This window comes from Gossypium hirsutum, chromosome A03 (genome assembly GCF_007990345.1).
Source record: "Gossypium hirsutum isolate 1008001.06 chromosome A03, Gossypium_hirsutum_v2.1, whole genome shotgun sequence".
In the NCBI taxonomy this organism is placed as follows: Eukaryota; Viridiplantae; Streptophyta; class Magnoliopsida; order Malvales; family Malvaceae; genus Gossypium; species Gossypium hirsutum.
The window spans coordinates 93,637,228-93,709,316 of record NC_053426.1 but is presented as its reverse complement, the minus strand read 5'-3'; the positions used below and the strand labels follow the sequence as shown (position 1 = coordinate 93,709,316).

Genomic DNA, 72,089 nt, shown 5'->3' with positions numbered 1-72,089 from the left:
GCTCGCAAGGTAAAGCTAAGGACTTAGCTCATAAGGCAAGGCTGCAAATCTAACTCGTAGGAACCTGGGAAAGGCCTCGGTCTCAACTTGCATACACCGAATGAGCTCGCAAAAAGGACTGCATACTCTGTAGGCCATCCAAACACGTGTCTAGCAGGTACGAAGCCTGCCCAGAATGTCCGTCCTAGGAACAGAAAGGACTATGTGCTCCGTAAACACGAATCCAGCAAACTAGGAGTTCGCAGAGAATGTTAGTACTAGAGGCAACAGAGTCAAGACAAAATGTGAGGCCCTATCATGAGTTGTAATAGCATCTGTAGCAACATGTATAAATACCCGAATACTCCTATCAATAACATACGAGAAAATATTACTCAATAGCATTGTTGCCAATGTAGGAGGACATAGGTTTGAGTGCGATAAAGCACATTATCTTCCTATTTATGGGTTGGGAAGGGGCTTTGGATAGTTCTAGACATTATGTAAAAATATATATATAACTAAAATCTATAATGAGATTGTTCAAAAATAAAAATATTAGCATAATGAAATATGGTAGGTAAACAATTTATGGAAACAAATATTTGGTGAACGATGTTGTAAATATTGATAAAAATCAACAGAGTTCAACGGTAATTAGATTATAAAAAAAATTGAGTAAAATATATGTGATTAAGTAAATAAATAAAAATTAAGATAAAAAGTACCTTAAAATACCAGTAATCTAATCTACTCTTATGCATTGTGTGTATATGAATGCTATTTACGGAGGCTGCAAAGCTGGAGGAGATATAGAGATTTTATTTTTTAGAGACTCAACAAATTTCTAATTATGGGGAGGGCATTAAATCTAGATGAATTTCAGAAATTACTCTTTTGACCATCTAATGTTCTCCCTAATGAAGCATTTTTCCTTTTATACAATTGTTGGGTTTCATTTTAAACCATTGTATTACCCTTAATTTCAGGGATTTCAAATGGCATTAAAGCTAATAGGTTTTATTTAAACATACATGTCAATTAAAATGGTGACACTTGTCTAACATGTTCTTAAGAATTCAAATTTATTAAAATTTCTTCAGAAATTAAAATCTAATTAATAGTCACTAATGCAACCGTGAAATTCATTTTGGGAAATAAAATCAAATTTTTTTTTTTTGAAAATTTCATCTTATCAACTACAATTTCCAAGTTATGTTCATTAATTTTTATATTCATCTTGTGCTTTTATTTTATAATAATTATTGATTCCATCTTTGTTTGATTTTATATAATATTTTATAATGTTTAGTAATATCATAATTTAAAATTCACATAACACAATTATAAAATTAGTATTATATATCATGCAAAATATAATCATATAAATTAACTTATACAATAATTTGAGTATTTATTAAATTAAAAATCAAAATAGCATCACAATCAGAAACTAAACTAAAGTTATCTATAAATATATATAAAATAGAAAATAACTTAAATATAAATGATGCAAATAAAATAAAATATTAAAAAATTACTTAAATTATTAAAGTTTTAAACATAAGCGTGTAAAAACATAATCGAGCCTTTAATGACTTTGATTCTTCTATTATTATTTTTTTCATTTTCACTTAATTTTTTCTTTAAAAGAAATCTTTATTTTCTCTAAAACTCTTCCATTTTCTAAAAAATCAATCATCACCTCGGTCATCATCTTCGACCAACAATATCTTCAATCAACATCAAGTTCATTTTTTTTTTCAATTTCATAATAGTCCTTTCAAAAATAAAAAAAAAATTAATAAAACTTATTAAAAAATTAAGAATGGTGGCATTTCATGCAAAGGAAAAATTCTAAAAAGAAATGTAAAATTTTTGATCTTGCTGCACTTGTGTACTTTCATCTATCTTCATTTCATTTGTAGATACTGTAAAATAAAGTAATAAAACAGAAGAAAAGAGGGTTTTGAATTTGAAAGATATTATAAACGTTAAGACTTGTAATAGATCAAAAAATCTTTATTTTATTATTTCAACAACTAAGAGCTTTATATAAGATGATATCTAATAATAAAAAATAGAAAGTCAAAAAAAAATTATAATTGATTATGGTATTGCATTAATTATAATTTTTTATAAAATATAATTTAAATTTGGTATGTATTACCTAATTATGTTATTTACATTATATGTCTCCAATTATAAGAATCTTCACTCACATAATTTACTACCACCATTAAGAATGAAGAAACTGTACTAAATTATGATTTTTATTAGTTTTGATATGCATGATGTTGTGTTTATGTAATTTGTTTTTTTTTTAAATTAGACATGTAATTATTTCCATACTTAGAAGGAAGGAACGAGAATTAATTTGGTTTTTTTTTATAGGGGACAATTTATTTAAAAATAGAAAATAATTAGCTAAATTGATTTAAAGGGTTTGATTTTTTTTTTTGAAAAATACAAGAAATAAAATCAAAGAGGACTAACCTTCAAAGTAGGATCTTCAAACAATCTTAAGCTTGACTTCTATCATAAACCATTTTGACAAGACTATTAGCCACAGTGTTTTCCTCCTGGGGAATATGCTGAATCTTCTACTATTTAACCTTTGTTAGGATTTGATGAATTCTTCTGAGTAAAGTTGAGCTCGAAATTCTAAAGGTACCTTTCTGAATGACATTACTGGCCTCGAGACTATATGTTTGAATTAAGATCCTTTCAAATATTCTATCTAGGATAAGCTTTAACCTATTCAAGATGCCCCAAAGTTCAACCACTGTACAATTCCCCAAGTATCTATTAAAACCCATGATCCATCTACCATTTTGATCTTGTATTAACCCTTCTACTGCAACAAATCTCTCATCCTATCTCACTAAACCATCCAAATTTAAGCACGCCCAACTTTCTTCCATGAGTAAACTATCAAACGACTTATAAGCTTTAAGTGTCGAGGTCATAAAAGAAGAGGTATATTATCTTACCCAAGTAAGAGAACTTTACTAACATCATCAGTGCTCCAAGAAAAATATGATGATTTCATTCTAACTGTAAAAATTAAAAGCTGAAAATATAACCATTTATGGTATGTTTAAAACATAACATATAACAATAATTAATTTAAACAAAATATAGAAAGAGTTATTGTCATATAAAATATTTTTGTCTAAAACTCTTATCATATTAAAATTATTATTCTCACATTATTATAATTACTAAATATTATATACTTTTCATTCTAGATTCTATAGCAAATAAAATTAAAATTAAATTCTAATTTAGATTTTTTTTTGTAATCAATGTTTAAATAATAAAAAAAAGTAAGGCTTATTGCCATATAAAACACTTGATATATGGGCGAATATTCAATGTAATATTAGGGTTTTAAAAAAATCATTTTATTTTGAAATATATGTTCTATGTAAAAAAAATAAAGTTAATACTTTAAAAAATTCATATATCAATTAATTATTTCACTTTTTATTAGTTAATATCATATTTTAATTTTTCAACATAATATTATTTTTCTAAAAGTATTACTCATACAATTTTAAAAATTAAAATATGATATACCAATAAATTTATATTTTAAAATATAAAGTACTAAATTAAATTTAGTAATATTTTTAATAATTTGGAATACTTTATACAATTTTTAAAAATCAATTCATATTTTTCAAAAAAATATATAATTTTTTAAAGTATTAAATTTAATTTAGTAATCTTACATATATTTAAAGTATTACTAATACAAATTTATTGGTATATACAAAGTATTACTTATATTCAAATTGCAAATTTAGTAATTTTTTTAATAATCTGGAATACTTGTAATCAATTTTTATATTAAATATAGTCTAATATTTTTTACTATACACAACGAGTGCAATACTTTAATTTTTAATCTAATCAGTGTGAAATGTAATTGATAAAAAAAATTCAAAAAAAATAATCTAAAATGTAGAGAATCTTACAACTTTAAAGTCGAAAATTTTCTATTAAAAAATATAGTTTATTATTTTTTAGTTATGGAAACGATCACTAATGAAATTTTTTTATTCCAAATTTGATAGTATATACTAATAAGGAATTTATATTTAATTAATTTTTTTAAAAATATAATAAATATTTACACGTGGTAAAATAATTTGGTGACAAATGGTATATTATATGCACGCCATGATGGAATTGTTCCTTTTTCTTGTAACTTCAAATTACTATAGTATATATGTATATGCATAATTATATTATGGTATATATATTAGATTATTAAAATGAAGTTAATAATTATGGTATAATTATTAACTTTATTTGATTCAAATAAAAAAAATTATTCATTATCTCTATAGTAGACTATTTTCAATGATTGTTGCACGTAAAACAAAATCAATAAATAATTATTAACTCTTGGTTATCTAGGATTTAATTTATATTAAGTTGTATTATATGAACGGATTTAATGCAAGAATACAACTTATATTAGTTGGTAATTTAAATTTTCTATAGCCCAAAAATCAAATTGAGCAAATGGTTAAAATAATAGGGAATTGTTATGTCATCTATAAAGTCTAATTGGGGAGCTAGCTTATCTTGATTATCGTAGCAAGATTAACTCATAGAAAAAAAGACACATAAGTTATTGTTTGGATTGATAATACATTAGACAATACCCAAGTTGAATTAACACTAGATCCATTTATGGATTTATTCATTGGTGACGTTTATGGTATGACTTACCTAAATCCTAAGTAAGTAAATGACCATGTGTTAATAACTCATGCACTTTAATATACTGAAAAAATGTGCTCTCATGGTAGTGGGTTGAAAGTTGGTACGTTGGGTACATGACTTGTGCATAACATGACATTACTTATAATAGTGAAATTCATAACTCAAATAAAAAGTGAATGATATCCTCTCATTGACATTGTATGAATTATGAAAATAGAATCTAGTTAGGGTCATTTGTCTGAGACAAATGATTTTATCATTATTAATTTGAGTAATGATCATTTTCATTGCAGAAGATACAACAATGATCATTAGATAAAATGGATCAAATTAGGTGAATGGATTTGACCTAAAGGGATCATGAATATTCCATAAAGGCAACACACATACAACAAGGTCATTAGACTAAAGCTTTAAATTAGTAACCTTGTAATGATATATAGTGGGAAGTGCATTCATGTTACTTTAGTGAATTGACTTTGTGACTAAATAATTTATGATTAATAGATGAATAGTCAAAACTTAGCTACAAATTATTCAAGCACGAATTATATATGTCCAATCAGTCCTTCCACTAGTGCAACACAACTCTTTAACAGATTGTGCTTAACATGAACACTTGTATGAAATTGTAAACGATTGAACAAGGAGAAATGATTCACTAAATTTACTCATTGGAGTAGGTGTTTTCTTAGTTTGATGATTAAATTGACCTGGGTTAATTTAGTCACTTTATATATCGATTCATTTGGACTAAGTGTTGAATTGAAGTGGCCCTAAATTAAGGGATCATGGTTTTTGTAATAGCTCGATTTTCAGTGGTGTTGAAAATAATGGTTTGAGACCACCAAATCCGGCGAGTAAGCTCGTAAATTTTATTATTTAATTTTTACGAGTCAAATAGGGTTTTAAAAGATTTTTGAATTGATAATTTATGCCTTATAATGAATTATTAGGTTCGAGTGATAAAACTCTAGTTCAAGTGGTTTTAGAAAATGAGGTATCGAGACCTCGTTTCTATAAACCGAGCCATAGATATTTTTATAAATATTTACGGAGTGTCGTTAAGGTAGTATTAAAGTTTCATTGAAAAATTTTAACGTTTCGACAGTTAATTAATTAAAAAGGACTAAATTTAAAAAGGTGCAAAACTTACTAATTATAATAATAAAGTGACTAAATGGCTTGATTAATAAAAAAAGGAGGGACTTAAGTGATAAATATGCCTAAATTAATGGATGAGGCGGCATATGAATAAAAAATAATAAAATAAAAATAAATAATGGCAAAATTGTAATTAAATAAAAATTAAAATGAAACAAATTTAATTTAAAGCTTTCTAGACATCTTCTTCTCCAAGTTTCGGTTCAAAACAGACATGGGAGAAAGCTTAAGCTGGGTTTTCAATTTTTGCTTCGTCTGAGTTCAATTCTTACTCGTTTCTTATAATTTTTATGTTTTTAAGATTGTTATAGTTAGGTCCAACTAAATCTTCCCTTTGTTTTTTATTTTGTTAAAGATTTTGAATGTTGCCATTGATGAATCTATATGATTTTTTATGTTAAATGATGAATTTGAGATACTTGTTGTTAATTAAAAGTATTTTGTTAAGTGATTTTGATGATTTTTTCGATTAAGGAATAATTTGTTAAATTAGTAAAATACAAGGATTTGTTGTGAAATTATTGCAAAAATGGGTTGTATTTAATGCCATGAATATTTGGCTAGCTTGGACTGGTATTAAAAATGGTTAATTTGCATATTTTGAGTTCAGGGACTAAATTGAATAAAAGTAAAATTTTAGAGGTAATTTTGTAAAAATGTAAAAAATGACCAAATTACATGAAATGAATTTTTTTATTGTCTAAATTAATAAATTAAATAAAATTATTAATTTAGATCAAGATCGGGTGGAAAATCGAAGAAAATAGAAAAATTATCAAAATGCCCCTAAATCTTGGTATTTCTGCAATTTTGCTGGATAAGTTCGTGTAACTAAATTGTATGTTTATATGTTTAAATTGAATGTTATGTTTTTGAAATGTATAATTGTCATGTATAAGTACTGATCACATATCCGAAGATATCTAACAAGTACCAAGTCCCGTTTGAACCTAAGAAATTCGATGGATACAAATGACATTGTCATTAAGGGTTCCAAATTGGTTGTGGTTATGCATGTGTTGCGAACTCACTACAGCTCTTATGAGTGTCCCGATATATATGGCTCTCACGAGCTTCCCGATAATTGGCTCTTATGAGCTTCCTGATTAATGGCTTTTTAAGCTTCTCGATATTAGCTCGCATGAGCTTCCTGATTACGGCTCTTATGAACTTCCCGTTACATGGCTCACATGAGGTTCCCGTTTACATGCTCGTATGAGCATTCCTGAATATAAATTGACGAATTACAAATTTGTACACTTTGTGTGTACTACCCGTGTATCTAACGATATTCTAATGGTTCAATGGGCAATGTTCTGTTATGAAACGATATGAGTTCGATACGAACTAATACTGGTATATATATATGAAATACATGGAAATGATAGTACATGATATATTGATATATTGAAATTGACGGTATATGTATATGAATAAACGAAAAGAGAATGATATGTATCATGACATATACATATGTGAATATCTTTAATATGTTAATACATGGAAATTATGTTAGCTGAGATGAGTAATAAAATCAAGGGTGACATGTTGAGAAAATAAGTTTATCAATGTTGAATTTAGATAAAATATGTTCAAGTACACTAACAAGTGTTGTTGTTTGATGCTTAGGCAAGTGCTAACCTATTGGTTAAATGGTAATATGTTTATTTATATGATGCATTGAAAGGGTAAGCACTCAAAAGAAAATATGCTAGTGCTCATGAAAGAGTGGTAAGGTTTAAGTTATGCAATTTCTTATGAAATGACTTATCATGTGATTAATTTGAAAAAGGCTATGTTTAAATGTACTAACTTATGGCTATGGTTGAATGATATTTTTATGACTAGTGTGTTATGCATATGGAATGAGTATGGAAAGTAAAGAAATGCAAATGAAAATAAAGAAATTGGGAAGAGTTAAAGTTGTTTAAAATCCTACTATGCTAGGAATAATATGTATAAGTGATATTGTGGATTTATTCACCTTGTGAGTTGTTGAATATAACTTCACAAGTATTGCGGTATCAATATTGGATTATTCTTGATGTGTAAAAATTTCATATTTGAAATGAATTAATATAATTAAAGTTTATACAAGCTTACTAAGCATTTATTGCTTTCGTAGTTGTTTTCCTTTACTTTTCACATTATCGGAAGTTCGATTGGGTTGGAAGTTTGTCAAAGTTATATCACACTATCCATCGGTTCTATCAGTACTTTTGAATGTTTTGATTTTGGTTATAATGACATGTATAGGTTATTCTTGGCTAAATGTTGGCCTATATGTATTTTGTTGAGTTTAGCCACTAATTTATCTTATGTTTTGGTATTTTGATATATGCATAATGTCTTAAAATGTTGATGTGTGGAATGATTTGTGGTTAAATGATAAAATGTAAAATAATAGTTGAAAATGCATATGAGGTATGTTTTATAACTTGGTGTGATTTGGTACTATGCTATAGTAAGTGTAGATGTATTTGATGCTATTAAATAAGTGGTACAATTGGTACCAAATGGTAAGTTTTAGTAAATGATATACATGTTGAGTGTAACAACACGTTTTTCAGTGGTGTCAAAGATAATAGTTTCGGGGCTTCCAAATCCGACAAGTAAGTTTGTAAATATTATTTTTAATATTTACAAGTTATTTGTGATTTTAAAAAGGTTTTTGATATAGTGATTTTTGTTGTATAAATGATTTATTAAGTTAAAGTGGTTTTAGAAAATGAGGTATCGAGACCTCGTTTTTATAAACTGAGCTGTAAATATTTTTATAAATATTTACGGAGTGTAACTAAGGTAGTATTAAAGTTTTGTTGGAAAATTTTATAGTTTCAATAGTTAATTAAGCAAAAAGGACTAAATCGCATAAAGTGCAAAAATTGTGTTCTATAAGCTAAAGGTATTAAATAGCTATAGAACTTTAAAGTGGAAGTCCTTATATGGTAAATAGACCATTAAAGGTGATAGTGGATGTGCATGGCTTGGCATTAATGTAATTTTTAAAGTTAGGTAAGGGTAAAATAGTAATTTGATTATTAAATTAAATAAAATAAAAAGCAAAATGTTATATCATCATTTTCGTGTCTTCTTCACGCATGAAAAGAAAAAAAGAAGCCATGGATGCTGGAAAATTTCAGCCATGTTTATTCCTTGCATGTAAGCCCCTAAGCTATCAATTTCTTGTAATTTTTATATTTTTTAGATCGTTGCAACTAGATCTAGTTAGCCTGTACCTTCGATTTTGAAACTGTTAAAGATTTTGAATGTTTTCATTGATGAATCTTGTGATTTTTTATGTTAGATGATGAATTTGGAATGTTGATTTATTTTTAAAAGTATTTTGTTAAGTGATTTTGATGAATTTTTCGATTAAGGACTAATTTGTTAAATTAATAAAAGTACAAGGATTTAATGTGAAATTTTTTCATAAATGGGATGTTTTGGATACCATGAAAATTTGGCTAAGCTCAATTCTGGGTAAAAATGGCTAATTTGCATGGTTTGGGATCAGGGACTAAATTGAATAAAAGTAAAACTTTAGGGGTAATTTTTTAAAATTTTAAAAAATTACCAAATTTTATGAAATGAATTATTTTATTGTCTAAATTAATATATTGAAATAAATTATTAATTTAGATCAAGATCGGGTGGAAAATCGAGGAAAATGAAAAAATTACCAAAATGCCCCTGACCTTTGGTATTTCTGCAATTTAGCCAGGTAAGTTCGTATGAACTATACTATGTATTTTTTTGATTAAATTGAATGTTATTATATGATTTTTTTTGAAAATGAAACGATATGTACATATGTTATTATATAATTTAACTTATAATGAAACGAGGAAAAATTCAACGACGCACAAAGATTACCGAGTCCCGTTTGAACCTTAGGAATTCGTAGGATACGAATGACATGTCATTAGGGTTACGGATTTGATTGGGGTCCTGTATTTTTTGCGGACACACCATAGCTCTTATGAGCTTACCGATTCACAGCTCGCGAGAGCATACTGATTCATAGCTCGCGAGAGCATACTGATTCATAGCTCTTATAAGCATACATGTACATGAATTGATGGATTACAGTTTAGCACACTATATGTGAGCTATCTCGAGTATCCAAAGATATTCTAAATGGTTTAACGTGCAATGTTCTGTTACGGGATGATATGAGTTCGATACAAACTATTACAGGTATTTACATGAAATACATGGAAATGATTTTACATGATGTATTGATACATGATATGTATGTTACATGTATATGGAAATTTAATGAATTGTTGAGTTCATCCGTGATTATTGATTCATATGTGAATTTACATGACTAACATGGTTGGTGTATATGTGTTTAGGCTTTGGCCAAGTTGTGGTTGGATTATACCACGTTGAACTTATAAGTTATGCATTGAAATGGTAAATGCATAAATGGAAATATGCTTGTGATCATGAAATGGTGGTAAGATTTAAATTATGTAATTCCTATTGAAATGGTTTACCATGTGGTTAGTTCCAAAAAGAATTATATTTAAATGCACTAGCTTGTGGCTATGATTGAATGATGCGCTTATGTTTTGTGTGTTATGCATATAAAATGATTGTGGAAAGGTAATGAAATAGTAAGTTCATACCTGAAGTGTAGAATGATGAAAAAGGGAATGATGAATTGAATTTATGTTATTTGAGCTAATGAGAGTAAATGCAATGGAAAGTAATAAAATACAAATGAAAACAAGAAAAAAATTTGAAAGGGTTTAAAGTTATTTAAAATCCTACTATGCTAGGGATGATATGTATAAGTGATGTTGTGGATTTATTCACTTTGTGAGTTGTTGAATATAGCTTCATGAATCTTGCGGTATCGGTATTGGATTATTTTTTATATGTATAAATTTCATATTTGAAATGAATTTATATGATTAAAGTTTATACGAGCTTACTAAGCATTCATTGCTTAAGTAGTTGTTTTCCTTTACTTTTCAGATTATCGAAAGCTCGATCGGGTTAGAAGCTCGTCAGAGAATTATCACACTATCCAGCGATTATATTGGTAAATTTTGATATCTTGGTTAAGGTTATAATCACATGTATAGGAATTTTAGCTAATGTTAGCCTATGTGTTTTTGTTGTGGAAATGACTATTTGGTTAGTTTGCATTTTGGCCTTGTGTTGGTAAAATGATATATATTATAAGGTGTATATAAGTAGCTTTGTAATGGTTGATATATGACTTGTTATGGTTGAATGATGGTAGATAGAAAAGTAGTTGAATGTGATATTAGATATGACATATAACTTGTTGTGAATTGGTGTCTTGCCATAATAAGCATATATGTATTTTGATACTAATAATTATGTGGTACAGTTGGTATTAAATGGTATGTTTTAGTAAATGATTTACATGTTGTGTAATGTTGTAAACTTAGTTAGAAGTTAATCAATTATTTTGGCCAAATTGAGTACATAGTTATACATGTTTTACTATTTTCATTTGAGGTGCCTTTGGACATATTGGTTGGATGTTATTATACCATATGTGTTTGGCTTGATTATGCATGATTTTGGTGCTTTAGAGGGCTTAAGTAAATGTGCAAAAGGGATTATAGGTACATGTTGAAAAGGGTGAGAAAAATGGTTTGTAAAATAGCCTATTTTTGTCCACACAGACGTGTGTCTTAGCCGTGTGTGACACACGACCAGGTAACACGATTGTGTGTCTAAGGGTTGCAAGTCAGGTTTTACACGATCTAGTACACAACCTAGCATACGGGTGTGTGAAGTAATTTCGAAGGGTACATAGCTTGGCACACGGGCTTGTGGTTTGGCCGTATGACCCAAGTTAGTGAGTTACACGGGCACGGACACAAGCTACAACATGGCCGTGTGTCCCTATTTTGAATGCCTACACGGCCTAAGACACGGGCGTGTCTCTTGGCTGTGTGAGTCACACGGCCTGGCCACACGGCCATGTGACACCTGCAGTTTGTAAATTTTCAACTTTTCCCTAAAATTTCTATATGTTTTTGTTTTAGTCTCGATTTGTCTCTAATATGTTTTTAGAGCCTCGAGGGCTCATATAAGGGACAATATGTATGATATTGATTGGTTTTACTGTGATTGGTGATATGAATTAAATGTTTTAAAATTTTTGATAGTTCTAAAATGTAAACTCTGGTAATGCTCCGTAACTCTATTTTGACAACGGATACGTGTTAGGGGTGTTACATTGAGTATTAATGCAATTAAACATAAAAGTTGGTTGATTACTTGGTTACATGGATTATATGGTTAAACATATTTGTATTTGTCAATTAAAATGCCTAAGGGCATATTGGTTGTATGTGAATATACTACATGTTTTAGATTTGATTTTAGCTTGATTTGAATGCCTTGTTATGGCTTATTATTGTGTAAAAATGTTAATTTAGGTTGATGACAAATTGGGTAAGAAATATAGCTAGGAAAATGGTCTATTTTTGTCCACACGGACAGAGACACGAGCATGTGTCTTAGTCATGCATGACACACGGTCGTCCCCTGTATCTTTAATTTGCACAAAACAAAATGCTTACATAGCTTAACACACGGGCGGGCGTGTGGCTTGGCTGTGTGGCCAAAGTCAGAGAGTTCACAAGTTTGGACACGGGCTGGGGCACGGTTGTGTGTCCTTATTTTAAATGCTTACATGGCTTGAGACACGGGCGTGTCTCTTGACCGTGTGAGCCACACGGCTTGACCACACGGGCGTGAGTCCTCTACATCTTTGAAAAATTTTGATGTTCTTTGAAAAATTCTTTGAGTACCCAATTTAGTCCCGACTTATTTCCAATGTGTATTTCGAGCCTCGAGGACTCGTATAAGGGACAATCTGATTGGTTGGGATTGATTTCTGATATGAATACTAGATAATAATACTAGATAATATGAAATGTCTGTTATTTAATCTATAAATTCTGGTAATGCTCAGTAACCCTGTTCCGGCGATGGATACGTGTTAGGGGTCTAATTATCTAATTGTTTGGAATGAAATAAAATTAATTAAATCATGTTACACATGCATTTTATCATACCTTAACAAGTGTAAGAACTCAGATTTTCTAACTCAGATTTTCCTCTGTAAAAATCCAAGTTTTTTTCCCTTACTAAAAAGAACTCAAACTAATTATTAAAAAAAGGAAAAAGGAAAATTAAAAAGATAAAATGAGTACCAAAATGAAAACTTATTAAAGTTAGGTGAATAAAATGAGTGTTCGTAATGAGAAATTAATGACAGGTGACTAAAATGATAAAAGTATGTAATGACATTGACTAAAATAATAAAAGTATGTAATGATAATGCCCATGCTAAAAACTTTTTTTAGTGCCCAAAATGAAAATTTTGAGTGACCAAATGTAGTTTACCTTTAAATTTTGATGCAAGTAAAGTTAAATGTTTAAAAAACAATGTGTCATGGGTTCAAATCTTATTTTGGTTGATGTTTTTATTTTATATAAAAATATTAAAAGATAAAACACTCTCATAATAATATAATTTACTTTGTATATAAAAGGATATTTTAATAATTTTTTAATTAAGTTGATATTTAATTGACTTGTAACACTAACTCAATAAAAAACTTAATATAAATATAAATATAAATATAAATAACAAGAGCGAATAGCCTTTTTTCTTTTAAGAAATTAATAATTTAATTTATACTTTTTTTTTGGCATAAATCTCTAATGATTTATTTATTTTTATCTCAATCCTCTAAAAATAACTTATAAACTTATTGTTTCTAATAAACCAGTTGTAGAAGAAATATTATTTAATATACATGTGATAAAGTTTTTTTTTTTAACTCCACAATTGAGCTTAAAAGATTGGCAAGTGTCTCATATATATATATTATTTTTAAATATAAATTAAGAATACTCATTAGTCTTTTAAGTTCGCTTTTAACTTATTTATAAAATAATTATCCATTTTAGAATGAATTAATTTTAAAATTGATTAAATCAAATTGAATTTATAAAAGATTAAGTTAAACTAGTTTAAACTAATTCATTATTGCCTCTGATTAGGATTATGAAAATAATTAAAATAAAATTAAAATTAAAATTAAAATATAAATACAATATAATTATATAAATATATTAATAGTTATTAATATTAATTATTAGAGTTAATATTTGTTGGCGCGTGGAGATAAAATTAGACTTATAAGAAATTAATGAAGACTTTAAGATGTGTATCAATGTCATTTTTTTAAGGATCTATTCGCCCCCACATATTTTGGTATGCAAAAAAGTTACTAAGAAATGAACCTTGAGGATACAATGAAGTCTAATAACTGTCTACGTTTTATACTAACGGAAACAGTTACTGAGTATTGAGTGGAGCATAGTAAGAGTATCAATTTTTATAAAGAAATTATGCAATAATACTTTATTGAATAATGTAGGAATATAAAAGATGATGAAAGAATAGAAAGAAATTTTTATTTCTCAACTTTTGATGTGTTTTTGGTGCACCAAACAAATGAATTTTGATTCCGAGTTCCCATGTTCTTCGTAAAGACATAACTATTCAAATGGATAGACACATCTTTTAACAATAAACATAACTATTCAATATATATCTATTTGAATAATTATGACCATTTGTTATTAATTAAGTGATATAACTTTTGATAACAAGAGTTAACTCATCATTATAAATAATGACAATGTAATTTTTATATCCTTATAACTTTTCATTTATAACTATTGGAACATTATAAATATTTTAAAAATATTTCAACAGCATTTAATATATTGCTAGTGAAAAATTTTAATATTCAAAATATTACCAAATTTCTATTTTTTTTTTAAAAAAATATTTTTTATTATGTGAACTTTTTAATAATATGCATGGAGTTAAAATTTTTCCACTCATAATGTTTCAAACATTATTTTTCTAAAATTTTTTAACTAACATAAAATTCAGGATTGAATTTGATGTAACAAATTATTTGAATAAGTTAGGAAAAGACAAATAAAATAATATCATAAGAGAAAAGTAATACATCAATAAAGTTAAATAAGTAGTTTAGTATTTTAGAAAAAGATACATTTTCATCCATCGATTTCACCCAAAGGTGTAGGTGTTGAGGTCTATTTTAATGCTTAAATTTATTTCATGTTAAATTATGATTGTTATATTCGACATGGACATGAACACCCCCTTGGGAAAGACATGATGACTCAAAAACCTCTATAATATCTCCAATTTTATAAATCTTAACAATTAATCTCAAATTTTCGATAAGAAAATTTATTATTTTATGACAATAATTATATTTCGAGTTACAAATCTTGAAATTAATTGGTTTAAAAACTATTTAGAAGAGAACTCAAAGTTCTATGATTTATGTATAAGACCTTGTACTGAAATTATAGAGCTTTGAGTTCTCTTCGAAAATTTTTAAATCACTTAATTTCAAAGTTTGTAGCTCAAGATATAATCATTTTTGTAAAGTAGTTCAGTTCCCTAAAAAGGGTTTGACCTTAATTGTTGAGTTTCGCAAGTAGTGAAAATTTTTAAACTCCAAAAATAGGTTTAAGAGATTAATAAGTATATTTAATTGATACTTAAAAAAATAAATAATATATAACCAAGACACTTGCCAATCTATCAAGCTCACTTTTGGAGTTAAAAAAAATTTCATCACTTGAGTATCAAATAATATTTTTTTCTAATTTGATTATATAAAAGATCAAATTTACAATTTTTTTTGTTAAAGGATTGAGATAAAAATATAAATCACTAAGGGTTTACGTGTTCGGGGTTTATGCTAATATTTTTAAAAAAATTAAATTATTAATTTCTTAAAAAAGGCTATTTGTTCATGCTTATTTATATTTATGCTTATATTAAGCACAGATTGATCTCCGTCATTTGAGCACTAACTCAAATAAAAAAATATTAAAATATTTTTTTATATGCAAAGTAAATTATATTATTATAAAAGTGATTTTATCATTTTATATAAAATTAATAAAAATGAATCATAATAAGATTTGAATATGTGATACATTTAATTTTACCAACATTTTTCACTCAATTTTTATAAGTTTTCATTTTGAGAATCGTAAAGATGTAAAATGGGCATTGAGGTTAAATACATTTATTATTTTTGTTTTATTTTTTATTTTATGGAGAAAATTAAAATTTATTATTGACTAAGTGATTAATTTAGTTTATATTTTAAATATTATGAAAAGATGAAATAGAAGTGGATTTTAGTTTTTTCAATTAAAACCGAATCCGAGCGATGTTGAAAGAGAAATGGTTCAAAATTACCGGGAATCTCTGCCTTAAAAACCCACTTCCTTCATTCTTCTATTCTTCTTTTTTAAAACCCACTCCCATTTCTTCTTCTCTGTCCCTTCTGCCTTTTAAGTGCCTTTCCATTTCTCTTTCTCTTACGCTTTCAATCTACCTGTTTTCTACCCTTTCAATCCTTACAACAAAACCATATCAAAGAAACCAACCACCTCCCAAAAAAAAAAAAGAAAAATATGGTGCTCGCCGAAAGTGGCTTCTCTTCTCCTCGAAACGATGCTTTTCCTGCTGGCCTCCGGGTTCTCGTCGTCGATGATGATCCCACCTGGCTCAAAATCCTTGAAAAGATGCTCAAGAAGTGTTCTTATGAAGGTTTACTTATCCTTCTTCTATCCTTTTTTACTTGCAAACCAACTTTACTTTGTTACTGTTACTCATACATGGGGCACTAGTTTCTTTTGTTTTCATTTTAGTGCACTGTTCATTGTCTGTTGCTTTCTCTTGGGTTTGTCGTGTAAATAAACTGTTCGTTTTTCGACTTTGGGTTTTTTTGTTTGATTAAGGTTGATAACATTTCAGCTTCTGTTTTTGCTGTTTATGGAAAAAGCTGATCATATATGGTTATTATCAAGTATTGAATATGTTATGATATTCAAGTTTTTTTCAAGTTGCAAAAGGTTGAGTGGGTAAGTTTGATCATCACTGTCATAGAACTGTGGGGGAGAAAAAAGAAGTGAAATTCTGCTATCTTTGTGATATTGGATAATGAAATTGGACAGATTCAATTGAAAAGCATGCTTTCTACTACTTTCTATTGTCGTTATATCTTTTCATCTCAGTGCTTTTTTGGTCTAATCATCTTGCAAAAATGGAGGTTATTGATGGGCTTATATGATTAGACTCAGCCAGACTTCTTTTTGACAAAGTTTTCATGGCGTTAGGGATGAAAAAGATGTTTTCTTTTCTAAAGGCTTGTTGTGGGTGCAAAATGTTGGTTCTGGCATCATTTTGAAAATATTTTCTAATTCATTGGATATTGGGTGCACAAAACACAAACTTGTTTAAAACCCTTGTTTTAAAAGGTTACCAAAGATGTGACATAGTGGAGGTTTTGTTATTGATGCATAAGCTTTGCATCTAAGTCCATAATTTTTTTCTGGAAATATCAAACATATTTTTCATACTATCCTGACATTCTTTTGTGGTGCTTTCCCTGTTCCAGTGACTACATCTTGCCTTGCACGAGAAGCTCTGAACTTGCTTCGCGAAAGGAAGGATGGTTACGACATTGTAATCAGTGATGTTAACATGCCTGACATGGATGGCTTTAAACTTCTCGAACACGTTGGGCTGGAAATGGACTTACCTGTGATTAGTCAGTTCTCTACCGTAACATACGAACCTTCGTTTTAAACATTGTTATTGCTCTGTTTTTCTTTTCAATTTCAGTATAATCAACATCTGACAAGCTCCATTTGTGTAAAACATCACAGTGATGTCTGTTGATGGGGAGACCAGCAGAGTGATGAAAGGTGTCCAGCATGGTGCTTGTGATTACCTTCTTAAGCCTATAAGAATGAAAGAGCTTCGCAATATATGGCAGCATGTGTTCAGGAAGAAGATACATGAGGTGAGAGACATTGAAAGTCTTGAAGGTTTTGAAAGTATTCAGATGACTAGAAGTGGCTATGATCTGTTTGATGATGGGCACTTCCTCAGTGGAGATGATACAACTTCGGGAAGGAAAAGAAAAGATGCTGATAACAAGCATGACGATCGAGAGCTCAGTGATCCTTCTTCTACCAAGAAAGCAAGGGTTGTTTGGACTGTTGACCTTCACCAAAAATTTGTCAAAGCCGTAAATCAGATCGGATTTGACAGTAAGTATATTTTCAAGCTTTTGGTTCTAAAGGGATCTCTTGATCAACATCATGAAGTAGCCATATATGTAATATGTATCTCTTTCAATGATATGGCTATAGTTTCTAATTATATTTGTCAACACCTCATATTTGTTTGACAGAAGTTGGACCTAAGAAAATACTCGACTTGATGAATGTACCATGGTTGACAAGAGAAAACGTCGCCAGTCACTTGCAGGTAAATACCTCCCACTTGATTTCCCTCATGATACTGCCATATTTCTTTGAAAAGAACAGCAAAAGAACTGTTAATTAACGTTTTGTCAAATATTTTTGGTATAAAAAACCTGTGGTCTATTTTAAGTTTTGGTTTAATCAAGAAATGGATGAAGACGATGGGTTTTAATGTTCTTAAGCTTTCGGAATCTATAATCAATGATACAAGAATTGTCCATAACTTGCTTATATGTTTCCAGGAAAAGAAATGTTCTAAGCAGTTGAAAGAATGAGATTTTAATTGTCAACAATCTAAGACTGTTTAGATTCTGATCAAGAAAAGTACTCTTGTGCAGAAATACCGACTCTATTTGAGTAGGTTGCAGAAGGAGAGTGATATCAAGAATTCATTTATAGGGATGAAGCATTCAGATCTGCCTTCAAAAGATTCGACTGCCAGTTTCGGTCCCCATAAAGCGATGAACATGATACCAGATGATGTGCCGAATAGTACCTATAGTTTTTCAGCAAGTAACTCGCAAGCTCAGAATGTGGATCTCAAAGGTCAAGGTGATCTAAAAGGAATTACTTCAGCTCCTATGGCAGAGCCCAAAGGAGCTTTGTCTGTAGATATTCGTGATTCCCATGAAGCCAAAAGCACACAGATGAGCTTTGATCATTCCCTTGGATCAGTTGATTCAGCTGTAAGCTTTGCGTCATTCAATTCGACTACCCCATTGCAGTATCCGTGGACTGAAATTCCCGAGATCCAGTTCAAACAAGAGTGTGAATCCTTGCACTTAGAAAATGGCTTCAGCCAACTACCACTGCCTGGACCTTCCATGATTGAAAATGAGGCTAACCGAAGCAGAATTGAAGTTAAGCCTTTGCTTGACGACTGTAGAAGCAATTTCGTCGAGCATTTAGGTCCAGTTGGTGCAGAAGACTTGTTTCCAATTCAAAGCAAAAGCCAATCGCTGAATAATCAAGTTTTTGACTTGATTTCTGCCACTAAATCAAGCATGAAAACTCAGGATGTGGGTCTGAACTACCTTGCCGACTCGGAATTTGCACTGAGGAACCTGAATGCAAGCGGTGTAGGAGTACCTTTGGCAACATTGTCTGAGGACTTACAAATATGTTGGCTTCAAGGTGATTGTTATCCCATGAATTATGGTCTCCAGGATTTAGAGTGTTCCACGTATGACAATCCAGCACTGATGGCTGAAACTCCATTTCACTTGTACGATGTACTAAGGTTTGACCACGAGCATCTCTTTGATCCTGCAGAATATTATGCAATCGATCAAGGGTTGTTTGCATAACATGAAGTTGTCTTCGGTGAATGATCCTTTTTTATATCAGGTAATATCTATAAGTGGAGTACTTCAAATTTATGGACAGGATGCCATTTTCATAAGCAGTTTGGACTTGGTTGTTTAAACATGTATAAATACAAGTGATAAAACATAATAATTTTGCTGCTATTTTCTAACCTGGGATATGTATCTTAATGCTGTATTAGTATGCATGTATGCTAGTCACATCACATGTGAACTTTGGTTCAAGAAAGGATATAATTTCTTCTCTCTTTTATTTTTGCCTTCTATCCTTTGGTTCATCTTTCGGGGGTATTTGCATTTTTCAATATCCTAATCAAAATATTATTTAATGTCGCAAAAAACAGATAGGATATTTGCAGCCATACAAATCTGCACTATCTGCCATCCTAGGAAGGGGGCCATTGACATTATTTTGTGGAGATGAGTCTCAAGGCTCTTTTAACTAATTTTGGGATGGAATTAAACAGCTTAGGGTTAGATTTAGCATGTAAACCTATCACCATCTAGACTACATAAAAGGCCAGGACTTTATAAGCAGATTGATAGCCAAGGTTCTTCACAAAATTGTACTTAGGATTGATGTGGAATTTTGCAGTACAGAGAAATTACAAACTCCTCTCTGATACTTTCCCTGATGTAAATTCTATCTTTCATTGTATTTCTTTTTCTGTAATTTTTATTACTAAAGGAACTAAAAAGTCATCGGTCGCACCCACCAACGTGGACCGACCCCCCACTTTCATGCTTGTATGAAATACTCCTTTTGCCAACTGAAAGCTGGATATTCGGGGAGGCGTTTTCATGCCTGTTCTTTGGCAATGAGGTCCTTGAACAAGTTGTCCTGTTATTTTTCATTGATCCATTCTTAGAGCTTTCGGCCTTAATTGAAGGCCTCCTTGGATGTCTAGAGTTTGCATCTTGCACCGTGCTGGGAGATGGCTTCCTTCCAGATTTTGGTGATTGAGGCCAATTTGACGTGATCTGCAAGGCATAATTTACTGATTAATGGACAACACAAGCTATAAGCACCTTGGAAAACATAGAACATCATCCTTTCCCGATGGGAACCGATGGGAAGATCGGGACAGAGTTAAGTCTGCCTCTACACCTACTGAATTGACAATCTAACTCGTGATTAAGCTGTTCAAGATACAAGGCAAGCAGCATAATTTGATGCATGCTTAATTCCATTATATCATTATCAACAATGCATCAAAAGAATGTTGGTTAAGAGTCAGGAGAAAAGGAACCTTCTTAACGTAATTGCTTGAGAACTGTGATCCATGGCATGAATCTTCATTCGATCTAGCTTTCACATCAGTGCTTTGCCGGAGTTTATTCAGTTCATTCTTTGCTTTCTCCTGCATATCAGGCCATAAATCGGTTTCACATGCAAAGAAGCAAATGAGTATTCATAACATGCATGTTCACACGCACAGACCAAGTATACATGCATCAACTCAGGCAACTCATTCAAATTGATTACTGAATTAGTTCACATCTCTGCAATTTAGGAGCTTTGACTAGGGAACTGCAGGGTTTCATCAATTACACTTGTGCTAACATCCTAATAAGGTTGTCTGATTTGTACCTTTGATTTTTTTAGCATTTGTGATTTTTCTGCTTCCTTTGACATCATTTTGTCTTCTAGCTTCTTAAAGAACTGGCATGGAGCAAGCAAGGAAACACTAAGCTTGGTACAATTTGAAACTATGGCAATTAAAGCATGAGGAAAAGTAATAGTAAGACTTGCCTCCTTCCGTTTTGCCGCCCTTTCTTCGCTCCTGAAACTAAATGGAGCAGAATTAATAGTACATCTTGTACTGGTTCCACTTGCATTTGAAGATTTCGAGCAGCTGCCACAATTCAATACAGAACACAGTTACAATGTTCATATAGGACAGCAACTGCGGCAATTAGGTCAATATTATCTGAGACCTGATCTGTAATGTAAACCCGAGAAAAAGGAACATAAAGAAGCCATTGCACTTTGAAACTAAATGAACTTTTGGTAGTTTCACGAACAAAGAAAGTATACTAACTTTATTAGTTTTTCAGACATCCCTAGTTTGCAAAACATATAAAAGGATAAATAGAAAAAGCTCTTACCTGGAGAGGGATGGCCATCTCCCATCTCCTGTTGCTGAAACTGACTTATTGAGAACTGATGTAGTTCTGTAGATATAAATCTAATTATGTCAGCAAAATGAAAGCCAATTTAGACAAATTGTCAACAAAGACATTTCGGGAGCAAAGATTACCTTCTATCTCGTGCCTGAACAACCTTGGAAGCATGCTTTAAAACCCCATAAACGGATGGCTGCAGTTTGTGAATGAAACTTATCTTAATCATTAAAAAGTCCAGACCAAGTACCCTCTAAAATTATTTTAAATAAAAAATGTATACTCAACAATATTGCCATTTTCACTTTCTGAACATCATAACTATGTTACTTTGGCATCCACTCCAGAAAATATCCAACAGTATTTCAGTACATGCAGTTGCCTTTAATGTGCAAATGGAACAGCAAATGAATGATGTGACAAAGAAATTACCCTGGTTGGAGCTTCTAGTGGAGTCGAACTTTCTCTGGAAATCTTAGGCGATGTCTTATTGGTTTCACCAGCATGCGGAGTAAAATTCATTGACATGTGAAGCGATTTTTGAGCTATTCTCCTCTGCTCGTTTGGGTCTAATGCAGGCTTCTTATTAATATGAGCATGGTTATTTCCTATTCTTGAAGTTGTTTGTTTGGGTACTATGCCACGATTGGATAACTTCGAAGTGGAATTCGACTGTCTTTTTTCACTCGATGGAGCTAAATTCTCTTGATCAGCAGATTTCTTCAATGCCCTGGTTGGTGTTTGTGTTGGACTATCTCTTAACATTCTTAGTGATGTTTTATTAGTTTTACCGGCACTGGAAGCAACATTAATTGACATGTGGAGTGAGTTCGGAATTGTTTTCTTCTTGTCATTTGAGTTTCCAGCGGATTTGGCAACATTAGCATCACTCTTGGCTTGTGCTGAAGCCATTCGTTTAGAAGGATGTAATGGAAGTTTGGATGTTCTACTAGGAACTGATGACTTTGACGAAGAATTTGTTCGCCTTTTCTTGCTTGATGAAGTTGAGTTCTTTGGATCAGCACAATCCTACAGTGTTCCATAATGAGGATAAACATAAACACTAGATCAAAAGGAAGAATAAAAGCAAAACTGGTTAAACAGATTACCTTAGGGAGAATCTTCGGGGTTGCCATAATCTTGCTATGGATGTCACCATTTTCGAAAGCCTCCGAATTCTCAATCTGGTCACATTTCTCCATATTCACATCTTCTTCCATCACTGCCGGACCTTGCTCCGCATTGGTAATATCGGTATTTTCTCTTACAACACTAAGATTGCCTGCATATACACCAACGGTATTAATTATCTCAGCATTGGAAACATTTTTCTCCAGCTGATCCGCACTCAAAGATGCATCTGAATTGGCTAAATCCGTATGTGACAAAGGGTCAACCGAAGCTGCATTTATAGTTCCCATTTGAGATGCATCATTGGTGACAACATTGGCTTGCTCAAGCAAAGCCGCAGCTCTCATTGCGGCTCTTCTCTTGTAATGAGCTTCAAAGAAAGCTTTCTTTTGAGCAACAGATCCAGGTTTTGAAAACTTTTCCACTTCTTCCAAGTAACGGTTGTGAGAAAATGTTGACCATTTCTCCCATGCCAGCGGTTCCGACATGAATCTGCCGAAAGATATTGATTCTGTGAGAGCACGAATCGGGTTACCCTGTGATTCAAAATTCACCATCAGTTTCCTGACTCGAAAACAAAGTAAGGAAAAAAAAAGAAGAAGAAGCTTGAAGCTTGTTAGAAACTTGCATCCCTGATTGACACCTCCATTCTTTAACACAAAGATTGAAGGGAAAATTAAAAAAAGAACCCAGCATAATCAGAAAACTTTCTAGGGTAAATCATTCGACTGTCAAGCTATCATAGTATGCTATGTTTGGTTCCCGAGAAAACGAAAGGAAACAGCCATTAAGAGCCCTAATTTTTTAATCCAGATCTCCAGTGAGAACCCGTTTTCCCATAACCCCAGCGACCAAAACAAGAGTAAGTAAAACAAAACAACTGAATCAAGAGAATCCATTTAAGCAAAAAAGAAAAGAAAAAATCATTTCTTTTGTCTGTGAAGTTTCAAGCCTTGCTCACAAAACTGACCTCTTTAACTTCGCGAGAAATATCTGCAGGATTAGAAAATGATCTTACAAGACAAGCAGATTCCTCCATTTCTTAAAAAAAAAAAATCTATTCTTCTCTAGTTTCCTTCTCTCCTCTTCTTGCTGTTGTCGATGAGCTTTTGATTCACAGTCACTCACTCTGCTGGTAAAAAAAAAAAAGGATAGGCTCCCGCTCTTCGAATCTAGCCGTTGTTGTTTTTGAAACAGTAGAGTTACGGTAATGGGTCCATTTCAATGTCCAAACTCGAGGCTACAATGGGTTTAGCTGAGATGTGTAAGAAAAGAGAGCTCCTTTTCTTTGTTGTTTGCCTTTAAAGGTTGGGTCTTTTTGCAATATTTGTAAGAGTATGTGGATATGATCTGATAAATGAATCGGGTCCCGTATTTGTTGAAATTTAAAAGCTCCCCAACGTCTACTGCCTTTTTTTTTTTTTCTTTACAAATGATTATTGCTCGTTGATGATATTGATTTAAATAATAGCATTTGGTTCCACTTCAATCTTATTTTATTTTATTATTATTTTTAAATGCATTTAATTCGGTTTAGTATGGTTTGTAGTTTACAAACTAAAAATAATAATTATTTGAATTGAATAAAATTTTTATTTATAAATATAAAATAAGTATACTTATGTTTAATTTAGTGAAAAAAAAACTTCAAAAATACTATAAAAATTATATTTTAAATAAAATAAATATGATCCTAACATTTATTTGAGTGTAATCCATCCTGTCATCCTAATATGGTTAGGGTTGGAGCCGATATTTAAGTATTAGATTTACAAAATCTGGAAAGCATTTATTAAATTACTCTAATTTGAATTTGGAAGTCATCAAGAATTAGCTTTGCAACGGCTGTTGTCCGCAATTATGCATGAAAATGTGGGGTCACCATATAATTTTCTCCTTTTTTTAGTCAAAATAAAAACTTGGTTTGACTCTGATCACCATTCGTCAACTACTTAAAATGTGTTTGATTAGTCAGAAAAAATAACTTTTAAAAAAATTCAAACAAGTCTCTGAGTGTAGTATTAAGTCACAAACATATTACACCTTTAAAAAAAAAATGTGAGTTTGAATTTTAAAAATAATATTATTAGAAGAAATAGGTACAAACTTCGAACACAAATCATAAAATAAATATAAAAATTATTAAAAATTAGAGGCAAATCAAGTTCTCCCAAAATAAAATAAAAAATCAATTTAATTTTTTAATAAATAGATTATAAATTAATATATAATAAAATTACATGTTAACTATTAAAAATAAAAAAAATATTTAATCCCTATAAAAATAATAAAATCATAAATTAATATATAATCTATGAAAAAATTATAATTAAAATTACACCCCAACTAAAGAATATTTTGGATTCGCTGCTGCTGGAAATAAAATGTGGTTGGTTAGTGAAGGAAAAAGGGAATGCTAGCTCTAGCAACAACTAAATGTGTTTTTAAGGAGCCTGGGTTCATGAAATGAAAAGTGAACACGTAATATTAATTATTCTCATATCAATTCAATATATTAATCATATAATTATGAGTTTTTTCAAGCTAGAAATTTAGGGGAGGAATTCATTTTATAGTTATACTAGTACACTATGATTAATATTTTTAATAATTTAACCATTAAATTTATTAAAATATTTGTATTTATCATGCATATAAAATTTTGAATCAATCTGATATCTCTATCATATCGATCTAATATATTATCTATATTAATAAGTTTTTTTACACAAAACAAATAATTAGAAAATTTTAATTTACGCTTAACTTAATATGCATTATCTATACGAATAAAGCATTAAATTTGACTATTGAATTATTATAATAATAATCATATAAAATTTATGAAAAAGTGTAAAATCACTTTAATTTTACATTATGTATGTAGATCTCTCCCTTTGAATTTATTAATATAGTAAATCTTAAAGGTATTTGTCGAAATTATTTTGTAGTAAAAATGTGAAAGGAAATCACGGTGTTAATACATGTAACAACATAATAATAGATGCGATAATATGAGCAATAATAAAGCGAAAATAAATGACGATAAAGTAAATGAATAAATGAAAACCAAGCTAATTGTAAAATAAAATAAAATAAAAATAAAAATAAAACAAAATAAAAATATTAAATAAAACAAAATAAGAAATGATGATGATAATAATAATAATAATAATAATAATAAAATAAAGAATAATAACATAATAATAATAGTAATAATAAGCATGATAATAATACCAATAATAAGAATAATGATAATAGTAATAATAATAATAATAATAATAAATAATAGTAAAAGAAAATAATAATAGTAATAATAATAATGATAATAGTAATAAAAAAATAAAAATAGTAAGAGTAATAGTGATAAAAATAAAAATAATAGTAATAATAATGGTAATAATGATAATGAATAATAATAGTGAAAAAAAATAATAGTAAGAATAATAAAATTAACTAATTTAATAATAAAGTAGCTAAATAACTAAAAAAGGGATTAAATTGAATTTAAAACAGAAAGTTTGGGGCAAATCTGAAAATAAATAAAAGAGAACAGGACCGATTTGAAAGCGCGAATAACAAAGAGGGACCAAAAAGGAAATAATCCCTACCCTTCAAAACGTGCGTTTCATGGGGGACTAAATTGGAAACCGAAATAAATTACAGGGTAAAATTAAAAATAAAAGAAACTTAATTATAAAACGATAAAAAATGCGGAAGGGCCAAATGTGTAAATAACTCATTTATTGAAAACACGCGGATCCTGCGACGGGTTAGGTAGGATTGGGTCGGACCAAGGCAAAACGACGACGTTTTGGTGCTTGAGAGGCATGCCCAAAACGGCGTCATTTTAGGAGCCTATTTAAGGCCAATTTTTTTTATAAAAAAATCACTTCCTCCGTGTATCAGAAAAAAAAAAAGAAAAGAAGAAAAAAAATAGTTTTCTCTCTAGGCTGAGCCTAGAATCCGGCGATAGGAGGCTGCCATGGTTCGTTGCCGGTGACTACAGTGTACGGTGGTCGAACCCCCTAGGTACGTTTTTTTATTCCCTTGTTTACTATATTTTAATATATAGTTATATATATATACATCTAACTTTTTTAAAACGAAAAGAAAATAAAGATTTGAAAACAAACAGTTTCAAAAACAAGAAAATAAGGAAGATAAAAAAATGACCTTTACACGTTTCTAATTTGGTTTTTCTCAAAATCTGTTTTGTGGGTTTTTGTTGTTTGATATTTGAATCTCTTTTTTTGATTGTATTCAATGTCTAGCCAAAAAAATATAAAGATTAAAAGGCTTTATATAGCTATTTACAAAGTATTTTTTGTTTACCTACTTGTCATTTTTTCTTTAATTCTTGCAGGTTCAAGTGGCGAGGGCGGTGGTGACACGACAGTGGCGGTGGCGGAAGAGGTCAGAAGACCTAGGTGCAGTGTACCTAGGGTTTGCTATTTTTTGTTCCTGCTGATTAATGTGGGCTGAGGTAGGTTGGGTTGTAATTGGGCTGCTTGATTTGGGTTTAATTGGGTTGATAGGTTTTGGGTTAGATTTAGTTTAGGCTTTAGGTTGGGTTGTGTTTGTATTGGGTATTGGGGTAGTTGAGTCTGAATTGTAATTTGGGTTTGATTTGGTTTGGGTTTTAGTGGGCCCAGGCAGAATTGGCCCACAATAGCTGCCCTTCTTTGCTCATTATCATGTAACGGAAATACTGCAAAGACTTTAAAAGGGGCCAATTTTGCCCGGTCTTGCCGAGTCTTGACCTTTTTTTGGTGCTTCTCTTTTTTAAGTAGCTTCATTTCAGTCCATTACATCTTGTTGCTTTGATCCACTCCACCGCCACTTTAGAGAGATAAGACTTGTAGCTTCAATCTACTCTGCTGCAAATTCAGGGATGTGAGGTTTGTGGTTTCTGGTTTAATCCAACCTACTGCAACTTCAGAGGTATAGGACTTGTCGCTTTAATCCGCTCCACTGCAACTTAATGGAGACAGGATTAGTAGTTCCAATCTGCTCTGCTGTAACTTCAGGGAAATAAGATTGGTATCTTCAGTCTGCTCCACTGCAACTTCAGGGAGATAAGACTTGTAATTTCAACCCGCTCTACTGCTACTTTAGATAGATAAGGTTTGCTATCTTCGATCTACTCCACTATAACTTCAAGGAGATAAGATCTATTGTCTTCAGTCTGCTCCACTGCAACTTCAGGGAGATAAGACTAGTGACTTCAACCTGCTCCACTACAACTTCAGGGAGATAAGGTTTGTTTTTATCTGCTTTACTGCAACTTCAGAGAGATAAGATCTGTAATTTATAGTTTCAATCTTTTCCACTGTAACTTCAAGGAAATAAGATTCGATATCTTCAGTTTGCTCCACTGCAACTTCAGGGAGATAAGACTTATAACTTCAACGTGCTCTACTGCAACTTCAGGGAGATAAGGTTTGCTCTGATCTGCTCTACTACAACTTCAGAGAGATAAGGTCTGCAATTTATAGCTTCAATCTGTTCCACTGCAACTTTAAAGAAATGAGATTCACTATCTTCAATCTACTCCACTATAACTTCAGGGAGATAAGACTTTAACTTCAACCTGCTCCACTGCTATTTCAGGGAGATAAGGTTTAGTGGCTTCAATCTGCTCTACTGCAACTACAGGGAGATAAGATTCGCCATTATAACTTCAATCCGTCCCACTGCAACTTCAGGGGTATGGGATTTGTGGATTCACCGATCTTTTTACACCATCCTCTGGGGAACATGACCTGTAGAATCGATTTTATGGGCCTATTTTTATGCCAAATGATTAGGATGTCATGATCAGAATGAATCAAATGCTCCTAACTAGATGTGTATGAATGATATTTGTATGAATGCAGAATGTTACGAGAATGATCCCTTTTTAATGTTTGGGTTGTCATTGTTCATTGTTCATCAATGTTGTATCACTGACACAATGTTCTGTCTTCTTGTTCAGCTAATATCTTTGACAGAAAATCTGAAGAAATAGTCACACTTTAGACTCTTCTTTCTCAAATATTTCCAACTCTTAGGCTTGGTGAGTTCTCAATAATAGTCTTGTTTCAGGTTATTGTATTATTTAGAAGCTTTTAAAATAATATGCAGAACTCCTTTCGTGAAACTATTATTAGTCCATTAATCGTTATTTCAATGCAAAATGCTTGAAAAGATCATAATTATGGACAAAAAGAAAATTTATTGGGATCATAGCTCGAAATGAATAAATTAATCAAAGATAGCAAATGTAATAAGAAGGAAATTAACTCAAAATGAACAAGTTAATCAAAGATAGCAAATGCGATAAAAAGGAAATTGATTGGGAGCATAGCTCAAAACGAATACAGTAATCAAAGATAGCAAATTCAATATGGGTTAGATGAAAACTAGGTGCCCCAGATATAGCAGCCTGAGCTTTTCTGTACAAACTTTTTGAGGACCATTTTGAGCTCGACATGTGTTTAGGAGATCTAGAGTACTTTGTTGATGCCCCAAGATGTAGCATGTCTCCTTCTTGTTAATTCAGACATAGCAAGACTACCGCATGCCCCATTTTTTATTCGAATTGCCCTTTACAGGTTTTCAATTCAAAACCCTTTTGGTCTTAAAGTGCCCTTTGCAGGTTTTCGCATTAGCTTCTCATTTTTCTTGTCTTTTCTTTTTTTTTATTTTATTATTCTTTTTTTTTGGAAAACTTTTTGACTGAATCTGAATTTATGGGATTAGGCAGGTTCTTGCCATCTATCTCGGTTAAAATCAATGTTTTTCTACAGAAGGCCTTCTTTACCACATAAGGTCATTCCCAGTTTGGCATCCACTTTCCTCTAAAGTTATTTTGTATAGAAAGGATCTTCTTCAACACCAAGTCCCCCTCATGGAATTCTCTAAGATAAACCTTTCTGTCGTAAGTTCGCATAATTCGTTTTTTGATACATTTGACCATGATGGGTATCTTCAAACTCTTTTCTTCAATCAGGTTCACTTGATCATATTGAAACTGGACCCATTCTACTTCATCTAATTCTTGACTCAATCGAAGCTTGGAGAGAAAGAATCTTAACTTCGATAGGCAAAATCACTTTCATTCCATAAACCAATGAGAAAGGTATTGCCCCGGCGAAGGTCTTGGCCGACGTTCGATAAGCATAGAGGATAAGTGGTGACTGTTATGCCAATATTTACAAGTCTCGATCATTTTCCCCACAATCTTTTTTGTTTTATTATTTTTTTACTGCCTCTGCTGCACCATTCATTTTGGGTGATATGGCGTTTAATCTTAGACAAACTGCAAACTTTTGATATAATGCTATTATGCATTATTAGATATGATCCTTTTTTTTAGGAATTTGATGACTGTCAACTTTGTGAAATTGGCATATAAAGCAACTTTCACCCACTTAGTGAAGAAATTGACGACCACAAAGATGACGATGTCTGCTAAGAGCTTGTGACGATATCGACCCAATAACATCCATACCCCACATAGAGAAAGTCTATGAAGAAGGAGGCACGTGAATCTTGTTTCCATAAATTTGGCATTACGGTATAACTAATGCGATTCCTTTCCATGGTAGACTAGCAGCACCCGAACCTCATGATTTGCCTGGCCATTGTAAAACCATTAGCATGTGTTCTTCAGACACCTTTATGGATCTCTTCTAAGATTTTCTTAGCCTTAACAGCATCCACACGTCTTAGTAGCTCAAGTGTATCCTAATACAATCATGCAAAAACATCTTTGAATTCTTGGAATAACTCAATGATGTCTCGCTTTGTCTCTGTGGTGATATAGGCTCCGATCTTCACCTTTTTCTCTTTCTCTAAGCTCGCATTGTCCATTGACCCTTTGTAAGGTAGGATCTATTTTTCGTCTTGTTCTACCATCCTTAACAAACCAGGAGATAGGCTACAATCTCTACCATCTTCAAAGTTTTGAGATATAGGCTACAATCTCTACCATCTTCAAAGTTTTGATATCCCTCTAGACACATATCTTGCTCAAAAGGAGACTCTGGGTCAGTAACAGTGTCGCTTATGTCGTTGATATCTGAAGACCTGTTGTAGGTACGAAGGAATATTCCAAATAATAAATGAACCTAAGAATAGTTATTTATGGTATGATCATGAATAAAAGAATATCTGAAAGAGAGTACAAAAGACAAAAGAATCTAAGAATAATTATTTGTATAGTATGATTATGAATGAAATGGAAAGAATGAAAGAATATTTGCTCAAAATGATAGCAAAGATACATTTTATTGAAATAAAAATTTTGAACATAAGCTTATTTCATAAAAGGATTCTCGTCACTCCTAGGCTTGAAGCAATAAGTGTGTTTTGAACATTATTCTGGGTTAGCTCTAAAAATACAGAGATCTCTCCCAGTCCCATTATTCAAAACACTTCTAAGTATGCCTAATAAATTCTCTTTTCCAGATCCTTCTTCCAATACTATATTCAGATTCTCCATAATTCCTTCTGGGCCTTTGACTTCTTCAAAGAATTCCAATTCTTTATTATTCGTTAGACTCTACACTAAAACTTTGAATTCAGTACACTCTTGGATTTCGTGACCACCTTCAGCGTTGAACTCACAGTAACTCTCTATCCCTTTCGATATCTTCTTCAAATTCTCATATCTATCATTTATTTCAAAATCCATTTCAGTGGGGGTTCCATTCTCAATTATCACATTTACCCTTTGGGTCTGAATGACCGGGTAACGGATTTCCTACCACATTAGGTCTTAATGGATTATCAAACTTCACGATGCCCATCTTAATGAACCTTTCAATTAACTTCTTAAATGTGGTACAGTACTCAATTGAGTGCCCCGTTATTCCTGTATGATACTCGCATTGAGCATTCGCATCATACCATTTCGGGAACGGAGGTTGTATGGGTTCTAAGTAGAAAGGGGATACCACATATGCATCAAACAGATTTCGATACAGTTCTTTATATGACATTGGGATGGGTGTAAACTTGAGTCTTTTTGTGTTTAGCCTCGAGTTGGATTCTTACCTGAATGGGCCTTGATAGCTAGTAGTTACGGCCGATTTAGAATACCTTTTGCTCACATTATTCACTTCATTTTCATTTTTTTTCGGGATTAATCTTTTAGCGCTTTCTCCCGTGTCTATCTTCTCACTCCTTACTACATTTTCAATCATCTTGCCGGATATTACCATATCTGAGAAGCTCATGGTAGCGCTTCCCAACATATGGTTAATGAACGTGGATTTTAGAGTGTTGATGAAAAGTATTGTGATTTCTTTCTCCAAGTGAGGTGGCTAGACTTGTGTTGCTACCTTTCTCCATCTTTGGGAATATTGCCTGAAGCTCTCACCTTGCTTATTTTCCATATTTTGCAGTGTGATTCTATCGAGCGTCATGTCTGTCACGTGGCCATATTGCTTCATGAAAGCCTGTGCCAAGTCCTTCCATGAGTGAATTTTGGCGCGGCTCAGTTGGTTGTACCACTTGGCAGCCGACCCAATCAGACTATCTTGAAAGCAATGAATTAATAGTTGATCGTTATTAACGTATCCTATCATTCTTCAGTATAACATCGTGATGTGAGCTTCAAGACAACTAATCCCATTATACTTTTCAAATTCTGGAGTCTTGAATTTCGGCGGGAGTATTAGATTTAGGACCAAACTCAGATATTTGGCATCACACTCGCAATGGTAATCAACATTTTCTATTGCTTTGAGTTTTTCTTCTAACCACCTGTACTGATCTTCGAGTTGTTTTGGCAGTTCCACCATTGCTTTTTCTATTTTTGCCATTTTGTCTAGATCTGGAACTATAGGATTGGTTGGATTTTCGCTCAGATTGGAACCTGAGCTTGTCGGGTAGTTCATTGGTGCTGAGGTACCGGTCTGATATTGTTGGGGTTTGATAGTAGCGGGTGCCCCTTGTGGATGTGCGTTTGGTTTGGCTTGGGTATTTGTCGGGGTAAAGCCTGGAGGATAAGTAGGGTCTTCATTATCATTTCCCGAGTTAACCATAGTGCTCTCCCCTTTTTCAAATTCTCTAGCTAGTAATTCCGCCAACTGGCTTATCATATTATTTTGGGATTCTTGCATTTGTTCCCTCATGTCTTGTTGAATTCTAGCTAATTGCTCTTGCATTTATGCTTGTAATTGATCTTGCATATCTCTTTGCATTTGTTCTAATCTTTCCAATCTCTGATCCATTACTTTGGTTTTGCAGCGGGTACTGTAGCGATATTTAGTTGGTTGACTCTTGTTGGTTTCCAGATTAACTGAAAGAATTTTGTTTAATTAAGGTCATTTCGTGAAATTTAATGCATATGATGCAATGCAATGCTGATGCATGAAATGAATGCAAAAAAGAAGCATTGATTCTGATTCAATTCTGTTAGAAGAACTTTACTAGAAAATAAATTTCTTTACATAAAACGGACATATATACGGCCTTACCATCATACTCTAGGCGAATACATCGATCCTTTTCTTCATGTATGGGTGTTGAGATCAAATTCCGTGAATTTTTCAAGAGACACCTCTATTATCTCCTTTTTGCTTGATCTAGGCCGCGACCCATTGCTCACTCATCTCCGTGATGCTCGTCAGCTTAAGAAATTCAGGATGTTTATAGCTCTCGAGTAATCTTTTTCTGTAACACCCCTACTCGTATTCCGAGCCTAGAATAGGGTACGAGGCATTACCGAACTTAATATGATCAATCATGTAAAAATCAGCCATAAAATTTCTTCTAAATTAAAAACTTTCATATATACGTTTAACGTCCCTTATATGGGCCTACGGGGCCCAAAACATATATTCAAGGTGGTTTGGGACCGAACCGTAAACATATAAAACTTTTACAACACTTAGAAAATTTTCACATTTTCGAAAGTCACACGCTCGTGTTTTCAACCCGTGTAACTCTCTGTTTATGACTTCATCACCCTTGTCAATCGTACACTTCATATAAATAACAAGAAACGTGTATGAGCTCAATTCTCATTAAATTTCTCATATATATACACAATTTCACGTTATGTAATCATACAACATATATCAGCCATATCTCTGTAATCTAAATATATTTTCATAACAACTTATCTTGATTTCATATTATTTCATATTTAAGCTTAAATAACCAAAGTATTTGAAATATCATCTTTATGCAAATAGTACATATGACGTATATAATTCCATAATTATGAATAAACACATTTATCAAACATTTTCCATATTTATATATCAATGTCTCATGTCTCCATATATCAATAACCATCATTTTCATGAATTCCGAGTTCAATTTCATAATTATTTGTCTTGTGTTCAATTTATTCCATGTCGGAACTTTATTCATTAAAACATTTGAATTATCAATACATATGGACAGTACATTCAAGATGAACAATTATATAATCACAAATGAATTCATTTATCAACTCGTACTTCCTTGTATCACATAATTCCATGTAACACTTACCAAACTTTGTCAAATTAGTGAACGTCTTACGGAATTGAGTACTTCGTTTTCTCGATGCCATAGTTCAACTATGGTCTTACACATCTTCACATAATGATGCCATAGCCCAGCTATGGTCTTACATATATTCATATATCGATGCCATAGCCCAACTATAGTCTTACACGAATCACATATCTCACTGATGCCATATCCCAGATATAGTCTTATACAGTAGCATATATCACACCGATGTCATATCCCAGATATGGTCTTATACTGAAATCACTTGTCACTTGTAGCCGAAGCTACCACTATTCACTGATCAGGTAGTCGGAGCTACCATTTTTCACTGATCAGGTAGCTGGAGCTACCACTTTTCACTGATCAGGTAGCTGGAGCTACCACTTTTCACTGATCAGGTAGCAGAAGCTACCACTTTTCACTGATCAGGTAGCCAAAGCTACCACTTTTCACTTGTCATTTGTCATTGATCAGATAAGTGTAACCGAAGCTATCACTTATCACTTTCACTTGTCCTTGATCAGATAAGTGTAGTCGAAGCTATTACTTATCACTTTCATTTGTCCTTGATCAGATAAGTGTAGCCGAAGCTATTACTTATCACTTTCATTTGTCCTTGATCAGATAAGTGTAGCCGAAGCTATCACTTATCACTTTCATTTGTCCTTGATCAGATAAGTGTAGCCGAAGCTATCACTTATCACTTGTTACCATGGTCCAACCATGGTTTTTTCCTTCAATTCATCTTGTCACTGAACTGAAATGCTCAATTTGATCATTTATTCAATTTTCATGCTTTTACATTATTCAGAATTTTATCATCAATACATATGAAATAACACATCATGAAATTCATAAAATTAACAAATAATCACTAAAATTTAGCCATATAAACTCACAAGTTCAATTTTTGTATTATAACGATAATCATAATTTCATAATAAATATTCCAAATAAAACATTATATCATTTCTAGTCCAACACTTATCGATTATAATTCGGCATGTGATCAATTTATACACAAGTCATTCATATATTTTTTTATATTTTCCTCCTCCTCCTCTCCATCCACATCCTTAGTATAAACAACACACTTATAGGTAACATTATCCATAATTTTCACTATCTACTTATGTGAATATTCAAACTGTCCATCTGTGTCATAGTCACTAAATTATTTTTATCTTGAGCTACAGAACTCCAAATTAAGATCCATAAAATTTCCCAGAAACTAGACTCATATTTCTTCTTACCATAAAAATTGCATAATTTTTGGTTGGGCCAATTAATACAGTTTATTCATTGAAGTCTCCTCTGTTCTGCTGTCTGACAATTCCAACCCTTCTTCACTAAAAATTAGTTATCTTCGCATACAGGATTCAAATGATGTCCTAGTTTGTTTCTCTTGTTTAAGCCTCTAATTATTTTTATCCAATTTTTGACGATTTTCCAAATTCAGAACAGAGGAATCTGAAATCATTCTGACATTGTCTCACAAAAGTTATTGTATCTCATGATTTACAATTTCATTGCTTACATAATTTCTTTTATAAGAAACTAGACTCACTAAGCTTTAATTTCATATTTTATTCATCCTCTAATTCAATTTCTAAAATTTTTGGTGCTTTTTCAAAGTTAAACTACTGCTGCTGCCCAAAACAGTTTTAGTGTAAAATGTTGATTTCCATTTTGCCCCAAATTTCACAATTCATACAATTCAGTCCTTGCTCAATTAACCCCTCAATTAAGATAATTTTCTCAATTAATACTTTTTCTAGACATTATAAGTTATTTCATAACTATTGAAATTCAGAATTTTCACATAAAACTCTAACTTCAAACTCTTTTACAATTAGGTCCTAAACATTCACTTCCTATTCAATTCTTTCAATAAAATCAGAATATAAATAATTTAAATCTCTAATTCCATGCCAAATCATCATATACTTCCGGAACTCATCCATAACAACTTCAAAAATTAGACATGGAATCAAAAACTAATGAAATAGTAAGTTGGACCCAATTGTAAAAGTCCAAAAACATAAAAATTTCAAGGAGAAAGCAAGAATTAAACTTACATGAAGCTAGAGTATGAAAACCAGCTTGAACCCTCCTCCATGGCTGTTCTTCAGCTGATGAATATGAAGAGAAATGAAGAGAATTCTAGATATTCCAATTTAGTTCCATTTTTATTTAGCCAATTTTGGCAATTTTCTAATTTTGCCCTTATTTCACCCATTTCCTGATTTTTCTCAGCGATTGCCGCCCAAAATATCTCCTTTGGCTTATTTTAACTTTAGGTCCTTCCTCGTTTGATAATTGAGCTATTTAATCCTTTTAGCAACTTTTACACCCTTTTCAATTTAGTCCTTTTCATTTAATTAACCACCCAAACATTAAAATTTTCTGACTAAATTTTATTACTACCTCACCAACACTCCATAAATATTTCTAAAAATATTTATGGCTCGATTTATGAAGTCGAGGTCTCGATACCTCATTCTCACCCAATTTACCTAATTAATTCTTGTAAATCACCAAATTCACTAATTCAAAAATGCTTTTATATTCGCATTTGACTTATAGGTATTAATTTATTAAATTTTCAACTCACCCGTCGGATTTAGTGATCTCAAATGTCTATTCCCGATACCACTGAAAATTAGGCTGTTACATTTTCGGCTTGAATCTTGGGGCAACGAATCAAAAACATGTATTTCCTATCAGATTACCAACCTTCTCTCATTGCGTTTTCTCAGACCATATTCAGACAACCGCATTGTCTTCCACTTTATCAAGAAATCCATTTTCCATGACAAGCTCTCTATTTAGTAATTGAACGTGAATCAACACCTCTTTTCTATGATGAAAATGCAATGCAATCCTAGCCAAAACAAAAGAAACACAACAGTACAAAAAACATAAATAACAAATAGAACACCTATTTGGATGACCTCTAGGGGTTTGGTGTAGTTCTACCTAGGGTAGGCTCTCAGGGCTCACTATATGCAGTTCGGTTCTAAAGTAAGAGTACCTGAACCAGCATATTCCTCGATCCTCACCCATTATAGGCTTATATGGACTGAGTTCAGTTCAGGGGAATACATTTCCCTATGGCTATACGGAGATGAAAATCTCACGAAGACATAGCTACGGATGTATCCCGAAAGCGATTCACTATCCCATGCGAAGGTGAAAACCTCACGAAGGAGTAGTTTCTCACTCCCACTTAAAAGGTATAACCGAGAGGTCATGCAATGCAATATGCAGAAATGTACCAAAAGGCTCGAACCAATAAAGCAAACATATCAAAATGAACCACAAAAATGAAATGTAACAAAAAGGATCGTAGATTTAAATCAAAATTTCAAATTTCAACAAGAAGACAAAAATTAATCAACTCGTGGCTTGACTCTCTTTCATGTTCCCTAGCGGAGTCGCCAAGCTGTCGAAACTATTTTTTTTTAAAAAGAGGGTTGACTTGATTTTGAAAACGAAAACAAACATGGGAGTCGCCACCAATCCTTTTTTATGAGGTGTGATCGGGTCACCTTGTAAAAGTGGTTATTTTTAATAAATGGCTTGATTTATTTAAACAACGATTTTGGTCCACGAAATTCAAAAAGACGGGTTCGGGATTCGGTTACGCATGAGAAAGGATTAGCACCCTCGTAACGCCCAAAATTGGTACCTAGTTGATTAATTAGTGTCTTAGTGTTAAAAATTGAGAACTTTGAAGAAAAATACGATCCATAGTTAAATTATTGCTTAATTGAATTTTTTTGAGAAAAATGGCGTATTTCACGTTAATCGAGGAAAAAAATTATATCTCATAAGTTAGAACACAATGTCTTAAATTCTCGATACGCGAATAAATGCCGAAAAATTTATTTATTTTGAAAGATATTTGATTATCTTGGTTTTAGAAAGAAATTATATTCCGTAAGTTAGAACACGATCTTTTCATAATTCCCGAGATCATTTAAAAGTTTATGCTTTAAAAAAAAGTTCGTTTATTAGGATTCATCAAGAAAATCGAAACCCCGTAAGTTAGGAAACGACTTTTTGAATCTCGAATTACGAGAAATTGCTTATTTAAAAAAACGAAATTTTATGTATCGAGCAAGGATTAATGTAACATGATTTTGTAGTAAAAATGTGAAAGCAAATCACAGTGCTAATACACGTAACAACATAATAATAGATGCAATAATATGAGCGACAATAAAGCAAAAATAAATGACGATAAAGTAAATGAATAAATGAAAAGCAAGCTAATTGTAAAATAAAAATAAAAATAAAACTAAAAATAAAATTAAATAAAAATATTAAATAAAACAAAATAATAATAATAATAATAATAATAGTAATAATAAGCATGATAATAATAATACTAATAATAAGAATAATAATAATGATAATAGTAATAAAAATAAAAATAATAATAGTGAGAGTAATAGTGATAAAAATAAAAATAATAGTAATAATAATGGTAGTAATGATAATGACTAATAATAGTGAAAAAAAATAATAGTAATAATAATAAAATTAACTAATTTAATAATAAAGTAGTTAAATGACTAAAAAGGGATTAAATTGAATTTAAAACAGAAAGTTTGGGATAAATCTGAAAATAAATAAAAGAGAAAAGGACCAATTTGAAAGCGCTAATAACAAAGAGGGACCAAAAAGGAAATAATCCCTACCCTTCAAAACGTGCGTTTCATGGGGGACTAAATTGGAAACCGAAATAAATTACAGGGTAAATTTAAAAATAAAAAACTTAATTATAAAATGATAAAAATGCGGAAGGGCCAAACGCGAAAATAAACTATTTGTTGAAAACACGCAAATCCTGAAGGCGAGTCGGGTCGTATCGGGTCAGAACAAGGCAAAACGATGTCATTTTGGTGCCTGAGAGGCATGCCCAAAACGGTGTCGTTTTGGGAGCCTATTTAAGGCCAATTTTTTTTTAAAAAAATCACTTGCTCTGTGTTTCAGAGAAAAAGAAAAGAAAAAACAGTTTTCTCTCTAGCCTGAGCCTAGAATCCGGCGAGAGGAGGCCACCGTGGTTCGTTGCCGGTGACCACCGTGTACGGTGGTCGAACCCCCCAGGTACGTTTTTTTCTTCCCTTTTTTATTATATTTTAATATATATAGTTATATATATACATATAACTTTTTTAAAACGAAAGGAAAATAAAGAGTTTTGAAAACAAACAGTTTCAAAAACAAGAAAATAAAAAAATGACCTTTACACGTTTCTAATTTGGTTTTTCTCCAAATCTGCTTTGCGGGTTTTTGTTGTTTGATATTTGAATCTCTTTTTTTTATTGTATTCAATGTCTAGCCAAAAAAATACAAAGATTAAAAGGCTTTATACAGCCATTTACAAAGTATTTTTTGTTTATCTAGTTGTCATTTCTTCTTTAATTCTTATAGGTGCAAGTGGCAAGGGCGGTGGTGAAGCGACAGTGGCGGTGGCGGCAGAGGTCAGAAGACCTAGGTGCGGCGCACCTAGGGCATGCTGTTTTTTGTTTCTGCTGATTAATGTGGGCTGGGGTAGGTTGGGTTGTAATTGGGTTGCTTGATTTGGGTTTAATTAGGTTGATAGGTTTTGGGTTTTGTAATTGGGTTGTGTTTGTATTGGGTATTGGGGTAGTTAGGTCTCAATTGTAATTTCGGTTTGATTTGGTTTGGGTTTTAGTGGGCCCAGGTAGAATTGGCCCACAACACTATTAACTAGACTTGTTCACGGGCTTGGCAACCCACTCTGGTCCGAAGGCCTATCCAAAATTTGGGAGGGTTTGGACAAAAATATTATGCCTAAAAAATGAGTTTGGTAAAAAAACTAGGCCCGTTTAAGATATAAGTTCGGCTCGAGCTTGAACATTCAAGATTCGAGCTCGACTCGGCCTGACCCATTTTAAGTTTATAATACTTTATATTATGTTATTTTTATATATTATGTAATTTAGAACACATTAAAAAATAAACCTAGACTCTAATGTAAACATTAAAATAATGTTAAGATAACTATATAAAAAAATTCAATAAATAAAAAATTATTAAATTATTAAATATTAAAATAATATAATATAAATATATTTTTTAAAATTTTAAAAATGGTTTAAATTGAGATTGGATTAGTCTTTTGCAAATATGGACGAGTTTGGACAAAATTTTTGACTCAAATTTCAAGCTTGAACAAATATAAAGTATGTTAAATACTTAGACCCGACTCGATCCAGCCCATAAATACTCTAGTATTAACCAAGTAAAATATGGATATAAATTTTATTAGTAAACAATCCAAAAAAAGCTTTTATTAGTAAAGAAAAAATGATTTTTTTCCCTTTTCAATTAGATTTTTTTAAGTGTAAAGTGAAGGAAAGATGATAAAAATGAAAGATAAAGTTTATTAGCAAATTTTAACAATATTATAAATGTAAAATTATCAACTTAAGGTAGTATTCTTCATCCAAATACGAAATTCAAAATTATGTACATATATATCATCTAAATTTAGTTTGATTTGAAAATACAAATTTCAATTTTTTTTTTTAGATTTACCTATATTTATAAATGACTAATTAAGCTTAGATACACCCAATTTTTAATAGATTTCTTTGTTTTTGCTCAATCATAATGTTTTTATTTAAACATTCCAAATATCAAACGAATTTTTGAGCTTGAAAAAGTTATAGGTGCCAAAATCCACCAATTTTAATTTCCTATGCCTAAAAACTAAATAAATTCGTAAGTTGAGAAGTAGGGTCGTATTCCGTAGAGATTAGATATAAAGAATTAAATTCTTTTGTGACCAGGGCTTAGTTTCGGGCACAACTAAGTGATCTGCAGAAAAAAATAAAAAGAGGATTTAAATTTTCTGAAATAATAAAATAAATGTAAATAAAAGAAAACAAAATGTAAATTACATTAATTCAAAATAATAAAGAATAAATCAATATTTTAAAAATTATAGCCTCAATCTTGGTACAGAGTTGATCACAAAGTATTGATGTTTCCTTATTCAATGATAAATTGGTTATAGTGATCGAAAAATAAATCTAAACCATCAATTTTTTTTTAGATTGTAAATTAAAAATAGCTTGACAATTAACCTTTTGCTAGTCGAACAATCCTAAGAGACGCTCTCCCAACGTTTAATTCATCAACAACCTTACAAATTAGAAAGACTTGACTCTAATCAACAAACTTAACTGCATGGTTCATTTAAATTAGATTACCCACTCCCATAGCATAGCGTGATTGCTCGACCCAATCAAATTATACTAACTTGTTCTAATTAATTATTAGAAAAAAAGAGAGACAATTACATACCTAATTACTGTAATAAACTATTTATTATCCTAAATATCAAACAAGGGATCCAACCTGAAATGATGTTAAGAACAATAATATGGTATGACCTGAGCAAATATTAGTTGAATAAGAAAAGAATGAAGAACATTTTAAATCTCACAATCCTAGTAAAACCAAGATTTTGTCTAAATAAAGAAATGAAAAACACTTCACATCATCTAGCTATTGTCCAAAATCACTTCTTATAGGAGAGGAGTTCCATCCTAACTTTAGAGATAATACAAAAATAATATTTTAATTCTACATTTAGTAGGTGTATTATTTTTTTACATATGTTTTAGTATATAAGTTAACAATAAACTAATTCAACCGGTAATATTTAGTTATTCCCATGACTTGTTTTTAGCAAAGAGAAGGAATTTTCATTTATTTTGAAGAGATTTTATTTTTTACAAGAGATTACTCATCTTTCTAATTTAAACTTTAAATTTGTACTAACTATTTTTTATTTTATGTCTAACTATTGTAATACATATGTAATAAATAAGCTTTTTTCCTCATATTATTACACTGTTAATCAAATGAGGCATAAAGGGTAAATAAGGTCACTAAATTATTAGTAAGTTTATTTTTTTGTCACTCAACTTCAAAAAGTTACAAAATGTTCACTAAACTATTTGAAAGTTTTCATTTAAGTTATTGAGTTGTTAAAATCGTTGTTGTATGCCCTTCTTTATTCGCATCGCCTTCACCAATTGAAAGCTCTATTTCCCCTTCACTTCCACAGTTCAGCCTTTTTATGAAACAACTTTAAATATCATGAATTTGAGAACCAAAATGCAAATAGCTTTCTTCTCCGATCTCCAACATTAAAAAGCTCTATTTCCACTCGTCTATGGGTATAGATCCATTATACCAATCATCGCTTGGAGCTCGCTAGTTCACTGACTTAAAATGAAAACTTTTAAATAGTTCAGTGACTATTTTGTAGCTTTTTAAAGTTGAGTGACCAAAACATAAATTTACTAATAATTTAGTCATACTAGATATAATTTATACCCTGTTTTAAAATGATAAAATATTAAAAATAAAAGATAAAAACCACTTAATATAATAAATATTCTTCAAGAAAAATTGTAATATAAAACAACTATTAATCTAATGGTAATTAACTTGATCCAAAAGTTTCCATGCACTACTTATCTACCTTAGGTCAGACGCCTATCTCATGTTCCATTTCTTGGTCATTCGGGCAACAATTGCACGAGTTGGTTCCAAATTCTAATATCTTTATGACATGAATTGCACTTATTACAAGCAATAATGTTCAAATTTCACTAGAATTAATGACAAAATTATGTCAATTATGTACCCTAACAAAGGGTAATCCAACTAGGCCAACCCCTTTCTTGTTCTAGTCTTTAGTTGCTCTTTGCAAGTGATTAATGTGGATTTTTTTTTCTATAGCCATGTGTCTGATTATCAGTAATATTATCAAAGAGAAAGATGAGAACTGCATCCAATGAGGCTGATATTTCCAAGGAATTAAGGAGGGAGTTTAGCCATTTAATTTCTAGACATATTTATACATTCATGCAATGTGGGAGATGGGTATATGTATTAATTATATAATATTTCTATTATAATTTTAGTTTTTGTTTTATTTCATTAACTATTTGAATAAAAAAAATGAAGCATGAAAAACTTAAAATAAGAGGGTTAAAAAGGTTGTTTAAAAACCTCATAATTGCAACATAATTCAATTTAAATATTATCAAAAATAGGCATAATATTAAATTTAGTCCTTAACTCTTACATTTTTTGTTAATTTGGTCTTTTTAAACTAAATTTGACAATTAATTTTTCAAAAAGAGTCAAATCTCTTTGTTCTAATGGAAATGTGACTAAAATATTAACTTTTAATGATCTTGGCATGGCAACTTGCAAGGTAGTCTACGTTTACTTTATATTGACATGATATTATTTATTTGATATGTCATGTCAACAAATAATTTAAAATTTTTAAAAATATTTAAAAAATAAAAAAATTCAAAGTTCAAAAGAAAATTAAAATTAAAAATTTCATAAAAATTCATTAAATTAATATGAAGTATATATATTTATTTTGATAGTTTTAGGAAGATTATGTTGAAAGATGTCTCCTAGGCACCAAACTTTAAGAGAAATTTAATTCCGGTTGCATGTTTATTCAAAGACGATTTCACAATGACTTTCAATAATAGTATTTCATGATATTCTCTCATCGACATTACACGATAGATGGAAAAGTAGTGTGTCCACGAGTACTTTTTTAGGAAGAAAAATGTAATAGTTATCATGAGATAAAATAGGATTATATTGGGTGAATAGATTTAACTCAAAAAAATTAAGGATATCCTATGAGGGTTGTAGGGCCCAATTTTCGCCCGGGCCCAACAAACCTAAAGAAACCAAATACCCAAATTTTTCCCGGGCTACCTAATTCCAGCCCAAATACCCAATTATAGCCCAATTACATAAAAATTTTGACGCAAATTCTAAAGCCCAAAACTCTACAGTGGCCCAAATAAAAAAAACCCTAAGTTACTCCTAGCCACCCACGTTGCAACCCCCACGTTCAGCGCCACTCCACCACGCACGTCGGCACGCCCCCAGCTCGCGCATCCACGTCCCACGATCGTGCACTCCCCCTCCACGACCTCACAGCACCTGCGATTTGAGCAAAGAAATAGGCAAAAACTGCTTGTCTTTTGGCTATAAAGCCTTCGATTTTTTCACTGTAAAGGGGTTTTTTTTGGACAAAATAATAAAAGAAAATACACACAAAAATCAGAAGAGAGGCAACCAAGAATATTTCTAAGGTGATTATTTATTGTAATTTTGTTCTATTTTTCCTTTTTTTTTCCTTTTTCCATTTGGATCCACAACACATACGAAGGATTGGAGAGAGGAGAAGAGGCTTACCGGGCATCGTGCCCGCACCGTTGGAGGGCCTTGCTTCGCCGGTTACAAGCGGGCAATTGGAGGCCTGGACATTAGACATTAGGCTGGAGGTTGAGAGAACATCTCAAAAATTTTAGGGTTTTTTTAAAGATAAAAGCTTTGGAGTTCTCTAAAGATTTTTTTTAATGTTAAAGGAAAAGAAATAAAATAAGGGTTTTATTAAATTTTAAAGTAGTGCAATGCGCGTTGACTGATCCATTGCGCATTTCCACCTTAAATAGTTAATTTTTGCATCTAATCCCTCCCATGTGCGCCATTTTTGATTTAATTCTATCTGCTTCTTTCAATTTTTTCCTGAAATTTGCGCGCCTTTTCAATTTAGTCCGCGCTTGGGTGCTGTTCTTTGGGATTGGGAAAATTTTCATTTTTAATCCTCGGACATTTGCGCGCGATGCATTTTAATCCTTAATTTTGTTTTGTAACTTTCTTTATTTGTAAATCGGTTTTATTTTTACTTCAATTGAGTTTTTTACTTCAATTTATGTTTTATTCCTTATTTCCCCCCCTCAAAAATTTATTTGTTATTTATCTTTAAACATATTATCTTGGATTATTTTATTAATTTTGCATGGTTCTCCTTATTATCTCCTCTATATTTTTTTTATTCGGTGTATTTTGCGATTTATTTATTTCAAATCTTCTTTTATATATTTCTATATTTAAAGATCTATAGATATTCAACTCAATACTATTATACATGTATATACGTAACTTATACTAAATTATTTTTATTCTAAGTATACATTATTGATTTCCTATTATTTTATGTAAATATTTTTTTATTATTATGTATATATATTATTGATTTTATATTATTTTGTGTATATATATTTTCTTTTAAGAACCCTATTTTAAATGGTATATTTTATTTATTTTAAATACTTTCATAGACTAGTACCTTTGTTTTTTTATATATAAAATATTCATTTCAAGCATATTATTTATTTAGATTGACAAATGCTATGTTATATATTACTTACTTTTTTTTATATACGTTATGTATTTTGAAATTTCATTTATATATTATTATTTCATATATTATTTTTATTCTTATTATTTTGATTTATTTCGAACTTTAATGTATGTTAGCTTAAGATTTTTATATATATTTGTTTGTTGGCATATTGATGATTCCAAATTGCATTTCTTCTATATCATCTATTTTATTTGTTTTAAAACTTGTCATATGTTGTCCGTGTTAATTTGCTTGGAATTTCTTTAAATTTATTTTTAATTCATTAGCCTTCAAATGTATATTAGTATTTTAATAATATATGGTATGTCACTATTGCATGTATCCTAATTCGTTCCTTTGTATTTTCTCATTCTTTATCCATGACATATTACTGCTTTTACCTTAAGGCGAACCAAATGAATATACTTTGAGCTGGTTTTGCGATTGTTTATTTAAAAAAAACTTCTAAAACAAAGGCAATGTTTGACATTTGAAAATTTGGGAAATCGTGCCCTACCGTGCTGAGTTTCGATTTTCTGCTTGCCCAAAATAGTCAAATATTCCTTTAAAATTTTATTCATGTTTTCTAAATTTTAAAACAAGGCAATGTTCTATGTTTGGAAATTCAAAAAATCGGACCCTAACGTGTTGGGTTTCGTTTTTTTGTTGGACCAAATAATGGAATACCCTTTTCATTGCGTTTTGGAATCATGAGGTGATCTCAGTTTATGCTTAAAATATCGTGTCCTAATGTGCTGGATGTGATATTTTATTCTTTTGGAATGAGGGAATCTTAAAATTCAATTCGAGTTGTTCACACATTTTAAAAGGAATCGTATTTTTAGCATTTTCCCTTCAAATTTTCAACAATAGGACATTAAATAATTAATTGGTACCAATTTTGGGCGTTATGAGGGTGCTAATCCTTCCTCGTGTGTAACTGATTTCCAAACCCTTTTCTCGATTTTCGCAGACCTAAAATTATTGTTTTAATAAATCAAATGCTTTATTAAAATGATCAATCTCAAGGTGATTCGATTACACCTCAAAAAAAAGATCGGTGGTGACTCCGTACCTCATTTTTTAAAGTCGATCCTCGTTTTTGTAATGATTTAAAAATGGTTTTGACAGCTTGGCGACTCCGCTAGGGACCAATAAAAGAGTCAAGCCATAAAATTGATTGTTTTTTGTCCTTTTGTTGAAAATTTAAAATTTGGGTTTTTAACATATGATTCTTTTGTTACATTTGTTTGTGATCCCCATGTTTGCTAGAATACTCTTGCATTGCATTGCGTGACCGTTGTGGTTACACCTTTTAAATGGGAGTGAGAAACTATGCCTTCATGAGGTTTTCACCTCTGCATGGGCTAGTGGACTGCTTTCGGGATATAGTCGTACCTATGTCTTCGTGAGGATTTCACCTCTGCATGCCCATAGGGAAATATATTCCCCTAAACTGAACTCAATCCGCATAAGCCTATAATGGGTGAGGGTTGAAGAATCTACTAGTTCAGGTACCCTTTCTCTAGAACCAAACCGCACATAGCGAGCTTTAAGAGCCTAATCCTAGGTAGAGCCACTCCAAACCCTAGAGGTTACCCAAGTAGGTCTTTTTATTGTTTTATTTCCCTCCTGTGCTGATGTGTTTTGTTTTATTTATGACTACATTGCATTACATCATTATAGAAAGGAGGTGTTGATTCACATTTGATTGATAAATAGAACATTTTGTCATAAGAAAATGAATTTTTTAATAAAGTGGATTATAATACGGTTGTCTGAATATGGTCCAAGTAAATACAACGGAAGAAGGCTGATAGTTCGCGAAGGAAAACAAGACTTTACCTGAGAATTCAAGTCGATAAAGATTATTCGAGAGTCGTCACGTCCCGACTATCTTAAAGGATCTAACAAGCATCATGAGGATAAGTGAGTAATAAGTCGCGGCCCGGATTAAGCAAAAAAAAGCTAATGGAGGCATCTATTGAAAGTTGGCGTGGTTTGACTTTTACAGAAAAAGGGATCGCCTGGAAGATGAGAGCAAAGCCGCATATGTAATCCGTTTTATGTAAAGGAATTTGTTTTCTAGAAAAGTTGTTCTAATAGAATTGAATTCAGAATCAACGCTTTACTTTCTTTTGCATTCATTCCATGCATTTGCATTACATTGCATCATGTGCATTAAACTTCACAAAAGAACCCTAATTAATTAGAAATCGTGTTATAGTTACCCTGGAACATCACTACTACACACGGAGAAAAACTAAAATCATGGATCAAAAGCTGGAAAAACTGGAACAAATGTAGAAAGAAATGTAGAAGCGGTTGCAAACACAGATGTAGGAGCAACTGGCCAATATTCAGCAAGATATGAAAGATCAGATGCTAGAATCACAGAAGAACATGATGAATCAGCTAACTCAGTTACTGCTTGGAAGGCCAGGAAAAGGGAAGAGCCCTATGGTCAACCCTGGAGATGACAGTGAAGATCCTGTCTACCCATCGGGTTTTTCCCCAGCAAATACCCTAGTGCAGCCCAACGCATATCCACCTAGGTTGCCTGTTAATATCAGTCCACAGTATCAAGCCGGCATTTCGGCATTGACGCATTTCCCGACAGGTTCAGGCACCGGAGACAATCTGGTAAATCCTGGTGTCCCTGATCTAGATAACATGGCCGAAGTAGAAAGGGCAAAAGGAGAACTCCCAAAGCAGCTGGAAGACCGATACAAATGGCTGGAAGAGAAGTTCAAGGCGCTGTAAAGCGCTGATTATCAGTGTGGTATGGATGCTAAGGAATTAAGTTTAGTTCCGGATCTAGTGCTCCCTCCGAAGTTCAAAATACCGGAGTTTGAGAAATACAATGGAACCAGCTACCCTGAGGCCCACATCACGATGTTTTTTTGGAGGATGACTGGTTATGTCAATAATGATCAGATGCTAGTTCACTGTTTCCAGAACAGTTTGATTGGGGCTGCGGCCAAATGGTAAAATCAGCTGAATCGCACCCAAATCAAATCATGGAGGGACTTAGCACAGGCCTTCATGAAGCAGTATGTCCATGTGACGGACATAGCGTCTGACAGGATCACGTTGCAGAATATGGAGAAAAGGTAGAGTGAAAATTTCAGGCAATATGCCTAGAGGTGGAGGGAAGTTGCTACACAAGTCCAACCATCACTACTGGAAAAAGAAGCAACCATGCTCTTCATTAATACCTTGAAAGCACCCTTCATTAATCACATGCTAGGCAGCGCAACTAAGAGCTTTGTGGATATAGTGATGTCTGGTGAAATGATAGAGAACGCGATAAGATATGGGAAGATAGAGGCTGGGGAAAGCACCAGGAGGTCGGTTCTAAAGAAGAGAGAAAATGAGGTCGACAATATGAGTATGGGTTATATAAAACTGATCACGGTAAATCAACTGAGAACGGTAGCCACGGGTCAACAAGCCTCGCCAAGACAGGAGCCCAATAGACAAAGCATGGAAAAGCTTTGGTTTACTCCCATTCTAATAATGTACCGGGAGCTGTACAAAAGTCTATTTGATGCATACATTGTAGCCCCTATCTATTTAAAACTGTTGCAGCCCTCATATCCCAAATGGTACGACGTAAGTACTCAATGTGAAAACCATACGGGAACAGTGGGACACTCGATAGAGAATTATCTCTCTTTTAAAAGGTTATTCGAAAGGCTTATCAATATGGGCGTTGTGAAGTTCGACAATGCATTTGGTATAGGAAATTCGTTACCCAATCATACTGATAATGGGGTGAACGCGATAGCTGAAGATATAATGGAAAATTTGAGCATCAACGCCATATCTGAAGAGGGGGTGATGGAAGGAAACTTATCAGGCATTCGCCATTATAAGCTTGGAAGTGTTCTGAACAACTGGGCTGCGGAAGTAATTCTGTAGTTTTTAGAGCTAATACAGAGTAATGTTCAAAACACACTTGTTTTTTTAAGCCTAGAAACAACAAGAATCTTTTGTGAAATAGGCTCATGTTCAAGCATCTTTATTCTCAATAAAAAATGCACTTTTGTATCTCGTTTTGAGCAAATATTCTTTTATTCTCTCATTTCATTCATAATCATGCCATACAAATAATCATCCTTAGAATCATTTATTCTTTGGAAATATGCCTTTGTACCTACAATAGGTTCCCAGATATTAACGACAGGAGCAACGCTGTAACTGACTCCCTTTTGGGGTGAGATATATGTTTAAGCAGATCTCAGGACTTTGAAGATGACAGAGATTGTAGCTTATCTCCTGATTTTGTTAATGATGGTAGAACAAGATGAAAAACATATCCTACTCTACAAAGGGTCAGTGGACATTGTGAGCAAGAGGTAAAGATCGGAGCTTGCATTGCCACGAAGACAAAGTAAATCGTCATTGAGTTACTCCAAGAATTCAAAGATGTTTTAGCATAATCATGTCAGGATATGCCTGGGATACTAAGACCTGTGAATGCAAAAAAAAAATATCTATACGAGTGTCAGAAGGACAGATGTTTCACAGTAGCCACACTAATTATGAGGTTTGGGTACTGCTAATCCACCATGGAAGGGGATGGTATCAGTTATGCCGTAAATGCCAAATGGAGGAAGACATTATATGACACCTCCATTTCTTCATAGATTTTCTATATGTAGGGCATGGATATTATGGGGCTAATCTCTTCAAAAGCTTTTAACCGATACTGATTCATCTTTGGGGTCATCGATTACTTTACGAAGAGGGTGAAAGTTACTTCATATGCCAATGTTACAAAGTCGATAATCATCAAATTTAAAAAAAAAAAATCGGGTGTCGACAAGGAATGTTAGAAAGGATCATATCTAATACAACTGCACAATGTCAAAATCTTACAGTCTGTTCAAAGATTAGACACTATATCCTAGTACGGCAAAGGCAACCAAAAGACAAAATAAAAAGAAAAGGAAAATAGACAGGAGAGGCTAAGGCGAAAACCCGCAAAGGGCGCCTTGAGACCAAGGGGATTTGAGTTGAAAACCCAAAAAAAGCAGCTCAAATTTGGATCAAAGTGGGGCATACGGTAGTCTTGCTATACCTAAATTAATAATAAAGAAGTATGCTACATCTTGGGGCATCTACAGAGTACTTTGGATCCTTTAAACATAGATTGAGCTCAAAATGATCCTCAAGAAGTTTGTACAGTAAAGCTAAGGCTGCGATATCTGGGGCATCTAGCTTTCATTTTACCCATTTTTGCTATCTTTGATTATCTTATTCTTTTCAAGATACATCCCAATAAATTTCTTTCTTAATTGCATTTGTTGTCTTTGGCTAACTCACTTACCTCGAGCTTTGCTTCTAGTCCGTTGTTATGATCTTTTTTGAGCATTTTGCATTGAAATAATGATTAGTGGACTAATAATACTTTCATAAAAAGAGTTTCGCATATTACTCTAGAAGCTTCTAAATAATACAAGAATCTGAAACGGGATTATTGTTTAGAACTTACCAAACTTAAGGGTTGGGAATGTTTGAAAATGAAGGGTTTAAGTTAAGACTACCTTTTAAGATTTTTTTTCAAAAGTATCAGATACAGGATATTACATCGGTGATACAACCTCGAAAAATAACGAGCAATGTCAATCCAAGTGTAAAAGGGGATCATTATTGGGAAAAGAAAAATGATACTCTACATTCATGTAAATATCAGACATTTACATCTGGTCATTACACCCAGGGAATAGTGTAACAAATCAAATTGATTGAAGATGATATAACTTCTATACCTCTGATTTGCAGCAGGATGGATAGAAGAAACCAAATGTTATTCCCTTGAAGTTGCAGTGGGAGGTACAAACTTTATGTCCCAGAAGGTACAGTGGAAGGGATTCTGAAATAACAGTGGGGCAAGCTCGTAAAATACGATTTTTTTTTGGGTTTTCTGTCAAGAATACCAGCCGAACAAGATGGAAATAAAATACGTCAGTGATAAAACTCTAATGAACAACGAGCGATGATACTTTAAGCATTTAAAAATGAATCATTCTCATGACATTTCTACATTCATATCATTCATAGCACATCTAGCTAGGAGCATTTGACTCATTCTGATTATAGCATCCTAGTCATCATCATTAGGCATAAATATAGGCATCTGAAATCGATTCTACAAGTATGTCCCCTAGAGGATGATGTAGCAAATTTGGTTGAAGCAACAAATCTCGACCAGCCTTAACCCCCTAAGCAGTAGGGTAACAGGCTGAAAATTACAGATCTTATCTCCCTAAGCAGTAGTGGAGCAGATAAAAAACGGTGAGCCTTAACCCTCTAAGCATTAGGGTAATAGGCTGGAAATTACAGATCTTATCTCCCTAAGTAGTAGTGGAGTAGATCGAAGACGGTGAGCCTTAACCTCCTAAGCGGTAGGGTAATAGGCTGAAAATTACAGATCTTATCTCTCTAAGCAGTAGTGGAACAGATCGAGGACGGTGAGTCTTAACCCTCTAAGCAGTAGGGTAACAGGCTGGAAACTACAAATCTTATCTCCCTAAGCAATAGCGGAGCAGATCGAAGACAGTGAGCCTTATCTCCCTGACCAGCAGTGGAGATGGCTGAAGATTACAAATCATATCTCCCTAAACAGTAGTGGAGCAAATTGAAACGGAAAGTTCCTATACTCCTGAAGACGCAGTGGGTTAAAGCGAGGCTACCTGAAGAAAGGGAGTATTAAGAAGTTAAGACTCAGTAGGACCGGGCAAAATTGGCCCTTTTAAATCTTTGCTCCATTTTCGTTACACGACAATGAGCAAAGAGGGGCAACTGTAGGGCCCAATTTTCGCCCGGGCCCAACAAACCCAAATAAACCAAAAACCCAAATTTTGCCCGGGCTACCTAATTTCAGCCCAAATACCCAATTACAGCCCAATTACATAAATATTTTGACCCAAATTCTAAAGCCCAAAACTCTGCAGTGGCTCAAATCAGAAAAGAACCCTAGGTTACTCCTAGTCACCCACGCCGCAACCCCCACGTTCAGCGCCACTCCACCATGCAAGTCGGCACACCCCCAGCTCGCGCATCCACGCCCTACGATCATGTACTCCTCCTCCACGACCTCACAACACCTGCGATTTGAGCAAAGAAATAGGCAGAAACTGCTTGTATTTTGGCTATAAAGCCTTCGATTTTTTCACTGTAAATGGGGTTTTTTTGGACAAAATAATAAAAGAAAATACACACAAAAATCAGAAGAGAGGCAACCAAGAATATTTCTAAGGTGATTATTTATTGTAATTTTGTTCTATTTTTCCTTTTTCCATTTAGATCCACAACACATACGAAGGATCGGAGAGAGGAGAAGGGACTTACCGCGCGTCGTGCTCGCACCGTTGGAGGGCCTTGCTTCATCGGTTACAAGCGGCAATTGGAGGCCTGGACATTAGCCATTAGGCTGGAGGTTGAGAGAACATCTCAAAAATTTTAGGGTTTTTTTAAAGAAAAAAGCTTTGGGGTTCTCTAAAGGTTTTTTTTAATGTTTTAAGGAAAAGAAATAAAATAAGGGTTTTATTAAATTTTGAAGCAGTGCAATGCGCCTTGACTGATCCATGGGCTGGATTTGCGCATTTCCACCTTAAATGGTTAATTTACGCATTCACACTACAGCAAAACAGATTTTTAGCGGCGCTTTTTTTAGCCTTTAGCGGCGCTTCTAAGCGCCACTAAAACTTTTTGCGGCGCTTTTGAAAACGCTGCAAAAAATGCCGCTATAGGCGGCGCAGCAAAAACTGGTGGCATTTATTAAAAAAAAGCGCCGCTAAAAGTCATGGCCTTTAGCGGCGTTTGAAGAAAAAACGTAGCTAAAAATCGTGGCCTTTAGCGGCGTTTGAAAAAAAGCGCCGCTAAAAGTCATGGCCTTTAGCGGCGTTTGAAGAAAAAACGCCACTAAAAGTCGTGGCCTTTAGCGGCGTTTGAAGAAAAGCACCGCTAAAAGTCGTGGCCTTTAGCGGCGTTTAAAGAAAAAACGCCGCTAAAAGTCGTGGCCTTTAGCGGCGTTTGAAGAAAAAGCGCCGCTAATTTTGGCAGATTTGCAATACATTTTTTCCACCAATATTCAACCCTTCCTGCATTAAAATCCAACCAAATACAACAAATATAGCATAAAATGCAGCCAAAATACCAAATTTAGCATAAAAAAATACAACCAAAATATTAATTCTAAATAATACTTCAAAATTAACGAAAGATATATGATGTCATTAATAAAGTATGATTTAAAATATTCTTAGAATAATGTTAAACGTGACAAAGTTAAAAATATTCTTACAACGAGAAAACTAATGTCTAAGATGGCGGCTTTTGCGACTGTTGAAACATCTGCATCATCTGCTGAAGCTGTAGCTGGAGGTCATTGTACTTTTTCCTATGCTCTGCCTCCCTCGCTGCTGCCGCTGCCTCCCTCTCTGCTGCCTCCGCTCTAAGTTGTTGCTGGAGTTCTTCATATTTTCGTTGAACCTCGGCAATTTGCTCAACTGTGTTCGCTTGCATCTGAGCTATCTGATCTCTTAACCTCTGAACTTCAGCTTTAGCTTGACTTCCGGAAGGCATGTATTGCTGGGAGCCGGATCCAAAATATTGGGTCGGGATAACACCAGATCCTTGAAATCGAACCCGACCGTACCTTTCAGGACCCAAAACTTCAGTGATAATTCTGTTATCAATGTTCTCAAGATTAACAGAACTATCAGTCGAAGTAGCCGCTTCATATTCCGCCTTCTTATCCTTTAGTTTCTCCTAAAAAATCAATTAAAAAGTTAGAAACGAAATATATAATAAAAAGGAATGCAACATAACATTATTTAAAACTACTAATGATGAATTGAATTAAACAATTATAATTAAACATTATAAATATTTAGAATAAATCAAATATTATTAAGTAAATATACCATAATTTCTCCAGCTTCGGATGTCATAGGAGATCCATCTTTTTTCCTATGCGTAATCTCAAAAAGCTGAAGGCGCCCAACTTTTTGTCCAGATTTGACTTCCTACAATATAGTAGTAAAAATATTATTTAATATTAGAAAGTTATTAATATTTGAAAGAATTAATAAAATTTTAATACCTCGGCCTCAGCTACAGAAGCAAAACTTCTCGACCCTGCCGTGTGCGTGAATTTTTGTTTTTGCCTGCTGCTTATTCCAACTCGCTCACGGTCCTACATAATGAAATTATTATTACGTATATAGTAAACACTATATATAAGAGTTTGGAAATACGTAATACCTCTCATTTCTTTGAATTCCAGAATCTAACCGCATCTTCCCATTGGTACCTCAGCATTCCCGGCGGGACATTTCTCAATTTTTCCTCGAGGCTTATGTCTTTCTTAAAATATTGTTTTTTTAAAATGCTTTTATTGTCTCTCCATTTTTTACCCAATGTCTTCTTGATATAATCATCGGAGACCTCTAAAGCAAATCTATCCTAAAAAAACACAAGTTTAGAATGTAAATATGAATGAAACTTAAACCAAAATATTATAAATTACATTCACATTTTGTTACCTTAATATTAGAGAGAGCCTGATTTTTGTTGCTATCAGGCATGTGATGCCATGATTCGTAGTTGATGGGCAACATATTGACATTTCGTGCTAAAATGCCAATATAGCCTGCTAAAAGTCGAGCTTCAGATCCAACAGGCTGGCCATAAGTATTTCTACTTACTTTGACACGGTCGGCAGGATCTAAGTCGTATAAATCACTAAGCAGTGTACGTCCTCGAGCTCTGCGCGTCCCACCATTTTCAGCTGAAAAATGATATACTATTATTATATTAGACTTTACAAATAAATTAATAATAAAAGTCAACACATATAAAATAAACGTAACATTACTTTGAAATTCTTCAGGCTTGTCAAGTGTCTCTAGCACATTCGAAGATCCAACAACTGTCTGCTGTTCACTATTTCCTTCTTCCGAATTTGGAGTATTCTGGACAATACTTAAACCACGTAATCTTCTTCTACGCATTTTTCCTGCAATACACATAAAATAGTTAAAGTTTTAGTAACAAATTACAACAATAATAGTACATATAAAATAGTCAAATTATATAACATGACCAAGATTAAAATTATAATATTACATATAATTAAAAAAACGTAAAATCTTACTACATCATTATTTGTAAATATCTTCATTCACATCATCTCGAACCCATTGATATTGTGTACTAGTACTAGGGATATTTTCATCTAAGTTTTATTCTGGAAAAGGTAATGTTTCTGATCTTTCGACAATGTCATCTTTACTTCCATTACCCATGTCAAACAAGTCTCTAGGGGTGTTCCGGAGTACAACATACCAACCCTCATCAGGAGCTCCTCTGTACTCTTCAGTACCGTCAAATAGAGTCCTCTGAAATCTAAATAATATTTATAAAAATTATTTTAATTAAGTAATATACATGTCGTTCGTTTTTATTTGACAAATCACATGTGCAGTTAAAATAGTCCACACTTAATTTAATTTATGTTTTACAAGTCATCTTTTCTTAAGTACATATTAAAGCACTGTGTGGACATCCGTATTTAGCTTAAAAGCTATGATTTAGTTTGAATAAAAAGTTTAACTTAAATGGTAAAACGGACGATAATATTTGTGATAAAACGGAGAATTTTTTAAGATTCATCATACGCGGCATTGTTACACCTTGGGAGGATCCATTATATCTTGCAGCTCAATATAAGGCAACCCGTCAGGTTTCCAGCCTATATACTTTGAATCTTTAAAATATTTAAATATTAAAATCAAACATTATTAATATAAAAAAATAGTAATTTGAATATAATAATATAAAAAAGAATCGTAGTTTAATTTTTATAAGTAAATTGGAAATAAATATTCAATAGTAAATGAGCTCGATAGAACTTTTTTCAAGTCTTTTTGAATTTTTTAAGATTCATCATACGTGGCGTTGTTACACCTAGGGAGGATCCATTATATCTTGCAGCTCGATATAAGGCAACCCGTCAGGTTTCCAGCCTATATACTTTGAATCTTTAAAATATTTAAAATAAGGTTGGAGAGAAGGTCAGCCATTGTTGTAATTTTGATAAAAATTAGTTATAACTTTTAAAGACATTTAAAAATATTAAATATTAAAATCAAACATTATTAATGCAAAAAAATAGTAATTTGAATATAATAATATAAAAAAAGAATCGTAGTTTAATTTTTATAAGTAAATTGGAAATAAATATTCAATAGTAAATGAGCTCGATAGAACTTTTTTCAAGTCTTTTTGAATTTTTTAAGATTTATCATACATGGCGTTGTTACACCTAGGGAGGATCCATTATATCTTGCAGTTCGATATAAGGCAACCCGTCAGGTTTCCAGCCTATATACTTTGAATCTTTAAAATATTTAAAATAAGGTTGGAGAGAAGGTCATCCATTGTTGTAATTTTAATGGACAAGCAAGCTACACGGTAATAAAATTAATTCATACTTATTCATACTTAAGCTGAATCAAATAATAATTAAGTTGAACCAAATATTTAAAATTAATTTGGTAACAAAATAGTTCTGCTCCAAACAGAACCAGCAATTAAATCTTTACAAAATCGCAACCCCAAAATATTAATTTTTCCAAAATCATCATGATAAAACTATTATTGATTAGAATTTTGAAATAAAACGTACCTTAATAAAACGTACCTGGTCTACTCCACTCTCACCAGCAAACAGAGGCTGGAGTCAAAAAGTAATATTTGTTAAGTAATTTAAAGTGAAAATGCATAGAAATAAGGAAAAAAATTTAGCAACGAAACCTATACGTACCTAGAACAAATGTCAATGGCTGTGGTGTATTTAGTTGCACCAAATATTAATTCAGGTGCTCGATAGTACCTAGAACAGATGTAAGATTATAAGAGTAGCACCAAATATATTTCAGTTTAAGCAAATATGAAAACTTTATCTATATCAGTACCAAATATTAATTCGAAGATTAAATGGCAGCTTCAGTTGAACCAATAGTTACAGGAGGAGCAGGAAGCAGTAACTGAAACATATACAACATTAATTCACTAATATAGACACATGGAACTATATCCTAAAAGTCAAAACACAAGGAATTAAAGTATATGTACCATATTTAGTATACAATATAATTTTACTTCATATATATTACTTCATATAATTATTATAGTAATAATTAAAATTATTAACAATCGTCATAGTACAAAAATAGGGAAGAAAAAATTAGGTGTTGGTTAAAAGCAGTCAAAAAAATATTTTTGTACAAAATTAATTCAAATACTAAGTAAATCTTGACAGAATGACCCAAACAAAAAGGAATTATATAACCAACCTGCAGCGTACAAGAAGTAACAGATAGGCATTTGATACTTGATAAGGATGCTAACAAACTGATACAAAAATTATCAATCTGAATGGCTGATCATTTTTTCATTTGCTCCCCGGAATGCATTGATTTATCAAATTAGATTCAATACACAGAACATAAATGTAAAATTAATTAATAATAAAACTTACTTGCGTCTCAGAAACAGATACAGAAGAATGACCCTGAAAAAGTTTAAAAATTAAATGTCAACAAAATCCAACTGATTTGTACCAAAATAGATCATCTTCAAACTACAACCATCTAAATTGAAAATTGATATAAGGCATAATGTGAGTAATCCTTAGTAAAACTTCATGTCAGTTTTGTGATATAATTCAGTCAAAATAAACTTCTCAGCCCAAAAATATGCAGCAGTTGTTCCAAATGTTTTTACATTACATATATTTATAATCCAGTCAAAATAAACTTCATGTTAGTTTTCCTAGATATAGAAAAAGGGATAGAAATGACATCCATATTTAGACATAAGTAAAAGTTTACAAGCTACAGTGTTTGCAAAAGCTAATCATGAAAATATTGGTCAACAGATTGTTGCAGCACATCAAAATCTTGTTGTAAAAGATTGTTGATATTAGCAAGAAGTAAACTTTGGCCTCTAGCCTTAACAAGTAATGTGATAAGAGAAGTTTCCAACCTAAGTTAAGTGTTAAAAAAATCATATAAAAGGATAAAGAAAATGGGGGAAGCAAATGTTTTAGTCATTCACATCTGAGCCTAAGAATCAAAAGAAGTTTATAAGAAGAAACTCATTGACAGACATTACAGACAATAGGCTAAAAACAAACAGATCTGATAATATGGGTCAAACCATCTAGCCAATGGAACTGATTGGCCAAGAAATTTTCATTAGACGTTTCTAACTTTATGAACTTTGAACAATGGATGAGGGCCAGCATTTGCAACCCCATGACACCATGATATTTTACCTAGAAATAAAGATTTAGCAAATTAAATATACATACCTCTTAGAAAGTATAAACTGGATGGAAGAAATTACACCTGCAAACAATGAACAGCCATGAAATAAAAAAATAATCTAAGGATAAACAAGAATTAAATAAGAATTAAAAACATGATCCATTAACGAATTTTCCAAAGCAAAAAGCTATAAATTATTTAAATTAAGGATAAAAACCAAATTTATATTATTGTTTATGTATTATGAAATACATAAATAAATTAATAAATCCTTTGGATAATTTCTTTGTTTCTGCTTGTTTGGTTACTGTAATATTACTCAGTTGCTGCCAATTTCAAACTCATAAATTGAATTTGCACTAATTATTTAATGTGGATCATAAAGTATGTACAAAATGTACAAAATTCAACATGGAGAAAAAAGAGAAGCACTTTTTCATAAGCAACTGAATTAATACCACTCCCATTCTTATTCTATATACAATATGTCACGGAATAGTATGACTATATCTTAGCATTATCAAATGGAAAAAGAAAAAGGTTATACACTGAAAACTCATGCACTGAAAAACTCATTCATAACTACCTACCAAGCATAAATAAATCATGCACTGAAAAACAACCCAAAACCCTTAACCAACATGTTATTTTCGGTTTAACTAGTTTAAATTCATCACCATTCTTTGTTCTTTGATAGAATTCAATCTTCTCATTTATCAATCTCCAACGTTTAAGAGAAAAGACAACGTATATGTAGCACTTAATCCTCATTTTCGTCATCTTTTATATGTCTACTACTTTTGCATCAGTAGCATTAGCCCCGTCACCATTCGACACCCAATCTTTCAGCTTTTCCAAACCCCAAGAAGACCAAACATTTTTTATATTATCTATCGGCATCAATCCTAAGCTTCAAAAAATTTGTGGAGAAATTGACTACCCCATCGAATGTTTAACATCAATTATTCCATTCCTAAATGAAAATGTTGCCATGATCTCTATGTCTATTCTCAAAGTTGAGATTGATGCAATTCATAACAAGACCAAGGAAGCGTTAGACAAGACTTACGAGCTTTCAATGAATCCCCCTACCTCAAGACTCCTCCCTTTATGTCTTAAAAGTTGTATTAATAACTACAATGCCATTCTAGGAAGCAAACAAAGAATCCTTAATGCAATCTCTATGGGTGATGCTAACGAGCTGAGCATGGAGCTAAGCCACAACATGGAGGATGTATTTGTATGCGAGGAGGAGTTCAACAAAGCCAAAATTAAGTCGCCAATAACAGAATTAAATTCATTACTTGTCAAGATAATTACCAGCAGTTTGACAATTGATGTTAACATGACCAACGTTTAGAGGAGCAACTCATGATAAACAAATTACATTAAACCTAAAAATTATAGCATTTTTTATTTGTAACACGCAGGGCTGGAGATAAGAGTTTCAGTTCATAACAAAATAACTGAATACCCCTGCAATGTTGCACCCTTCTTACCTCAACAGTTTCAGTTCATAACAGAGTTGCTTAAACCTAATACATAGATAAGAGTACCTTTAGAACCACAGCTCTACCAGTTAAGGGCCAAAAAGGAAGGAAGGTAAACCTGGGTTCTCTGTTTTGATCTTTTCCAAGAAAAACCCCTGAAGTAAGACAAGAGACAGTGCTTAACACCAAAAACTTGAAACCTTAATCCTAAAATGACCCAAACCAAAAACAATTCAACCCAAAACTACCGAAAATCAAAATAACCCAAACTGAATATCCTGAACCCTAAAATGACACAGATATGAGATGACCCAGCTGGAAAACGCTAATGAATCAGAATATTTTAAAGCCTAAATGAAACCGAACCGAATTTACCTAATCTGAAATCAATCTGACCCGCTAAGGTCTAGGTTCATTAGTAAATGGTTTTCCACCAAAATAACTCTTGTTCATTGCAAAAACTAGCTAAATCAATAACAAAATAACTGAATACCCTAATTCTTACCTTGAACTATTTTCTTCAACCCGAAAGTTGATTTCTGAAATCCTTACCTTTGTTAATCCGATTTTCCATAAATGGGAAATCAATGGCCAGTGGGAAGGGTGAGTTTTAGGGATTTCAATTTGGGGAAGAAGAGACGATAAAACTTTAGGGATTTGGGACTAAGGAAAATAGGGGAAATGAAGGGGATAACGGGGAAAATGTTAAGTGTTATTGTCTGGGTAAAAAATAAGTTACATTTGCGGCGTTTCCACCGTAGCGCCACTAAAAGAGAGAGCTATTGCGGCGTTTTACCAAAACGCCACTAATAAACAAATAAAACGACGACGTTTTAATATCAACAAAATCAACTTTAGTGGCATTTATGAACTATCGCCGCTAAATCCGAACCTATTGCGGCGTTTTGCACAAACGCCACTAACAAATCCTATAAAACGGCACCGTTTAGTTTTAAAACATGCTGATCTTTTCCGGCGTTTTTCCAAAAACGCCACTATTGCATACCTTTTGCGGCGTTTATGAAAAATGACGCTAATGCCTTTAACAATTTAAATTATTTAATATATAAATAAAAAACAATATAAATTAAAAAACAATAAGTTATATAGCCAAAAAACTTTAATTTTATTTTAAATAATAGTATTTTAATTTTTTCATTTAAATAAATAATTTTTTAAATTTATCTAATATTTAAAAGAACTACATAAAATTTAAAATCTTGAAAATTATTGACAATTTGAAATCATTAAAATTTGAAATTATTTAATATATGTAAATTAAAAAAGTCAGTCATATACCTAAAAAAACTTTAAAATTAATTATTTTAAATAATAGTATTTTAAATTTTAATTAAATTTTTTAACACTAATTATCCTAAACCCTTAACCCCTATATCCCATTAACCCGTAAACCCCTAAACCCTAAACCATTAACCCTTAATCCCTAAAATTTAAACACTAAACCTTAAACAATGTCCCCTTAACTTCCAAACCCATAAACCCTAAACCCTTAATCCATAGACTTTGAACACTAAACCCTAAACTATATCCCCTCAACCCCTTAACTCCTAACCTTTGACCCCTAGACCCTCAACCTTTAAATATTAACCCCAAATCCCTAAACCTTCAGCCCTTGAACCATAAACCATAATCCCTAAATCCACAATCAATAATCCATAAACCTTAAAATAATATTGACCCATAAATTAACCATAAACCCCTAAACCCATAATCCCTAGACCCACATGCATAATCCATAAACCTTAATTAAAATATTAACTTGTCATAATCCATAAACTGTAAACCATAAACCATATATACCCTAAACCATGCATAAACCTTAAACTATAATAATGATAATTAATTAAATATTTTAAAATTAATATCATCTCTTTTATGATTATATAAGTATTTATTTAATATATAAATTGACAAACAATCAGTCATATATCCAAAAAACTTTAATATTATTTTAAATAATATATCCTATATAAAATTTTTATTTTTAACATATATTTTTATATGTTTTTATTTTCAAATTTTTTACGTGTTCTTCATTTAGGGTTTATAGTTTAGGGTTTCAAATTTAAGGTCTATAGTTTATGGGTTTAGGGGTTAAAGGTTGGGAGTCAGGGTTAATGTGTTAGGATTTATGGTTACGACAGTGTTTAGAGTTTTAAGGGTTTATGGGTTGAGACTTAGGGTTTAAGAGTTTAGGATTTAATAATTTAAGGGTTTAGTGGGTTAGGGTTTAAAACATGGTGTAGTTAATTTATATTGTTTATAAAGTCAGTTTCAGATATGATCAAAATAAAATCGAAATTAATCAAATTTAAGGTCTATATTATCTCTTTTACAACTATATATATAATATATTATTTAATATATAAGTTAAAAATACTAATTAATTTAAACCTTAAACCCTTAACTACAACCTCTAAAACCTTAAATCATAAAATATAAACCATCAACCCTAAACCAACCCTTAAACCCATAATCTATAAACCTTAAAATAGTTTAGATCTTTAGCGGCGTTTTTTCAAAAAGTGCCGCTGAAACTCATATCTATTGCGGCGTTTTCTAGAAAGCGCCGCTAATACTCAATCTATAGCGGCGTTTTTGCGCAAGCGCCGCTATTGCCAATGAAGCTCAAAATAAACGACGCCGTTCGGTTTAATTTTTTAGCGGCGTTTCTATAAAAACGCCGCTATAGGCCGACCTATAGCGGCGCTTTTTAAAAAATGCCGTTAATACTCAAACCTATAGCGGCGTTTTTGATAAAGCGCCGCTATTGCCACTGAAGCTCACAATAAACGACGCCGTTCGCCTAATCTTTTAGTGGCGTTTTTATAAAAACGCCGCTATATGTCGACCTATAGCGGCACTTCCTTAAAAACGCCGCTAATTCTCGATCTATAGCGGCGTTTTTGAAAAAACGCCGCTAATACTCAATTTATTCAATTTTTAGTGGTGTTTTCTATTCAAACGCTGCTAAAAGCGCCGCTAAAAGTCTGTTTTCTTGTAGTGTCAGTCCCTCCCATGTGCGCCAATTTTGATTTAATTCTATCCTGCTTCTTTCACTTTTTCCCTGAAATTTGTGCGCCTTTCCAATTTAGTCCGCGCTTGGGTGCTGTTCTTTGGGATTGGGAAAATTTTCATTTTTAATCCTCGAACATTTGCGTGCGATGCATTTTAATCCTTAATTTTGTTTTGTAACTTTCTTTATTTGTAAATTGTCCTCTGGGTTTTATTTTTACTTCAATTGAGTTTTTTACTTCAATTTATGTTTTATTCCTTATTTTCCCCCCTCAAAAATTTATTTGTTATTTATCTTTAAACATATTATCTTGGATTATTTCATTAGTTTTGCATGGTTCTCTTTATTATTTCCTCTATATTTTTTATTCGGTATATTTTACGATTTATATATTTCAAACCTTTTTTTTATATATTTCTATATTTAAAGATCTATAGATATTCAACTCAATACTATTATACATGTATATACGTAACTTATACTAAATTATTTTTATTCTAAGTATACATTATTGATTTCCTATTATTTTATGTAAATATTTTTTATTATTATGTATATATATTATTGATTTTATATTATTTTGTGTATATATATTTTCTTCTAAGGACCCTATTTTAAATGGTATATTTTATTTATTTTAAATACTTTCATATACTAGTACCTTTGTTTTTTTATATATAAAATGTTCATTTCAAGTATATTATTTATTTAGATTGACAAATACTATGTTATATATTACTTACTTTTTTTTATATACATTATGTATTTTGAAATTTCATTTATATATTATTAATTCATATATTATTTTTATTCTTATTATTTTGATTTATTTCGAACTTTCATGTATGTTACCTTAAGATTTATATATATATTTGTTTGTTGGCATATTGATGATTCCAAATTGCATTTCTTCTATATCATCTATTTTATTTGTTTTAAAGCTTGTCATATGTTGTCCGTGTTAATTTGCTTGGAATTTCTTTAAATTTATTTTTAATTCATTAGCCTTTAAATGTATATTAGTATTTTAATAATATATGGTATGTCGCTATTGTATGTATCCTAATTCGTTCCTTTGTATTTTCTCATTCTTTATCCATGACATACTACTGCTTTTACCCTAAGGTGAACCAAATGAATATACTTTGAGTCGGTTTTGCGATTGTTTATTTAAAAAAACTTCTAAAACAAAGGCAATGTTTGACATTTGAAAATTTGGGAAATCGTGCCCTACTGTGTTGGGTTTCGATTTTCTACTTGCCTAAAATAGTCAAATATTCTTTTAAAATTTCATTCATGTTTTCTAAATTTTAAAACAAGGCAATGTTCTATGTTTGAAAATTCGAGAAATCGGGCCCTAACGTGTTGGGTTTCGTTTTTTCATTGGACCAAATAATTGAATACCCTTTTCGTTGCGTTTTGGAAATCATGAGGTGATCTCAGTTTTTGGAGGCTTAAAATATCGTGTCCTAACGTGCTGGATGTAATATTTTATTCCTTTTTGAATGAGGAAATCTTAAAATCAAATTCGAGTTGTTCACACATTTTAAAAGGAATCGTATTTTTAGAATTTTCCCTTCAAAATTTCAACAATAGGACATTAAATAATTAATTGGTACCAATTTTGGGCGTTACGAGGGTGCTAACCCTTCCTCGTGTGTAATCGATTCTCGAACCCTTTTTCTCGATTTTTGTAGACCTAAAATTATTATTTTAATAAATCAAATGCTTTATTAAAATGATAAATCTCAATGTGGTCTGATTACACCTAAAAAAAGGATCGGTGACTACTTCGTACCTCGTTTTTTAAAGTTGATCCTCGTTTTTGCAATAATTTAAAAATGGTTTTGACAAGGGTAATATACTAATTACAATGTCATTGGACAAACACTTGATAACTTTCATAATAGTATATAATAAGCGAGAGCTCAATCATGGTACAATAGTGTAATGACTCTATGACTAAATAATGTTGTAGTTAATAGACGAAGAGTCGAAACTTAATTACAAATTATTTAACCCTAATTATATATGTCCAACCGGTCTCTCTGCTAGCTCAATACAACTCTTAATGGTTTGCAATTGAATCAATATGATGAATGAATGAAAATGACGAATTAGAGAAATAAATCACATGTATCACTATCCGCAGTGAATGTGTTATCCCACCATACACAAGAGATGACCTAAGGATTAAATTAATTTCTTTGAATTATTATTTAATTGATTATAATTAATTAATTGAAGTTCGAAGTGGAAAATTAAATTAATCAGTCATCGCAATTTTGGTGAACAAGTTAATTAAATTTATTTACTCATAGATTTTAGTACGGTAAAATCGTCATAACTTTAACGAAATTAGGATTGAGTTAAGAAAATAATTTAATTAAGAAATTAATTAAATTTAATCAATTAATTAATTAATTAATATTTTGAGAATAAATTATATGAGTTGGTTAAAGACTAAATAAAACATATAATTATACCCAATATAAGTTACAAGCCTAGAGGTCAATTTGGCATGTAATGGGCAACAACCCTACTCCTAAAGACTAGGTGTTGCTATCGCCCCAAGGAATTCCCAATAAAAAATATTTATATTTTTTTATTAAAATAATCATATTTATTTAATCCTTGTTTAACTAGAACTCTTGTAATTTTCTCTATATAAAGGGACCTATCTCAAGACATAAATAGACAACACTAGTCTCACCTATGTGTGCTTCCCCAATTCTCCCCAACCCGGAAAATGGAGCCTTAGCATGCGGGATTCAACGCCCTAGCGCCAAATTTCATGCCTCGATGCCCAAAATTTCGAAACTCCACCTTGGTCAGCGCCTCTCGCCCATTTTGGTGCCCCATCATGCAATTGCACACCCGTCTGTCGACACACCTACGTCTATGGAAACCCTCCCAATTTGAATTTTTTTGTGTTTTGAGGAGTGAACGCCCCAGACTCATGTGCTAAGGATATTTTGGTATTTTAAACATTTATATTTGATGTTATACCTCAATTTGACGTCCTAAAAGTCGTTTTACTTTAGTCATTTTTATATTTTTCTTTGAATACAAGTGTAAAAAAAAAAAGTTTTGACAATAGATCGAGGGAGCAACTTCACAAATTTGGTGAGAACATTTTAATTTGTTATTAGATTAGTTTCTCCTTAAATTCTCATTATTGTTGTACTTAATTGTTAAACATATGGAAAGCGAAATTAATTTTTGGAATACACTTAGGTTAAATACCACTCTCATGTAGTTAGTTAATTAAGAGCACTTTTATATTTTTACCATTATATTTATTTTCCTATAAATAGACTATAAATAGACATTATTAGGTTAAAACTTGAGAGACCTAAACATAGTTGCTCTTAGTTTTATTTTGTTTATGTTTTTTTTCCCTTTGTGGGTTTCTAAACCCTCTTTTTTAGTTAAAGGAATTTAAATTTAAATTTTGATTTTATTAAAAAAGCTCCCTCAATTTATTTTTACTTAAAAAATAGAATTTTTACCAATTTCTTTGGATACAATCCTACTTGTCTCTTTCTACTAATATTATATTTTTAAGAAGGTTTTTATTTTATAGGTTTTAATAGCCTATCACTTTTTCAGCGGATTGAGTTTGTTAATTTCCATAAGTTTGGGCATTAAGTGTGTGCTTGGTTGGGTGGTAAAGTGGAGGGATGGGAGGAGGGTGTGGAAGAGTAAAAATAAAATAAAATTTTGAGTGTGTTTTGTTAGAAGAAAAAGTGAGAAGAAAGAAAATAGGAAGGATAGTCATTTTCCATTTTAGTGAATAAAAATCAATCATTCCAAATTGGAAACGTGAGATGAGAGAAAATGAGAAAAATTTGTATGTTAGTTTTTAAATTTTGCATTTTTTAAATGTTTTACTTTCTTTCCTTTTATTTTTTTATTCTACCAAGCAATGAACTTTTTCTTTTCATTTCTCCATCTTTCTTATCAAACATACTTATTGAAAGAAAAAATTATGTTTTTCATCCTTCTAATTTTCAATCCTTTTAATTTTCTTTCCCCTCTACAAAATAAAGCCTAAATTAGGATGCCGCCTCAAAGTTTAGTGCTCTCCTTTCCTTGTGAGGTGTTCCCAATTCTTTTAATTATCTTTAATATTATGTGTTTTGTTTTCTCTAAATAAATAACTTGTGACAACAAATATACGACCGTATAATTTAAATTTAATAAAAGGGTAAAAATAACTCAATTAGGTCTCTCTAGTGTTTTGTTAGTATCTTAGGATATATATATATGTATAAATGAAAGTTTTAGCAACTGATATAAATTTCATCCATGTATGATGATGATGCATATGCTAACGTCTTCGAAAGTATAGCAGTATGAACAAGGAGAACAATTGAACTTTCTTAAAACCATTTTGAAGGCGTCTTCAAAAGTTACCCAAAAATTAAGTACGATTTGTCAAATAAAAGCTATAAATGAGCAAAGAAAAAAATAAAAAAGGGAATAGAAGCGTACTTGGCTTCAATTTGTCAACTCTTCTCATGGAGATTGCTTTCTCCAACCCAATCTCACCATATTCTGTGATATTAATGTGTTGTCTCCCTACTCCTTTTACATTTCTTTAATTTTTATTTTAGAATTTCAGAAAAAAAAAACAAAAATTTAGAATTTCTTTTAGAACTTTCTTAATTTTTTACTTTTTGAGGGAATTTTGTTTGCATTATATGTATTTTGAAATTTTATTATGGTTTTGATGTCATGTTGTTATTTGGTTGTTTATTGCCACACAAATTTTTTTAACAAAAACATTTGATTGAAGGAATTTCAAAATGAAACTTCAACTAAATGTTTTTCTCTCCAAATACTAGACTGACAGTTTCACTATACTGACCAATTTACATATTAAATCATAAGGGAACAAATCATTATGACAACTTATATATGGTTAAATTCTGTTATTAATTTTTGTATTTTGTGAAAGTTAATGTATTTAATTCTTATATTTTAATTTGACTAAATTTATTCTTTTTTTTTGAATTAGTTAATTTTAGTCCTTATATTTTTCAAAATTTAAAAATTTAGTCCATATTCTCTAATTAGATAATTCTAAGTCATTATATTTATCAAATTTTAAAATTTTAATCTTGACACAGAATTACCTCATTAATCCATTGGCTAAACTTTTAGTGAGTAATATGTAAAAATAATAAACTGACATGATATTACACTTATGATAATATGTTTCCCACATCATATTTTAGAATGAATTTAATAGCTATCATTTGGTGAGGACTGAAATTTTTAATTTGGAAAAGGTTTAAGGACTAAAAATGACCGAATTAGAGTATAGATATTAAATCCACAACTCTCACAAAAATACAGGGACTGAAGGAAAAAATCTTAGCTTGCTTCTCGCAGGAGCCTTTCAGCAAAGTCAAAACATTTTACCTAAATCAAGATAAACAATCTATATAAAGTACCACGTACCTAATACTATGTCGTAACGTCAGAAGTCCTTTGTTTTTGTCGTTTGATCGGTTTTATTCGTAAAAGGTCCCCATACTGCAAGTTGTAAGAAGTCCATGTTTGAATCTTACCCCTATGATATATACCCTCAAAGTCAATATATTGAAGAGACATACAGTATTTACTTAATTAGATTAATCATAATAATATGATATATATTAGTCTACAATAAAATGCTTAATTATTTCAACATTCTTAATTATTTTTATCCTCAAAATAAAGATTTGTAAATAAAAAATTATGTACCCACGTTTAAGTTAATGGAAATATAAAATAAGAAAAATTCAAAATTAACTTTCTCATGTTCTACCAATGAATTGAATTGATTGATTTAATTAAATATTTTAAATATTAAAATATGCATTTTATTTAATAATATAACATTTAATATAAAATTAAAGGATGTTAATAGAGTATAAAACAAAATAAATGGCCCATTTATAATTTTATTTCGTTTTCAATGAATTAATGCACCCATTCAATAATTTTTTTTATTTTTTTATATCAAATTAAATCAAATGATTCATTACAATTATCATATATATATATATATATATGGTGTTGGGCTACAAATCCTCCTCAATCACGGCTGGTAGAAAACAGCCTTAAACATGAAGCTCGAAGTTGAAGTAATATGCAAAGAGATGATCAAACCATCTTCTCCAACTCCTCAACAACTTCGTCATTACCAACTCTCCTTACTCGATCAACAAATAAATTCAGTTTATAACCATCTGGTCTTGTTCTACCCCACTAAAACCAATGTCCAAACCCACAACATTAACATCCTCGATCTTCACCACTTTAAGCTGTCCGTATCCCAAGCCTTGACCCACTTCTATCCCCTAGCGGGACGCATTAAAGGCAACTCCTTCGTCGACTGCAACGACGAGGGTATTCCCTTTAATGAAGCCCATGTCAAGTGCCAACTTTCAGATCTTTTACACGATCCAGTCCCTGATGAGCTCAATAAGTTGTACCCGTTTCCTCTCGATGATGCTAAGGTATTGCCCATGGGAATCCAACTCAACACCTTCGATTGTGGTGGAATCGGGATTGCTTTGTGTATTTCTCACAAGATCGGCGACGCCTTGTCGTATTTTACGTTTCTGAATACTTGGGCAACCATTGCTCGTGGGGATACGAAGAACGTGGTTTTGCCTGAGTTCGTATCAGCCAAGCTTTTTCCTCCGCGGAACATATCCCTGCCAGAACCAGCGTTGGATACAAGTGAAAAGAACATAGCGACGAAAAGGGTGGTGTTTAGTGCATCTAAAATAAAGGAAATCAGAGCGAAATACGCTGCTGATCATGAAAGACGCCCTTCGCGTGTTGAGGCTTTGTCAGCTTACATATGGAGTCGTTTCATTGCTTCCACTAAGAAAAAACCAAGCCCTAATGTGATGATTCACACAGTTAATTTACGTACAAAATTTGAGCCGCCGCTATCAGCTCAGTCTTTTGGGAACATTTTTCGTGTTGCCATAACAGTTCCTTCCATGGACGATGGGTCTAATCTTGTTAGCCAAATAAGGAACTCCATTAGAAAAATCGACAACGATTACGTAACGAAACTTCAGGCTGTTGATGAGGATTTATTCGAGCCAACGAACCAAGGGGATGGAAAGGGAGAGACGACCCCATTTATTTTCACTAGTTTATGCAGGTTTCCACTATACGAAGCTGATTTTGGTTGGGGAAAACCAGTATGGGTCAGTTCTGCAAGGTTGAGCGCAAAGAATCTGGTTGTTTTCATGGATACTGCAACTGGTGATGGCATAGAAGCTTGGATTAATCTGAAGGAGGAAGACATGGCTGAATTTGGAAGTGATGAAGAATTGCTTGCAACACTTAAAAGCTGTTGAAATTAAGATAATTCCCCATTAAAAGAGAACTGCCATACAAGATAAATTTACTCATGTTTGAGAGGTTTCTCTGTATTATATGAAAGACAATAATATGAATAAAGCACTGTTTTGGTTTGGGTCGATAGTTTTAGTAGTCAAAGTTTTAGGTTGTTGTTCGTATAATCAGATTTGCATTTGTTAATTATTAGGGTACATTTGGATTTGGATGAGCAATAGATTGGTTTTAGTGAAATCGAAGGAGTGGTTATGTGTTTAATTATGGTAATAATAAGATGAAAATAGTCATAGATTCGTATAAGTTATATTTCATTTTTGGAAAAAGAATTTTAAATTGAAACCTTTTTGAACTTAAATGCATGGACAATAGTGAGATATGGAAAATATCACTAAAAGAATAATATTAAAATAAGTGTATATAATCAAGTCATTAAAATCATACTTATATTAAAGAATAATTTATTAAAAATTATATATATTCATATTTATTAATAGTATATATTAAAAATATTGAATATTAAATAATAAATAAAATCATATTTATGTTAAAAATAAATAATAAAAATAATAATAGAATTAAGAAATGAAAGAGGTAAAAGGGAATTACCCCTCCACTGGATTTTCAGTTTAAGCCTTGGTCAAAATCTTTAGGCTGATTGGAAATCTTGAGCCTCAGTCAAAAAGAAGCCAAAAGATTATTATGAGAGAAAATTCCTAAGTTAATATATGGAGATTAGTCTTTTTGCCCATTAAAATATTCAACGCTCTATGATTACGATGCCCTTTTATAAAGAAAATACAAAACAAACTAACGTACGTCTTGTCCTTGATATCACTTTCTATCTTTAATCTATCTTTACCTATATAATTTATATAATTATATCCTGTTCTCACTAGCGATAAGCTCATCATGAATGTATATAGAGCATTTCATTGAGATTAATCAATTAAATGGGACTCATTCGACACATTTGAACTAGCCTGATTCGTGAAACATGTAGAGAAATTTATCTACTTAAAGCCTTGGTGGTTAAGTGAAACACTTAAAGAAAACTAGGGTTACTATGACAAATATGGAAAGTAAACTTAGAAGATTTGTGATATTAAAAGATTTAAATTTTTAATCTTAGGGGATCTTGTAAATCCTTTAAGAAACCCAATTTGTAGATTGGTTTTGATCTCTACCATCAAT

General features: G+C 31.8%; 3 protein-coding genes and 3 long non-coding RNA genes across 7 annotated transcripts; 2 read left to right on the top strand and 4 right to left on the bottom strand.

Annotated features, from left to right (window-relative positions):
• Nucleotides 1-16,231: 16,231 nt before the first annotated feature.
• LOC107886500 (two-component response regulator ARR11) lies at nucleotides 16,232-19,845 on the top strand. 2 transcript variants are annotated; one of them, XM_016810477.2, is made up of 5 exons: nucleotides 16,232-16,567; nucleotides 17,418-17,570; nucleotides 17,689-18,075; nucleotides 18,219-18,295; nucleotides 18,630-19,845. In XM_016810477.2, exons 1-5 carry the CDS (start codon nucleotides 16,432-16,434, stop codon nucleotides 19,596-19,598), a joined length of 1,722 nt encoding a protein of 573 aa, XP_016665966.1. In that variant the 5' UTR covers nucleotides 16,232-16,431; the 3' UTR covers nucleotides 19,599-19,845. The 2 variants fall into 2 exon arrangements, with proteins under 2 accessions (XP_016665966.1, XP_016665967.1); XM_016810478.2 differs by lacking the exon at nucleotides 16,232-16,567 and having other exon boundaries at nucleotides 17,444-17,584.
• Nucleotides 19,846-20,171: 326 nt separating this feature from the next.
• LOC107886499 (protein WVD2-like 7) lies at nucleotides 20,172-24,209 on the bottom strand. Its single transcript, XM_016810476.2, has 9 exons — nucleotides 23,842-24,209; nucleotides 22,850-23,407; nucleotides 22,173-22,769; nucleotides 21,878-21,936; nucleotides 21,726-21,791; nucleotides 21,370-21,472; nucleotides 21,208-21,279; nucleotides 20,867-20,977; nucleotides 20,172-20,597 (listed from the first exon to the last, which is right to left on the bottom strand). Exons 1-9 carry the CDS (start codon nucleotides 23,908-23,910, stop codon nucleotides 20,316-20,318), a joined length of 1,917 nt encoding a protein of 638 aa, XP_016665965.1. The 5' UTR covers nucleotides 23,911-24,209; the 3' UTR covers nucleotides 20,172-20,315.
• A 19,822-nt stretch (nucleotides 24,210-44,031) lies between these two features.
• Nucleotides 44,032-45,291, bottom strand: LOC107886501 (uncharacterized). Its single transcript, XR_001680780.2, has 2 exons — nucleotides 44,658-45,291; nucleotides 44,032-44,470 (listed from the first exon to the last, which is right to left on the bottom strand). It is a non-coding gene; the product is annotated as an uncharacterized lncRNA (long non-coding RNA).
• Nucleotides 45,292-54,586: 9,295 nt separating this feature from the next.
• Nucleotides 54,587-54,824, bottom strand: LOC121219905 (uncharacterized). Its single transcript, XR_005916969.1, has 2 exons — nucleotides 54,767-54,824; nucleotides 54,587-54,689 (listed from the first exon to the last, which is right to left on the bottom strand). It is a non-coding gene; the product is annotated as an uncharacterized lncRNA (long non-coding RNA).
• Nucleotides 54,825-57,366: 2,542 nt separating this feature from the next.
• Nucleotides 57,367-57,831, bottom strand: LOC121219904 (uncharacterized). Its single transcript, XR_005916963.1, has 3 exons — nucleotides 57,642-57,831; nucleotides 57,491-57,559; nucleotides 57,367-57,400 (listed from the first exon to the last, which is right to left on the bottom strand). It is a non-coding gene; the product is annotated as an uncharacterized lncRNA (long non-coding RNA).
• Nucleotides 57,832-69,643: 11,812 nt separating this feature from the next.
• LOC107886502 (stemmadenine O-acetyltransferase) lies at nucleotides 69,644-70,897 on the top strand. The gene has a single exon (XM_016810479.2). The coding sequence runs from the start codon at nucleotides 69,644-69,646 to the stop codon at nucleotides 70,895-70,897; it is 1,254 nt and encodes a 417-aa protein (XP_016665968.1).
• Nucleotides 70,898-72,089: the final 1,192 nt, after the last annotated feature.

Coding starts and splice junctions, on each gene's coding strand:
- LOC107886500 (XM_016810477.2), top strand. CDS start 16,432: ATGGTGCTCGCCGAAAGTGGCTTCTCTTCTCCTCGAAACGATGCTTTT. Junction 18,076..18,218: donor AAATCAGATCGGATTTGACA/GTAAGTATATTT, acceptor TTTGTTTGACAG/AAGTTGGACCTAAGAAAATA. Junction 18,296..18,629: donor ACGTCGCCAGTCACTTGCAG/GTAAATACCTCC, acceptor ACTCTTGTGCAG/AAATACCGACTCTATTTGAG.
- LOC107886499 (XM_016810476.2), bottom strand. CDS start 23,910: ATGGAGGAATCTGCTTGTCTTGTAAGATCATTTTCTAATCCTGCAGAT. Junction 21,792..21,877: donor GTTCAGGCACGAGATAGAAG/GTAATCTTTGCT, acceptor TTATATCTACAG/AACTACATCAGTTCTCAATA. Junction 21,473..21,725: donor AGATGGCCATCCCTCTCCAG/GTAAGAGCTTTT, acceptor GAATTGTGGCAG/CTGCTCGAAATCTTCAAATG.
- LOC107886502 (XM_016810479.2), top strand. CDS start 69,644: ATGAAGCTCGAAGTTGAAGTAATATGCAAAGAGATGATCAAACCATCT.